The 72,089-nt window shown below is 36.5% G+C and overlaps 3 protein-coding genes across 4 annotated transcripts; 1 reads left to right on the forward strand and 2 right to left on the reverse strand.

Annotated features, from left to right (window-relative positions):
- Nucleotides 1-32,223: 32,223 nt before the first annotated feature.
- Nucleotides 32,224-44,516, forward strand: LOC122314871 (putative GTP diphosphokinase RSH1, chloroplastic). Of its 2 annotated transcripts, none has more exons than XM_043130502.1 (24): nucleotides 32,224-32,565; nucleotides 32,885-33,075; nucleotides 33,716-33,895; nucleotides 34,020-34,085; nucleotides 34,186-34,278; nucleotides 34,435-34,566; nucleotides 34,654-34,755; nucleotides 34,841-34,918; nucleotides 34,995-35,066; nucleotides 36,347-36,454; nucleotides 36,631-36,728; nucleotides 37,261-37,321; nucleotides 37,428-37,490; nucleotides 37,575-37,631; nucleotides 37,772-37,873; nucleotides 38,057-38,215; nucleotides 38,345-38,476; nucleotides 38,615-38,701; nucleotides 38,816-38,887; nucleotides 39,488-39,574; nucleotides 39,665-40,088; nucleotides 43,766-43,827; nucleotides 43,925-43,993; nucleotides 44,080-44,516. In XM_043130502.1, exons 1-24 carry the CDS (start codon nucleotides 32,541-32,543, stop codon nucleotides 44,182-44,184), a joined length of 2,625 nt encoding a protein of 874 aa, XP_042986436.1. In that variant the 5' UTR covers nucleotides 32,224-32,540; the 3' UTR covers nucleotides 44,185-44,516. The 2 variants fall into 2 exon arrangements, with proteins under 2 accessions (XP_042986436.1, XP_042986437.1); XM_043130503.1 differs by having other exon boundaries at nucleotides 43,805-43,827.
- A 668-nt stretch (nucleotides 44,517-45,184) lies between these two features.
- LOC122314872 (glutamic acid-rich protein-like) lies at nucleotides 45,185-47,031 on the reverse strand. The gene is made up of 3 exons (XM_043130504.1): nucleotides 46,425-47,031; nucleotides 46,253-46,337; nucleotides 45,185-46,095 (listed from the first exon to the last, which is right to left on the reverse strand). Exons 1-3 carry the CDS (start codon nucleotides 46,859-46,861, stop codon nucleotides 45,274-45,276), a joined length of 1,344 nt encoding a protein of 447 aa, XP_042986438.1. The 5' UTR covers nucleotides 46,862-47,031; the 3' UTR covers nucleotides 45,185-45,273.
- A 16,060-nt stretch (nucleotides 47,032-63,091) lies between these two features.
- Nucleotides 63,092-63,885, reverse strand: LOC122316311 (protein SEED AND ROOT HAIR PROTECTIVE PROTEIN-like). The gene is made up of 2 exons (XM_043132842.1): nucleotides 63,669-63,885; nucleotides 63,092-63,426 (listed from the first exon to the last, which is right to left on the reverse strand). Exons 1-2 carry the CDS (start codon nucleotides 63,883-63,885, stop codon nucleotides 63,092-63,094), a joined length of 552 nt encoding a protein of 183 aa, XP_042988776.1.
- Between the last annotated feature and the right edge of the window lie 8,204 nt (nucleotides 63,886-72,089).

Consider the following 72,089-nt stretch of genomic DNA (forward strand, 5'->3'; position numbering starts at 1 on the left):
TGGAAATCGATGGGTGGTTTTTGTGTCTATTTTGGATCTCATTTAGTGTCTTGGGGTTCTAAGAAACAAGCGACAATAGCTAGATCATCGACTGAAGCTAAATATAAATCAGTTGCAAATACTGCTTGTGAACTTCTTTAGCATTATTAAAAGAATTGAGAATTTTTATTTCTGATTCCCCACACTTGTTATGTGACAATATTGGTGCAACTTATCTTTCGGCTAATCCAGTTTTACACCCACAGACTAAATATGTGGACCTTGATTATCATTTTGTACGTGACCATGTTGCTAACAAAACTCTCACTATCTCCTTTGTCTAGAGTAAAGAACAAATTGCAGATATTTTTACTAAGCCGCTCTCCTTGACACGTTTTACACTCCTACATTCAAGCCTCATCATCCAATCGGTGCCGCTTAAATCACGAGGGGATATTAAAGCACCTGCACCTGCCTTAGACAATAAAACCTCACAAGCATCCGCTGTATGCTCTCAATAGAATGCCACATCCATTGCATCTGCTGCTCACTGTTAACAGCATCCCATAACAGACTTTGCCCCATAGATTATTGTGACTTTGCTCCATAGAGAATATTGTAGAATCTTCTAGAATTATTTTTCCTTGTAAATGCTACAATTCTACTATAAATATGAGTGCTACTATATTGAGAAATCATTGAATACATGAGGAATACTTTTATTCAAAGAACACTCTCTCTGATGCATTTTTACAAATACCTTGGGTACACTTACTTTCCTGCTGGTTCAAACACGACTGACCTTTCTCTTCCTCTCCCTTAATTTTTTTTTTTTTTTTGTGTGTTATTTCCCCTATCTATTATCTAATTTGTCATGATGTCCATTTTTATACATATGAGATGCTAGATGTATCTACCATGGTCTACCGCTCATCGACACAAAGATGCCCAATTCGTGGAGTACTCTTTTCTTTTTTTATTTTTTTTAAGGAGAACAGTACTCCAATTTTATTGATTACCCTCATTTATGCCAGAGGAATACTTTGTACATATAGTGAAACTTGGGAAGTTACAAAGAGCCCAGTTGTGGAGCTCCTTCCACCTAATCTAACAGAAAATACTCTAGCTAGACGTCATCATGGTGGGATACTGATGACCCCAAATGTAGTCAACAGCCTACAGACATATCAAGCAATGCCCGTGGTGAGGAGACCTGATATAGATCACCTAACCACGGGGTGACCTGATTTGGGCCACCCCATGTTGGGTTTGTAGAGCCTGGTTTTGTAAGCTAAGAAGTACCAAGTAGATTGTTTACTCTACCTAGAGCTTAAGAGAAACTCAAATTGTTCGTTTGAGGTGCGTGCGACAGTGGGTTCAATCGAAGCACAACCCTAGTGTTCGCTGAAGGTGCACTCGATGGTTGGCCCAAGCAAATGTTAGATAGAGAGTTTGCTCAAGTGTTGCTAGATTGGCTACTCTAGCCAATGTTGGACAGGTTTTTCACTTGAAAGGCATGCTCAAAACTCCAGTTTTGCCGCCATAGGGTTTCTCACACCATGGCCTATATATATGTTATGTTTTAAAGTTTGAAAAAGAGTAGCATTGAACGTGAAATACAAAGAGAAAATTTTGGAGCATTAGAGAGAGGCCCTAGAGAGAGAGTTGAGATTTGTGAGTAAAGTGTTGCTCTTGTAACTCACTGTATATTATAATCTCCTTTATCTCCTTTTGATCAATAAAATCGACTGCAGCTAATCTATGGACGTGGGCATATTACCGAACCATATAAATCTTGTGTCGTGTGATTGATTCATGTGTTTCCGCATTTACTTTCACTATCTTTCTTGTTATCGTTGTTTGTGGGTATGGTGTTATTTTTCCTGACACCCCATGTAGGGTGGCACCGGGGATGAACTCGACAGAGTCTCGCTTTTTTTTCTTTTTTTTTTTCCCTTAGTTTTAAGTTTGTTTTCCAGCTTGGTTTATTATTTGATTTTTGGGATTTATTTTGAATTTAGTTATGATAGAAAATAAAATAATAGAAATAAGATGGAGAAGAGAGAAGGAATGAGAGAAACTTTGAAGGCTACATTTTATTATTCTCAACTGTGTTAAATACAAATTATTGGACCCTATTTATAGAAAAATTACGTTGAGATTAGTTAAGAATAAATTGGAACACTAGAAATAATAATTTCATTTTGTTAAATGAAGATATTATTAGTCAAATGACTATGATTTATTTTTATGAATTACTATGAAAAATAATATGATGGTAATTGTTATTTTTCAAATAATATTATATATGAAAATACTACTATTTTTAAATCTAAGAAGAAATATACCAAATATCTCAAGTTGTTAATTTGTTCCACAAAAGTTCAATAAACCAAAATCTTCAATTTAGATTATTTGTAAGTTATTAATATTTCATTCTATTATTATTATTATTATTATATTCTCATTAAGATTATAATAACAGAAAACTTATTTGTATTTTAAACGATGAATTAGAGGTTGATAAAAATGTAATTGTGCAAAAAAGAACAAAGATCTAAATGTGAACTCAAACAAAAGTTACTATTCATGAGGCTATAACCTCTTTTATTTATTGAATATGTATATAAAGATATACATATATATATATATATATAGAGAGAGAGAGAGAGAGAGAGAGAGAGAGAGAGAGAGAGAGAGAGAGAGACTTAATAGAGTTATCAAATCCAATAAATGGAATAATAGAATTGAAAACCTAATGAGCGAAAAGAAAAACGAGTAAAACCTAGAGGCTATTTTATATATATTCACACATGATTAGCATACTTACTGTTAGGGCTAAGAAAAAATTTAAAAATCCGACTTCATTTGATCTTTGGCAAAATGGATTTATTTATTTATTTTTTTTAATTTCGGAGTCGAAGGTATCGTCGGATTGACTCTTATTAAAGCTAGTTAGCTGGCAATGTATTTATTCACACATTTTGTACTCGGTTAAGTTAGGTCCAAACTATTTTGTAACTTGTATATAAGTCGGGCACTTATTTTTGTACTTTACTTTTGACCAAAACATTATTGACTTTGAAATACATCTAGAGAGCACAAAAGGGAGTTTCCCCAATTTTCGTATTTTAGGTTTTCTACATGGTATTAGTAGCGAATCAATTTCTTCCGCTGATTTCTTCGTTTTGATCTTCTTCGATCTCATAATATGTCTTCATCTTCATCTTCTTCTCCTTCTTCACCAACTGTTATTGACAGTCAATACACAATCACTCTAGCAAATCTTTCTAACACTTCAATCGTTTCTCCCAAACTCAATGGCAAGAACTATTATTCTTGGAGCCGTGCGATGCTTATGGCGATTGGCTCTCGGAACAAGATCGGGTTTATTGACGGCAGTATTCAACCTTTGTGTTCTACTGATTCGAATTACAACGCATGGTTTTGCTGTAATTTGATGGTCTCTTCTTGGATTTGTGCTTCAGTGACTCCAGAAATTGCACAGGCAATCCTTTACATTGAAACTGCTGAGAAAATATGGAATTTGTTGAAACATAGATTTCAACAAAGTAATGAGGCTTGGATCTTCGAGATCTAGCAATCTCTTAATAGTATCACTCAAGGTTAATCATCCGTGAGTGATTACTTCACTCGCCTTGAGTCTTTATGGAATGAATGGCATCAGTTTTCGCCAATTCCTGTTTGTACATGTGGAAAATGTGCTCTCTGCACTAGTAATGTTCTTGAATTTGTTGCTGCTCATGAGGAAAAGAATCTTACTATGCTTTTTCTTATAGGATTGAATGAGAACTAGCTCACTACTAGAGGTAATATTCTTCTTATGAAGCATTTTCCTTCATTAGATGAAATTTATTCTCTGATTATTCAAGAGGAGCGTTAGCGTGCATTTTCTCGCACCTCTTCTTTGAATCAAGAGAATATTGCAATGGTAACCTCTCAAGTACCTTCGAATTCGGTTGTCGCTGCTGTCCCTAGGAGGAATTTTTCTTCCACTGGCCAAAGGGAACCCCCTCACTGTACATATTGTAATAAAAAAGGACATACTCGAGAGAAGTGTTTTGAACTTCATGGATATCCACTAGGCTGGATATCAAAGAGAAAGAATTCAAGTGATGCAAAATCTTGTTGTCACCGTCCCTCTACCAATCAAGTGTCTACTTCCCTAGAGGCAAACACAGTTCCTAATCCTATTCAAGTTCTTTCTCAAGAGCAAATTCAACAACTTCTCAATGCCTTGTACACTCAACTTAAACCAGACTCTCCTCTAGGCTTTCCTTCTCCATCCAATTCATTACAGCCTACCAGTTATGCCAATATGGCAGGTATTTCCTCTTCTTTTTCTTTTGTTAATTCTACTTTCTCATCACAATTACGTTCCCCGAATATTTGGATTGTTGATAGTGGAGCTACAGACCACATGGTCTGCTCTTTGTCTCTTTTCACTTCACCTCCTAATCTGTTAATGCCACTGTTAGCCTACCAAATGGTCATTTTGCTTCCGTGATTCATATAGGTTCAGTTAGGTTTTCAGCAAGTTTAATCTTACATCATGTCCTATATGTTCCTTCATTCACTTTCAATTTAATTTCTATGAATAAACTCACCTCAACTTCTAATCTTGCCATGATATTTTTGACTAACAAATGCTTAATTCAAGACCTGCTTGCTTGAAAACAATTGGAGTGGCTGATCAAAAGAATGGATTATATTTGCTGAATTTTAGTTTTTCATCATGTCCTAGTTCTCAGTTTTTACCTTCTCAGTTTTTCCATTCTGTTTCATCTTCAATTTCTGCAAATAAACTTGCTTTGTGGCATAGTCGATTAGGACATATGTCTTTGTCCCGAATGCATTTGTTACATGACGATGTACAATTTCAGCATTATAATGATCAATGTCAAATCTGTCCATTAGCTAAACAGCATAGACTTTCTTTTTCGAGAAGCTCAATTAAATCCACTCTACCTTTTGAGCTTATTCATTGTGATCTTTGGGGACCATTTGCTATTCCTACTAATAATGGTCATCATTATTTTTTAACAATAGTTGATGATTTCACTTGTTGCACTTGGATTTATTTGCTAAAATTCAAGTCCCAAACTCGCAGCACCATTGAATCTTTCTTGGCTATGGTTGAAACACAATTTTCATCCAAAGTCAAGATTTTTCGTTCTGATAATGGGACAGAATTTAACATGTCCACTCTCTTCTCTTCCAAAGGCATTATACATCAGCATAGTTGTTCATACACACCACAACAGAATGGAGTTCCTGAAAGGAAACACCAACATTTATTAAATGTTGCTAGGGCTCTCAAATTTCAATCTAACATTCCTTTATCCTATTGGGGTGATTGTATCATGACAGCTATATACTTAATCAATAGATCTCCTTCCCCTTTGTTAAACAATAAGTCTCCTTATGAGGTTTGGTTTTCCAAAAAGCCTTCTTATTCTCATTTGAAGGTATTTGGCTACTTATGTTTTGCTACAAATGTCTCTCCTCATAAGACCAAATTTGATCCTCGTGCTAAGAGATGTGTATTTCTTGGTTATTCATATGGTACCAAGGGTTATAAACTCTTAGATCTTGATACTAAATCCATTTTTGTATCTCGTGATATTGTTTTCCATGAGACTTCATTCCCTTTTCAACTTCAAAGTCAGACTTGTGATTCTTCATTTGATCTTGTTCTTCCTGTTTGTATTGATGATATTAATTCTTCTCTGCCAGTTCATGTTCCCCCTTCTAATGACATTAGTCCAAACCATCATGATCTGGTTGATACTATTCCTAGGAAATCTTCTCGGATCAGAAAGCCACCCTCTTATTTGCAGGACTACCATTGCAAAATAGTCCAAACTTTTGATCAATCTTTACTCTCTTTGGGTTCCACACAGCAGGCTTCTAATAAAGCTTTTGATATCTCAAGATATCTTTCTTACACTCGTCTTTCCCTTGCTCACAAAGCCTTCAGCATCTCTATTTCCACTCATCCTGAACCCAAAACTTACAAACAAGCAGCCACAGATCCTAAATGGCAATAAGCCATGAAAGCAGAAATTTTAGCTCTTGAAAATAACAAAACTTGGACAGTTACTGATTTGCCTCTAGGAAAGAAAGCAATTGGTTCTAAGTGGGTGTATAAGGTGAAATACAAGGCGAATGGTAGTGTTGAAAGATACAAAGCACGTCTTGTAGCTAAAGGTTTTACCCAAAAGGAGGGAATTGATTATGCTGAAGTATTCTCTCATGTTACTAAAATGACAACAGTTCGCTGTTTTTTGGCATTGGCTGCAAGTCAAAACTGGTTTTTTGAACAACTTGATGTAAACAATGCATTTTTGCATGAGGATTTAGAAGAAGAAGTTTATATGGTGATCCCACCCGAGTTTGCTAAAGAGGGGGAGAATAAAGTATGTCGTTTGTTGAAATCTCTCTACGGGTTAAAGTAGGCCAGCTGGCAATGGTTCCAGAAACTAACCACTACTTTTTTATCCCTTGGTTATAAGCAATACAAAGCTGATTACAGCTTATTCACAAAGGTGCAAGGTTCTTCTTTTACTGCACTTTTAGTATATGTTGATGATGTCATTATTACTTCCAATACTATGTCCTGTGTTGATCAAGTGAAGTCTTATCTTCATGATCAATTTCAAATCAAGGACTTGGGCCAGCTGAAATATTTTTTGGGGTTAGAAATTGCACCTACTACTGCTGGAATTTCTCTATCTCAACATAAATATGCCCTTGAAATTTTAGAAGATAGTGGTTATCTTGGTTGTAAACCTATTGAGTTTCCTATGGATTCCAAGCTTAAATTGACAAAATCTGATGTTAATGTTTTGGAAGATCCATTTCCGTAAAGGAGGCTCATTGGGAGATTGCTATATCTCACTATAACTAGGCCAGATTTGTCATACTCAGTCCATTCTTTGGCACAATTTATGGACAAGTCTTGTAAATCTTATTTGGATGCTGCCTACTGAATTTTAAGATATATCAAAAACACCCCTGCACAGGGTTTGTTTTTTCCAACAGCTTCCTCTACTCAACTCAAGGGTTTTTCCGATTCTGACTAGGCTGCTTGTGTTGATAGTAGAAAATCTGTTACGGGATTTTGTATATTCCTTGGTGATTCTTTAATTTCTTGGGAGTCTAAGAAGCAAACTACAGTGTCTAGAATCTCAGCCAAAGCCGAGTATTGTGCCTTAGCTTCCACCAATTGTGAAGTCATTTGGCTATTACAAGTTCTTCATGATTTGCATATTTCTCATTCTTTACCTGTTTCTTTATATTGTGACAGCAAGTTTGCTCTTTTCTTACCTGCCAATCCAATTCATCATGCTCGTACAAAGCATGTTGAAATATATTGTCATTTCATATGAGAACAGCAAGCTAAAGGTGTTATCAAGACTTTTTATATTGCTTCAGCTTATCAGTTGGTAGATATTTTTACTAAGGCTCTCGGTAAAGCTCCATTTCAGCATCTCCTATCCAAGCTGGGCATTCATAATCTTCATGCTCCATCTTGAGGGGGAGTATTAAAGCTAGTTAGCTGGCAATGTATTTAGTCACACATTTTGTACTCGGTTAAGTTAGGCCCAGACTATTTTGTAACTTGTATATAAGTCGGCACTTATTTTTGTACTTTACTTTTGACCAAAACATTATTGACTTTGAAATATATCCAGAGAGCACAAAAGGGAGTTTCCCCAATTTTCGTGTTTTAGGTTTTCTACAACTCTAACTCTAATCTAATCCGATCTAACTCTGAATTTATGTTTCGACTTCGACTCTAACTTTGTCCTTTGACTATGATATTGAACATATGTTATAAAAATATGTATTTATTTATATATTTGTCATAAATACTAGTATAATTATTTAGTTATATAACTAGAACTTATATAGTTACATTCAATAATATACTAGTGTGAGCTAATTATTATAAAATAATATACTTTTACTATAAGATAAATAGACTAATGATAGTTTAGTATATATAAACATCATAGTATTACTACCATATGTATACTAAACATCATAGTATTACTACCATATGTAATCAAGTATTGAAATAAGTTAGACATTAGTATTTAAATAAATCTAGTATAATAAGTTAATAACACATATACTAATATACTAAAATATAATAACATGTAATTAGATACTAGAAAATCTAGTATGTAATTAAGTTAGAAATAAGTTAGACATTAGTATAATTACATGTAATACTAATTTATAATAACATGTAATTAGACGATACAATATAAGTCTTGTATAGAAATAAATTAGACACTATTATAAAAATAACTAACAAGTCTAGTATAATAAGTTAATAACACACAATACTAATTTACAAAATTATAATAACATGTAATTAGACATTACAAATGAGTCTAGTGTAGAAATAAGTTATAAATAAGTTACACACTAGTGTAATATAATAACATGTAATTAGAGACTAAAAATAATATGTAATATTACAGTGTGATAACATGTAATTAGATACTATAGTATAAATCTAGTATAAAAATAAGTTAGATATTAGTATAAAAGTAAATTAACTATGAATGATTTAGTTTTAGTTTTTAATGTTTTGAAAAAGTTGAAATTTGAAAGTCAACAAAAAATTCTTTTATAAAATCAGTTAAATATGAAACTGAAAAAATGAAGTTCAAAGAAAGCCCAAATTCGACTCCGCTTTGACTAGTCGGAGTCGGATCCGAATCGGAGCCTACACAAGTCAAAGTTGGAGTTTGGATTTGAACTCTAACAAAGTTGGAGTTGGAGTCATATTGAAAGGAATTCGACTCCGAATAAGTCGATACTCACCCCAACTCACTGCATGATTACGAAAGTATCAAACAACAAAAGGCAAAAACTTTCTTCCTTCAATGTGACTTTGCCTTTCGAGCTGTCGTGGCCAACTGGCCTCTTACAATCTTGCCTCTTTATAATTTGTTGTAAGATGGTTGTACCTAACAAGATTTCTTAGCCGTTAGCATATATTTATTTACATTAATTAGATTAGTATTTTATGTAAGAGTCTAATAATATTATGGTAATATTTTATATATATATTTAAGTCAAAATATTTTGAATTTAGGCATTGATTGTATTTTTTTTAATTACACGGGTCTTATTACACTATAAATAGGTCATCCCTGTATGTTGTCAATGCACATTGAAATTTAGAGTTTTCTTATATATGATTTTTTACATGGTATCAAGGCAGACACCATCATGGTGCATCTAGTCTTTATTGCCTGTATCACTCCTTTTTGTAGTAGCCACTGGTATCCCTTACTATTTTCTTAATAGTCCACCACGGTTGCTACATTGATTTTATTACACTTGACAGTTGCCACTTTCTCACACTTTTTGCTTCATGTATGCTTATATTTTCGAGAAAACTAGGCGACCATACAACTCTTTGAGTGCTGTTGGTAATTCTGTGTCAAAATCATACAATTCTAGACCGTAATGCGCCTTTACACACCTCTTAAGTTTGCTGGGTGTCCACCCATGCACTAATCGCTCCTTCGGTGCATCCGTACATGAGCGGCATGCGCCCCCATGCGCCCTTCTTTGTTTGCTATAGTTTGACCCATCTTTCAACCCAACTCAACCCATTACAACCTAATCCACTTCAAATAAGTTTCTATTCACTTTCTAGCCCAGTTTTATTTCTTAAGCCCGTATCTTCTCTCAATCAAAGTTTTGAAATCCGTTCCGTTCCGGCTGGAATTGCCAGAATTTTCCGTTCCGGAACACTAGCTGAAACCAGAACTCTATATATTTCGTTCTGCTACAAATTCTGGTTGTTTCGTTGTGTTCCGGTCTATTCCGGCCGGAATACACTTTCCAGTCTGAAATTTAACAAACAGTGGCATTTTTGTAATTAAGATTAATATCATGGCATTTTCGTAATTTACATTTTTTCTTCATTTTTCCTTTGGTTTTCTTTTTTCCCCGGTTTCTTACTTTCTTTCTTTTGTTCTTCTCCGTGCGCCGTTCTGAAGTCTAAACTTCTGAGTCTATCATCTCCCGATTCTCATTTCTCCCCCCTTCGCGTTTCAATTTTCAAGTTTCAACTCAGTTTCTCTTTCTCTTCCATTTCTATTTTCTTCCTTTCCCGTTCTTCTCATTTCCGGCCAGAACTCCAGATCTGATCTCCTCAGGAGCACTCCGACGACGCCACCTCCCTGTTGCAGCCGGCAGCTCTGTTTGTGAGTCTTGGGCCTAGCAGCAACGACGCCGTCGCCGTCGCCCATAGCCGGCAGCTCTGGCTTTTGGCCTCTGATTTCGTCGGTTTGATTTTCCCTCTGCCATTCCGATTCCCGATTCCTAGATCTAGATCGATCTGTGCAAGTATACCGTATTTCCCTTCCGATTTCATCAAATGATGCTAACTATATGTGCATAAAAAGGATATGATTGAAGATAAAAAGGATATAATTAAATATAATTTCTTAATATTGAGTTATGAGACAAATAAGTGCTTAAATATGTGTGCGTTTAAATATCAATACAAAAACGATAAATCACATATTGATTATGTTGAGGTGTGTAGTACTGAAGATTTCTTTATAACATTTCTCAATCTTAATAATACATTTGATGATATCTGGCATCCCAACTAGACCTCATAAAGCTCGATCATGTTGAATATCATACATATGTATGTGAATATAATCAACATGACTATTTTTAGTTATTTTTAATTATCCAAATTACTATTTCAGAAACATATATCGATATTGATCATTGGATTCGGACCATATAATATCTGATCTATTGAATGAATATTATTTAAAAGATCTTGAAATTCTCTCTTATTTTCGTTTAAGTCTTTCCAAATATATGTGCATTTCTAAATGAGTTGATTTTTTTTTTTCATAATGTAGGGGTATATAAATTATAAATGTCTAGTTGTCAATCAAATAGTGCTACCTCTACGGCATTTGCTCCTGCTAGATCAGAGGATCCAGCATGGTCCCATGCACATGTAGTGCCAGGAGTAAGAAATAGTACTCAATGTCTTTATTGTAGCAAAATCATTAGAGGTGGCGGAGTCACGAGGTTGAAGCATCATCTAGGTGGGATTTCAGGTGATGTAGAAGCATGTAAAAAAGTCTCTGATGATATAAAATGGCAAATGAAAGAGTTGGTCAATGAAATGAAAAAAAAAAAAAACAAAGAGAAGAAAAGAAAACTAAGCTTAGAAATTGGATGTAGAAGCCCTGTACATTTAACATATGATGATGTTGATGTTGGTGATGATGAGTATAAGGGAGGGAGTCAAGGACACGTTCATGATTCAAAGGGGAAGGGGAAGGGGAAGGGGAAGGAGAAAGTAGGTGGAAAATCAACGGGGCCATTTAGCAGATTTTTTGCTCCAAGAACAAGTCCTGGCTCTCAACCTTCTATTAAGAGTGCTATGTGTTCAAATGAAATGATTGACAAAGCAAAAATGGCTATAGCAAATTGGTGGTATGATGCTAATTTACCTTTCAATACATCTCAATCTAAGTTTTATCAACCAGCTATAGATGTTATAGCTGCCATCGGGCCAGGATTCAAGGGTCCTTCTTTACATGAGTTGAGAGAAAATTTGTTGAAGAATTCTGTGACTGAGGTTCGAAATTATCTCTTAGATGTTAAAACATCTTGGAGGGATAGTGGTTGTTCACTAATGGCAGATGGTTAGACAAATCAGAGGCAACAACCAATAATTAACTTTTTGGTTTATTGCCCAAAAGGTACAATGTTTTTGAAGCCTATTGATACATCAGGCCTTAGAAAAGATGCTGAAACATTATTTAAAATTTTTGATGAAGTTGTTCAAGAAGTTGGGGTGGAGAATATTGTGCAATTCATAATAGACAATGATGCGAGTTATAAGGCTACAGGAAAAAAGTTACAGTAAAAGTATGGCTCTTTCTTTTGGTCCCCTTGTGCAGCTCATTGTATAGATTTGATGTTAGAGAATTTTTGTGATCCCAGACATTTTCCTATTATTGATGAAACTATAAAGAAGGTAAGGAAGATAACGAAATTCATTTATAACCATACTTGGGTTTTGGCTTTGATGAGAAAGGACTTCACCAAAGGTCATGATTTATGTCGCCCTGCAGTCACAAGGTTTGCTACAAATTTTTTAAGTATCCAATGCTTACTGTTGTTTAAGAAAGAGTTTCGACAAATGTTCACTTGTGATAAGTGAATTGTATCAAGTTATTCTAAAAGCAACATAGGGAAGGAGATAGCTGAGAATGTTCTAGAAGATATAGAGTTTTAGCCTCAATGTCAGTTTATTGTAACAATCAGCGAGCCTTTGGTTCGAGTACTACGACTTGTCGATGGGGATGAGAAGCCTGCAATGGGATACTTGTATAATGCAATGGAGAAAGCCAAAGAAAATATAAAAGCAAGATTGAAGAACAAAATTTCTGCATTTATGCCATTCATCAGGGTCATTGATGCTAGGTGGGAGAAGCAACTTCATAGTCCATTACATGCAGCAAGTTGTCTTCTTAATCCTGAAATTTACTTTAACCCTTGCTTTAAAAGTAAAAATGATTTTTCTAGAGGGTTTATGACTTGCGTTTTAAAGATGGAACTTGATATTGATAAGTAAGATGAGATCATTCAATAAATTGACATGTATAAGAATGCACACGGTGATTTTGGACAACCTATAGCAATACGCCAGCGTGAAAAAAGTAATCCAGGTAACCTCAATATCCTTTGTTAAATAGTGTGAATCTATATTTTAATTCTTTTATTTAATTTTAAATAATAATTTATAATTGCACTTTTGTTGTAGTTGCATGGTGGGGTACTTTTGGAAATGAGTTTCCAGCTCTTCAAACGTTTGCAATCCGCATATTAAGTCAATGTTGTAGTGCAACTGGCTGTGAAAGAAATTGGAGTACATTTGAATTTATTCATTCAAAGAAGAGGAATATATTAGAGTATAAACGTTTGAATGATTTAATATTTGTTCGTTATAACTTGAAGGTCCGTGAGAGGTAAACTTTTTCAAAAATAATGTTTTTAATTGTTGAAAAATATGTAATATTTTCACTTACGTGTGACTTTTATTTTGGCAGAAACATAAAGAGGGGAAAAGATGCTTTGGATCCAAACAATCTTGAGAATATTGACTTGATGGAGGAATGGGTAGGTGAAGAATCAGAGCTTATTGATGGAGAAGACTTGGATTGGGGAAGTATTGAGGAGCCATTAGCCTCACAAAATTTGGAAGATGGTGTTAATGTTGGTCTTGATATTGATGATAATGGTGGTGACAATGACATTGACGAAAATATTTTGAGTAGCTTTACTAATGTTGATCCTTTTTGTCTTATTGATGAAGATGAATGATTACAGTTGGATTGAGAACTTATGATATTTTATTTAGTTTTATAAATTTGTGTTTAAGACTTCTATTCACTATGGAGAAATATTATTAAGTTATCAGGTATGTATGCTTTTAAGAATTGTATTGATTTTATTTTAGAATATAGTTATTATATATAATTTATCTATATAATGTCTATCCCGAAACGGTACACCGAAACGTACTGGTACCAAAATATTCTGTTCCAGTGCCTTAACCGAAATGGTCACCAGAATGGATTTTAAAACTTTGCTCTCAATCCATAGTCCACACTCTCAGCCCATAGCCTATAGCCACTGCTACATCACTAGGCTTGACCTTTAGCTCTAATTGTTGGCTTGGGTTGAGTTTGACTGTTGACCCATAAAAGAAACTCTCAAAATATCGACTCTATTTGGATTGTAAAAGTTTTTCATTTCATTATTACAATTTTTTCAAATTTCCACACAAAATATAATAAACATTTGAACATTTTCAAATTCTAAAAAAATAATAATATAAAAAATAATATTATAACAATATTTTATACTACTTTCAAATTTCAACTTTCATATAAACTCATCTAATCTTATCTCACTATCGAACCTGTACCTTATTCTTCCAACTTTGATGATATTGTCCAGCCCATTGACAATATATTAGATAGATCAAATTATTATATGTGGGCTCAAACATGGGATTTTTTTATGTAATTGTAAATTTTGGCACTATTTCTTGGGAGATATTTTTGCCCCTAAGCAACAAGAGGGCAAAAGTATTGAAATCTTTGCAAGCAACCTTGAAGATTGGCATAGTGTGCACTATAAGATCCTTTCTTGGTTTATCAACACTAACATTTTTTTGATTCATAGTTTGCTCCCTATGCAGTAATATAATTGTACTCTTGATACACTACAAAAAAAAAACACTTTTTCCCGCGAGTTTTGGTCGCCGGAAATAATCTTGTCAAAAATACATCCATTCTGTAATCGTAGGTCGTTTTAATAACTTGTTACGGCGAGAAAGGTTTGCCACAATTTCGCTGGCCCATTTAAATGACTTATTATCACGAATTCTAGTCCCCATATTAACTTTTCTAAATACCCTTATTACTTCTTAGCCCTTTCCGTCACTCTCGCCCCTCCGTCTCTCTCCCTCCCTCTATCTCTGTCTCTCTAGGGATTTAACATTCTCACGATATTTCCAAACGCTGCCACCGATGCCGTCGTCTCGCTGCCATCCGTCTTCTCCTCCTCGTCAATCAGTTTCTCTAACTTTAGCTATTATGCTCTCTCTCTCTCTCTCTCTCTCTCTCTCTCTAACTCTCGCTTGGATTCACCAAGGTTACTCTCTTTCTCTCTCTTTCTATATGTGAGCTTACAGCTTTCCGATTTTTGTAGTTTTTATCTTAGATGTTTATTCTTTTTCTTTGTTTTTGTGTAGTTCGATTTGTTTTTGAGTACCACTCTAGTCTAAGCTTCGCAGTGCACTGATGCTGCATTTGGCTTGGAAATTTAATTAATCTAAGAATCTAATTTCAAGGTATTACATCTCATGGATTTTCAACTCCACAAAAATATAACTCCATCACTCGGATCGGTTGGAATTCACTTGGACTTATGAATTAGAGAAACAAATTGATTGGTTATTCCTCTCCATTCATATATCTATTTTCCCAATTTCAGTCTTGATTAGTTTACAAGATTGAATGGCCAATTCTCCTCTGGACTATAGGGATAATTGAATATATTTTTTCTTATATTGCAGCTCTCATTTTTCAAAAGAAAAAAAAAATACTACAAACTAATGAGAACTAAGGGACTAACCTTCTTTAGCAAGGCTTTTACACGGTCATATGCTTCTCTTAAGAGTTTCACCACCTACACAACCAATGCAAGAAATTTAAATAAACTAAACGTATGTCTACCACTATTAATAAATTACAAGAACCCCAGATTCCACAAACATACTTCAACATCAATACATGATTGCATTTCTGAACTTGGCTGCTCATTGATGTGAACTGGCCCAATCGTGTCACTCATCCCACAATTTGATACCTTAAATAGGAAAGATGCACTCAATAAGCAAGTTAAATAGGAAATTCTTTTGTTTAAAGTACACAGAAGCTGTTAACTTTTCTGCACCTTCAACAGTAGCTTTAATGGTAGCAATATTAACCAAGTAGTTGTCCTGAAGCTAATCCTGTGCAGCCCCATTGAATCCCTGAGTACCACGAGCAATTGCCTTTAAATCTATCTCATCAGCCAATGGTTTATCCTGTAGATAATATTTGAGCTAGATACTGTAGCTAGACTTGACAACTGATTTTTTATTCTCAAGATTTAGAGATTGATATGGCCACAAAAACAAAAAAATGCAGACCAAATTTCTAATGCAGAAAGATTTTGTCTGAAGCAGAAAAACATTTCCTTAAGACAATAAGAGTCCTTAGCTTGAATGGGCCATACGATGCTCACAAGAGGATGGGACAGTGACAGTGTGAGTTTTGAGATTTCTTGAATAAAAGCTTTCTGCTGTCTAAAGTTGCATGCTTTTCTTTGACTCTTTTTTAACAATTTTCTCACTTGGGATTTTGTTAGTGCATGTACACTGACAAGTAGAACAGGTACTAAAGTCCTGTGCTAAGAGGTAAGAACATTTGCATTCAAGTGATTGGAAATTAAATAATTATTGAAAAAGTTCAATAATGATCTATGCAATGGTGTTGATGATCAGGAAGTGGATAACTTTCAATCCTCCTGAACATAAGTCTTGTTGATGTCCTCTTTTTTGTTGCTGTTCTTATCGCTTCGTTTTCTGCCTTACCTATACCTAAATTGTCATTTCTTTTGTTGCAAGGATTTAGTTGTTCCAATGAGATGGCCAATTGGCTCAAGTAGTTGTCCTGAAGCTAATCCTGTGCAGTCATTGTTAGAACCGTTAGCTCCACTCAGTCTGAGGGGTGATCCAGAAACATCCTTTCCAACTTATTGGTAAAAAGTTCAAAATTTTTAGTAATTATATATAGTCAATTTGTCTTACTTCAGAAGAGAATATCTTTATGCAAGTTTAAAAGTAGATAGCATTGGAGTTTTTCTTTATTGTAGATATTCATTATATTGTCAAGTTGGAGTACTACCTGAAATTGCAATGAGGACTAATAATAAACATTGTCAACATGTTCTGTTTTGCTTTAGGTGTGTAGTATGTAGATGATGAGTAACATAAATTTTGGCATTTAAAAATATTCCATACAGATTGAAGAAAAAATAAACATTGAAATCTTCCTTCAAAAAAGGTTCTAATAGCAATTTTCTTTTGCAATTATTTTTCTGGTGCAGATTGTAGCTTACTTAATAGTCACATCCGAGGTAGCAGTGTTGCAGATACTGTACTTAGCTTACAATGGTGACAGAGAAATCTCATGGAGTGAAGCATGTAGTTCCTACATAAGGTTTTGCAGTAGAATGAAGCTAGCTTTAGCTCTCCATGCCTTGACTCTTTGGTGTCTCATTGTTCTCGCTGTAATCTCAGCTTATAGGACTTTTATCATGTTGCCTCCTTCCCTCCCTTCTAAAGAGGTAGAAGAAGAAATAGCTTAATACTTCTTTGAGTGGTTTTCTTAAGCACTTGGCTCTTAGAATAGCTGGATTTCCCATGAATACTTGTATATATCTATATGTTTCTTTGTAATGAAATAATGAGTATGATATTAAGAAACAATACCAAACTGATCTCAAGTTGTTGAAGAAATAATAAACAAAATCATTATTGTATTGTGATATTCAGAATATGGAGGGAATGAAATCCATAAAATTTCAATTAATTATAGAATGCTTGTGAGAAAAAGACACATTTTATCATTTGATATGAGTGGATAAAAATCAATATAATTAAAAAAAGTGAAAAAAAAAATCGTAAAAAAAAATATTATGAATAGAGGTCATCAGATGTATTTGTGGCGAATTTTATACTTTTTGCAGCGATTAAATGTTGCATGAAATAATAAAATATTTCTGTCAATTCCTCCTATAGCTGGAAACAATCTTTCTTGGCTCAAAATTTCTGGCCACTTTCGGACAATTAATTTTAGCCAGGAATAATTATTTGCGACGAAAGATTGTCTATTTGTGGCGACTTATGTTCGCCGGAAATGAGCTTGTTTCTTGTAGTGATACTTCGTCGTAGTTTCAACTTGAGACTAAATTTTATCATATGTGATAAGAATCGAGTCAGTATATTTTTTATTTCTATTCTTAAGTTAATAATCTTTGAGAACAACTATCTGCTGCATATTCTCAATTTAAATGTTCAAGAGATATTGAACTATTTGCGTCCTATAGTGATTGTCAAAACTTTATGCACTTCATGATGACCCTTCGTGAGGACTTCAAGTCTATGCAAGCCTTTCTCTTGCAATGCACACTACTTCCAACTCTTGAAATTGTTGTTGCTGAACTCATTTATGAAGAAAATCGACGATCTACAATGAAGTCAAAATCTCTAAATTTTGTTGTAGGCACTACCTCCAGGGTGTCTTCTAAGTTTTCTTTTACCAATGTCTCGAGATCTTCACCATCCACATTGTTAACCAAAACTGCTTTATACAAATATTGCAAATGCCTAAGCAATTCTATCTCGAATGTCTCAAACTTCATCACAAGAATCAAGCAAAGACCTTTGTCTAGAGGTGTAATCTGTTAGGTCCTATTTGGTTTGGTTCGGTATGAGGTCATCAACCAAAAATTTTGGTCTATCATTTTTTCAAACTGAATTGGACCAACTGCCCCTAAAGATTGAATTGTTAGCTATCAGTTTGGTCGGTCCGATTTGGTCTATATGTGCTAGGGATATTTTTTCTTCTTTTCATTTTTTGGTAGATAAATTAATACAAAAAATTAATTAAATTAGTAAAATCAAAATTCAGCAAGATCTTTAATGTGGATTATGTAGCTAACTCATTAAAAAAAGAAATTAATTATAATTATATTCAGGATATTAATTGCTACTAACTTAGTACTTTAGTAGAGTATGTATCTACATATAACAACAAATATTATCATATAATTCATCGTATAATATATTAGTTAATTTATAGCATATATTATTTTATGTTTTATATGATCAATAATGATAGATTAGAGAAAATTATATAATCAACTTATATAACTACTATATAAATATTATATTATATATTTAAAATTTTATATGTAAGTGATTCGGTAAATTTTGGTCTGATTCGGTAAAAAAAAAAAAAAAAAAAAAAAGAAAACCACACCCTAGAATCGAACCAAAAACCAAATTTTGGAGACACCATGGACCAAGACCGTGTAGAGGTGAATTTGAACTGGTCAATTTTTCTGTGTTCGGATTGAAAAATTCTCACCCCTACCTTTGTCTCACAGACTGCCATCGTAGCTTTCACTACTCATTCTACACTAGTATCTTCTTCTCAGTCCACTACACTCACTACAGTTAATATTGAGACATTAATTCATCAAGTTTTATTTCAATCTTTTACTACATTTTCTATCATCTAAGGCAAATCTCTTTGATATATTGACTTTGTGTGTTGTAATCACATGATCTCTAACCCTATCTTATTTTTCAAAAAATCTACACTCTCTCCTAATCCTATCATTTACACTGTTAATGGTTCTCATTTGCATGTTAGCCATATAAAATTCATTTCTTTCTCAACGCTATGCTATCCTTAAATCTACTTTTTGTTGGTTAATTTTATGAGTTAGGTTTTACACTAACATTTTCCAATAATGGTGTTGATACATAGATCCTCAAACAAGTCAGCTCAATGAAACCGACCATAAGATTGTACTTTTGTTCAAGGTTTCTTCATTACAGATTCCCTCTATAACACCTAGGCCGGCCAAGGCCCAGGCCTACAAAGATTGTTTTTTTTTTTTTTTTATCCCTTTCTCCTTCTTTCCCCCTACCCCACAGTGGTTTCTTTTCCCCAACAATTTCTCCCCCACTTTCCCACCTCCCTAATGCTTTCTCACCCACTCACTCCTCCATTTCAATTTACTTTCTTTTTGTCACTATCTTTTCCTATTTCATCCGAATATTTTTCAACTGTCTTCAACATTCTTTTTTGTGCCACCCTCTCAACAAACTCTCTTTCCATCTCTTTCTCAATCTTCTCTATGCCAAGCTGCTAGGCATCATTATGGAAACGACACCTCTGTCGACTGGCCCCAAGATCGAGTAGCACGTCCTTTGGTTTGCCTCATCTCCATTCAGCTTCACTCACTGTACCATCATTGGGTTTCGCTCCGAGCAGGTAAGCCGATCTCTCCTCTTTTGGTTTTTCTTGTTACTCTAATTTTCTCACGATAGCTTCCTCAAAAACAACAAACAAGGGAAAGAAAGAATGGAAAAAAGAAAAAGAAATTCCTGCAGAGAGCCTATTCATTTTGTACATCGTTATATATCTGTAACCTATACATATAAAATTTAAATTATTACATGTAACTATTTTATATTTGTCTCATTGAATTGTACTCATTCTCTGACAAGAAAGTATAATAACATAAATAAAGGAAGAAGCTAAGCTGGCAGTAGTAGTACTGTACAGCCTTGATTGAATGCTGTCGAGAAAATATGAGTGACAATATATTACACGACTCATTAATTTAATAAAAATACGACACAATAATAACAGGTTAGAGTTTAGTTTTAATGGGTTTAGATCAAAACGGATTGACCCGTTAAGACACAATTGCTTAATGGGTTGATAACAGGTTAATATGTTTTGACCCGTTATGACACGTTAAGAAAGTTAAACTTATAATTATACCATTCTACCTAAAATCAAAATCATTAGAATCTTAATTTTGATATTTTTATTATTTGGATAGTAATTTTAGATTTGTAGTTAGTTTTATAATTTTTATATATATTGTGATTTTAATATTTATATAAAATTAAGCTAAATTTAATCAGGTCAAACGAGTTAATTTTGAGTCTATTCAATCCATTTACATAAACAGTTTGAAACTCTATTTCTTAATATTCACTAATAGATCAAAAATGTTGACACGACACGACCCGTTATGTTAACGGGTCGTGTTAGGGTTTAAGATTTTGATACGATAAACTTAATGGGTTGGATTTTGGTTAATTTTTATAATATCATATACATATTTTAACACGACATGAACACGCCTCGTTAATACGATTTGACACCTCTATAAGAAAGGAGGGTGGGTGCAGTGATGGTCTCAAATATGCATATATTTCTCAGCCTTGGTAGTTATTAAGTTCCTTCACGTGCTGTTTGATAATTTACATAATCGAAAGTACTATATGGAATAACGATTAATTAGAGGCGAATGTCGTTACGAACATAGACGTACAGAAGTGGCAAAATCTTAGTAGAAAATAAGAGTACTGTTATAGGAAAACACTAAGGTTGTCTTTATGTGTTGAGGTATCCTCAACACTTCTCAATTCTTCTCATTATTATTCATTACTTTATTATTATTTTTTACTTATTTTTACTACTATTCCTTATTTTTTACCTACTTTTTATTACTATTAATTACTTTATTATTAATTTTTACCTACTTTTTACTACTATTCATAATTCTTCTCAATACTTCTCAACAACCAAACCCACCATAAGACTATTGTTGGTGGTTCCTGCTCCCACTTGTTACCATTGACCAACTCCTTTTTTTTTTCTTAATGATTAAGAAAAAATTGTTTAATATTATTATGAATTTTTTTATATATTTTTTAAATATTTAAAAGTATTAAAAAATGATTTAAAAAAAACAAAAAAAAAATTTTGCCTAACGGTGACTCTAGCGGGAGCCAGCCTAGAGTCACCAGCGGTGCCTATAGCACCGTCCAATGTTATATATAGTCGTGGAGTGTGTAAACGTTGCGTAATCGCTTTGAAAAAGAGTGAAATACATGATTAAAAAGTTATTTTTTTTTTCATATAGATTTCATATTAATTTATTTTGAAAAAAAAAAGACTATATAATGTTTGCACAACCATGATTGTAAATATCATTTCTCTAAAAACAATGGAAGATTTCCTGTCCGGTCCGATCAAAGTTGGATGCTCCACTCCATGGTGAAAACAAGAGTAAACATGAGAGATGGAGACACCTTTTTCGAGGCTGAAACCTGGTATTGGTACAGAAATGACCGCTTGCGAAACAGCCAACGAATCAAGAAACGGATAAACTAAAAAACAACCGATGAAAATTGTTTTTTTCCTTGATCAGGAAAACGAGGAAAGAGTCATGGCCTCATAGCCTCATCATCATTTTGGATGGCTGTCTCTATATAGAATCATGGTGACTGAACTATGATCATATAGAATAAATCGATCATCAGTAGTGACGGCAGCCACTATGTAGAAGGAAGATCGATCGATAAGTATCGGGCAAGCTGTTTGGAAGACTTTCTGGGATTGAAAAGTCTTCCATGGAAATGATGACCTGGTGCAGGTGATTGTTTTTTAGGAGAGCATACTTTTAGCTACTCATCAGGGTGAAGATTGAAGAACATCATCCTACTTCGAGAGATCAAACAAAGAAAGAAGGTACACCCTCGGTAAATTAGCATGTTGAAGAGCTGTTAAATTATCTCCCTCTTCGCAGGTTAATTGTCTCATATCATGGCAGAAAATCTTTGTTCCCACAGATTGTAACTTTTGTCAGCAAGTGGGACCTTACCTCTTTTAATTCATTCCATCTAACGTTCTTTTGAGTACGTTGTACAAACTATATTTAGCAGGAGCTTGTTGAATCAACCCAAGTCTGCAGCCACCACCCACCTACTGTCTGCAGCCACCACCCACCCACTGTCTGCAACCACCATTTCACCCACCCACTCACTCTGATATAGAGTCATAAAATGCTGCACCATACATAGAAATTATAGGCTACTCTCTCCTATAGGAGAGATCAATTGTGAAGAAAGTGGCAGTGGGAGAAGAGAAACAAGAGAGAAAGAGGGTACGTGAGAGAGAGATAGAAATTTGTAGAGTTTTTGTAAATCTCATACAAATTCTATAAAAGAGGCTCCAGTTGATGTAAGCAAATTGTTGAACCACTTAAATATCGTCTTGTGTGATTTTTGGACAGGCCGGAGGCACAACAATTGGTATCAGAGCTCTGGTTCGAGTTGTCTGAAAATTCAAGTTGATCAAAATCAATTTTTGACAACTCCAGGGTGTTCCTCGCGTCGAGACGAATCCGTTGCCGCAAATGGAATAAAAAATGGAGGTCGAAAGAGCCCACACATGCCCCGAGAAGATTGGCGCGTGCATCTACTGAAACTCACACACTCCCACGCGCATCGGAGGTTGAAGACGACTGAGCCACATGCTCCCACGCGCCCCCGCGCCAGACGATCAGGACCGTCCATTTTCAGATCTATTTTGGGCTTGATCTAAGCCATTTGGAGTTCGATTTCAACGATCAAATAGTGCTTTCCAACTATTTGGATCATTCCGGACTCATCCGTAAGGTTAAAGTTTTGAAATTTTGTGTCTAAATTTTTTAATTTCAAATGGAATGATCTGGAAGAGATAGGAGCTCTGAAAATGTCAGTAGTTCCGAGCGTCGGTCCACTGTGTCAAATGCCAAGTTTGAAGTTGAGAAGTTCGATGGAACAAGCAACTTCGGCATGTGACAGTGTGAAGTCATGGACGTTTTGATCCAACAAGAGTTGGATATTGCGTTGGAAGGAAAGCCAGATGATATGATTGATCAGGATTGGAAGAAGCTTAATACTCAAGCTTGTAGTACAATCCGATTATGCCTTACCAAAGAACAGAAGTATTATGTCATGAGAGAGACAAATGTTAGGGTACTTTGGCAAAAATTGGAGGATAAGTTCATGAAGAAGAGCATTGAGAGCCATTTGCACTTGAAGAAGAAGCTCTTCAGATTCCAATTTCGTGAAGGTATTTTAATGTTTAAACATCTGAATAATTATAACCAAATTCTTGCTGATTTGTTAAACTTGGATGTTAAAATCGAAAATGAAGATAAAGCTTTACTTTTGTTAAATTCCTTGCCTGATACATATAAGCATTTAATTACTACTCTATTGTATGGGAAGGAAAAGATTAGTTTTGGAAATGTATCTAGTTTTTTAATTAGCAATGAGTACTGAAAAAAGGATAAGCAGGTACAACAAGATACATCAAGTAAAACTCTAACAGCAAGAGGGAGACCACAGTCAAGGTATCCCAGAAAGAAGAACGGTTTTCAATCAAAAACTCGGGCCACATCACGTGGTTCATCAGTCAGCAGAAAGCTCGCTAGAGACGAGTGTTCGTTTTGTCGCAACAAAGGACATTGGAAGAAGGATTGTCCCAAGCTGAAGGGACAACAGCAGAATCAACCCTCCACAGCTAATATCGTGGACAGAGATGATGATTCAGATTTTTCTTTGATAAGTTTATCATTCATTTCTCATTCCGATGAATGGATTATGGATTCCGGATGTACCTATCACATGTGTCCCAATCAGGACTGGTTTACTGACTTCACAAAGATTGAGGGTGGAGCAGTACTTATGGGCAATGACAGTGCCTGTAAGACTCAGGAAATATGTAGCATTCGGTTAAAGCTGCATGATGGTAGCATCAAGGCTCTAACAGAAGTTCGGTATGTTCCGAACTTGCTGAAGAATCTCATCTTACTGGGATCTCTGGATTCAAAGGGATTCAGAATCACTATTGAAGACGGAACTTTCAAAGTACTAATGGGAGTTCAGGTGGCAATGAAGGGTTTAAGGTGAGGAAATTTGTACTTCTTGCAAGGAAGTACTGTTGATGGAAGAGCTTCCACATGCAGTGAGAAGCTAGATGAGACTGATGCCGACACCACCAGTCTTTGGCATATGTGTATGAGACACGCTGGAGAAAAGGCTTTGCAAACACTGGTGAAGCAAGGTTTAATCAAAGGTGCCAAGACTGGTAAGCTGTCTTTCTGTGAGCACTGTGTATTGGGGAAGCAGAGGCGGATCAAGTTTGGAACCGCAGTACACAATACACAGGGAATACTTGACTATGTGCACTCCGATGTTTGGGGACCTACCCAAAATGCATCTTTGGGAGGTAAGCATTGGTTTGTAACTTTTGTTGATGATTATTCTCATCGTGTGTGGGTGTATACGATAAAGAATAAAGATGAAGTGCTGAAAATCTTCCTTGATTGGAAGAAAATGGTTGAGACTCAAACCGGCAGAAAGATCAAGCAGCTCAGATATGATAATGGAGGTGAGTACACTTCAGACCCCTTCATGGAAGTATGCCGGAGAGAAGGAATTGTCCAACACTTCACGGTACGAGGTACACCGTAGCAGAACGGTGTGGCAGAACGAATAAATCGTACTTTATTAGAGAAAGTGCGATGTATGTTGCTGAATGCTGGATTCAGTAAGAAATTTTGTGCTGAAGTTGTGACATATGCCTGCCATCTCATCAACCGACTACCCGTAGCTGCCAATGATGGGAAGACACCCACTGAAATGTGGAGAGGTACACATGCTACTGATTATGACTCTTTACACGTTTTCAGATGTCCTACTTACTATCATGCTAAAGAAAGTAAGCTTGATCCTAGAGCCAAGAAAGCAAAATTCTTGGGCTTTAGTACCGGTGTAAAAGGGTATAGACTCTGGTGCATAGAGTCCAAAAATGTGATCATCAGTAGAGATGTAACATTCAACGAATCTGAGATGCTTAAGTCACATAAGTATAAAGATTCCAATGAAGGCAGCAGTGATGACGAAACTATAGATGATTCACATGGTGTGAAGTTTATTACTTCAAAGAAGTTGGGAAAGCATGGACAAGATGAAGTTGATAATCCAAACACAGTACCTCCATGTCAACCTGAATCAATAGCAACCAACAGATCGAGACGAGAGAAACCTATATCGACACGTTTTGTAGACTATGTGACATATGCATTATCAGCTAAAGGGGGTGAGATCACAACCACTTATAGAGAAGCCATATAGTCCAGTGAACAAGTTGAATGGACAAAGGCGATGAATGAAGAGATGCAATCTCTTCACCATAACTAGACTTGGGAGCTTGTGCCGCTTCCAAAAGGAAAGAAGACAATTGGCTGTAAGTGGATCTTCAATCAGAAAGATGATCAAGCTGCTAAAAATGGAGTGCGATACAAACCTAGGTTGGTAGTCAGACAGAGGGAATTGACTACAGTGAAGTATTCTCTCCTGTTGTGAAGCATTCATCTATTCAGATATTGCTAACTTTGGTTGCACAATATGATCTTGAATTAGCACAGCTTAATGTAAAGACATATTTTCTACATGATGATCTAGAAGAGAAGATTTATCTGTCTCAACCAGAAGGATTCACCTCGGCTTGAAGCATTCACCTCGGCAATGGTATAAGCGGTTTGACCGCTTGATGATGGATCTGAAATACACTCGTTGTCAATACGATCATCGTCTATATTTCAGAAAACTTGTAAATGAATCTTTCATTTATTTGCTTTTATATGTAGATGATATGTTAATTGTATGTTAAAGCAAGGGAGAGATAGATCGCTTAAAAACTCAGTTAAGTCAATGAGTTTGAAATGAAAGATCTGGGAGAAGCATGAAGAATATTGGGGATGGGGATCAGTAGAGATATGGTGAAAGTTACAGTTCACCTTACTTAGAAGCAGTATCTGAAAGGAATACTACAACGATTTAACATCGACTCGAAGACGAAGCCGGTGAGTACTCCTATGGCCCCATATTTCAAGCTCAGTGTATTGCAGTCTCCTAAAACCGATGAAGAACGGGACTACATGAGGAATGTTCCATATGCAAGTATTGTTGGAAGCTTAATATATGCCATGGTGTGTACACGACCTGATATTTCCCAAGCCGTTAGCTTAGTTAGTCACTATATGCATAATCCTGGAAATGTTCATTGGCATGCGGCTAAGTGGATTCTACGGTATATTGCGGGGATCGTAGATGTTGGTTTGAAATTCGAGAAGAGTGAAGATAGTCTAGTAACTGGATATGTTGACTCAGACTATACAGGTGATCTTGACAAATGCCAATTGACAACTGGATATGTGTTCACTATGGCTGGAGGACCAGTTAGTTGGAGATCAACTTTGCAATCGACAATTGCACTATCATCAATTGAGGCTGAATACATGGTTGTAACAGAAGTTGTGAAAGAAGCTATTTGGTTACAGGGATTGGTAACAGATTTGGGCTTTAAGCAGCAAGAGGTTACCGTTTACTATGACAATCAGAGTGCAATTCATTTGGCCAAGAATCAAGTGTATCACTCTAGAACAAAACACATAAATGTCCGATTTCACTTTGTACGTAAAATATTAGAAGAAGATGACATCAAACTTTAGAAGATTGGCACTGAAGATAATTCAGCAGAAATATTGACAAAGGACGTCACAGGGATCAAGTTCCAACACTGTTTGGACTTGATCAATATTGTACACTGCTAAGCACCCTCGGGTGCAGTGGAGCGTATTCGATAGCAGAAGTCTCTCATGTCAAAGAAAGATGTGTATTCATTTGAAGAATGAATCAGTTTGCAAGCAGCCTGGTATGGCATACTTGGGTGGAGGGGGTGATTGTTGAATCAACCCAAGTCTGTAGCCACCACCCACCTACTGTCTGCAGCCACCGCCCACCCACTGTTTGCAACCACCATTTCACCCACCCACTCACTCTAATGCAGAGTCATAAAATGCTGCACCTAACATAGAAATTGTAGGCTGCTCTCTCCTATAAATAGGAGAGATCAGTTGTGAAGAAAGTGGCAGTGGGAGAAGAGAAACAAGAGAGAAAGAGGGTACGTGAGAGAGAGATAGAAATTTGTAGAGTTTTTGTAAATCTTATACAAATTCTATAAAAGAGGCTCCAGTGGACATAAGCAAATTGCTGAACCACTTAAATATCGTCTTGTGTGATTTTTAGACAGGCCGGAGACACAACAGAACTGTGTCGAAAACATGAGCCTTGGTGGAGCTTTGCTGAAACCATGAACCATGGAGGGAGTGGAACAGATTGCAAGGTATCTTTCGAAAGTGATGATGAAGAAGCCCGTGTTGATCATCGCTTGCTTGTTAACGGTCAATCGAAGATTTCATTAAAACCAAATCCAACTAATATCTCAACAACATCCGTAGTGGAAATCCATGTTTATCATCCCTTGTCGGAGTCTCAACCTCCTCCAGCATCACTTGTTGCAAGTTCAAGCAGAGAAGGAGATGATGAAACGATGTCTGGGCTACATGGAGAAAGTGAAAATCTTAAAGAAATGGAGCTCCCTTCACCTTCAAAGGAAACTTCTCGACGTTCTAAAATATCCTCAAAAAAACCTTCTCTGGCCAATCTCTTGCCAAAATTACCAAGGCAGCTAACCCGGCAAGAAATCGAAGCGGCGATCAGATGTGGGCCTAAAAGGAATTTCACAAACAACGCCAAGTATCAGAACATTTCCTTATATGATGGATACCTGCTCGCTTGTCAGTCCAGAGTTTTGATAAAAGTATTCAGGGGAGATTGTAGTCATGGCATTCTTGAAGCAGAAAAAACATCAGCTGTGTCCATGCAACATAAGCATATACAGGAGTTGATAGGATACCACAAGTCATGTGAAGATTGTGCTGTTCTGGTCTATCCCTTTGCAGAATGCTGGGGGAACCTGGATGAGTATCTTACTGGTAAGTTCTTGAACCCACAGATTTAAAAAACTTCATTAGGTAGTGGAAATACCTTGTGTTGGTGAATTCATTCTGTTCTCTTCTCCGTTTTCACAGTTCCTTTTTTTTTTTCCTCTTAATAATCTGTTGATTTGTAGCCAATGATGGGATATATTATCTGCTGTTTATGCACTACAAAACACAGGCTCAGGGGAGACTCAGTTGGAACTGAGATTTGGAGATAAGCTAAGCATGGCTATAAAGATTGCTGAAGGTATTCGATACATGCATGAAGAATGTCCCGGAGGCCCCGTAGTTCATGGTGACTTACAACCAATCAACATATTTCTGACATTTAACTTCCGCCCACTGGTGAAAATTATCCCAAATCAGAAGTGCTTATTTCGAGGTTTCAATGTTAGTGCTCCAATTACGTTTCTCTTTCGTAATTGATTGTGGCTGAATGCAACAGATATCTGGATTTGGAAAAGAAAAGTGGCTTCATCTAGGGCAAGGATTGTAGATCTAAATAACCCCCAACAGGTTTACAGCTAAACTACAGGCCAAGTTTTGGAAGTCTTTATTATAGCTTGTTTGAAGCACCACCAAAAGTACCCCTTTTGCCTGATTATTTACTTTAACTAACAAGTTAGTTTCGGTGAAAAGTGAAAACAGGTGCCGTCTTAAGGATTTATTGGACCATGAAACAATGTCTCTAGTAAAATCCGACGTCCAAGCTTTCGGAGTTCTACTCTTGAGGTTGTTTTGCCGAATATCTGCACCGAAGATGATGAAAGCTCGATTCAGTGGGTTAGTAAGGCTATTAAAATCATGATCTTGAAAGTGACATGGTCTCTCTATCCTCAAAGTTCACGTCAAGAATCCCAACTTCTATCTCAGCATGCTTTTTTCTCTGTAAATGGCAGGCTCGACCATTGCTGTTGGAAGGAGCATTCCCGGAGTTTCTGGATGATGACTCCAAGGATTATGACCCATATGGAGTTCATACAGTGTTTTGTGCGGCTGCAAAGTGCACAACTAGTAGGCCAGATTCACGTCCATGCATGAGTGAGGTACTTCAAAATCTGCCTAACCCATTATCAATCTTCTTACTTTTGAAATAGATAAGACAGTAAGCCACAATTAACGTTTCTTTTTCTTTCAGGTGATCTCAATTCTTAAACAAGAAAGATTCTGCAATATGCAATTATCGTCACCTAATTACCATACAATGAGGAGTCTCACACTCGCAGAGTTCACTGGGGAGCCCTAAATTCCCAGCTCAATTATATATGGCTCGCATCCATGACATTTATCTTGAGGATGCCATTAACCCCGGAGCTAGGGAAGATAAAAGCTTCAGATCAGGGAGAATGTGATCAAGAAAATTACAGAAAACAGCAGAAAGCATAACCGAGATCTTCATGTATTGATAAGCGGCAGATGCATGCAGCCCGTGCTGCATATATTATGGTTTTAATAAGCTCAAATAAGAAGAGTAATTTTATATCTCTTGACAGGTCATGCTGTCAAGTGATTATAAAACTATTTTGCTATTTTTCAATTACCTATAGCTACTCGATCCCCTTTTGATGTCGTTCAAGGGGAGGATGATCAATAACAGATTTCAAATAAGAAATTTTACTTTGTGCAACGTTTTCATAATTCAAAATGTCGACTCTTCCTACTCTAGATATCAATTTCTACAAATTAAAAGCACAACGTTGAAATTTAGTCCGTGATGTGGATAGGGTGTTTGGAAAAAAATATACTTCTTAGCATTCAATTAGCTAGCTTAATTTCTATCTCAAATTATCAATCCGGCCTGGCATATCGTTGCATGTTCGAGGCTCGAGCTAGCTGATTCGAGGCCATGAGGCTCGAGGTTTGCATGATAAATCAGGTTCCATGCATGCTTGTAACATGATGCATGGAACCTTCCCCAGACTGACTGCACACTTTTTGCAGAGTTATTCATAGCACGTTCTAATTGTTCTAAAACAATATTGAATCTTTAAAACCAAAGTACAAAAATCTCTAATTTATCGGAGCAATTAACACAAACGTATATATATAGAGTCGTGATCCTTTAGAAACATTGCCTAGGACTAGGAGATTAACCTCGTAGTTTCAGCCAGATTAATTCTCAACAATCATCTTTGTTCAGCACGTCCAAAACTGTAAAATTTCTCCTCGCTTATCCTTTTCTTTCCGGCCGACTTAAAACCCAAGTCTTTACCTATAGTCTTTGGTGCCGTGACGACTCATTCCGGTCCCCAACAACCACACGTAGATGATAAACCATGTGTTTTTTTCTCGAATGGATAAAGAAGAACATTCCCATCTGATATCATAAGAATTGACATTTCATTTCCAAAGTCCATAAAACAGTACTGCTACAGAAAGATGCTTTTCTTGACACAGGCATATCCTCAGTACTGTAGCAGCCAAAAAACGAGGGGTGGGGGTGAGAAAGGAGCTGGTTCTGGTTAACTAACCTCCCCCCTTTTCTTTCGTTAGAATCAGTTTGTAGTTATTTTATTTTATTTTCTCTTCGATCGTGTACATGGAATCATGGGTGCCCCCATCTCACCAGCTACAGAATATATAAAAAGTGCAGCATTAACTTTTACTGCACTTTTGTTTTCGATCCCTTGATACACTATCTGACAGATACTCGTTATTCAACACTTTAATAATTACATCCTGATTTTCGTGCCCCAAAAATGAAATGGCCGGCCGCAACTATAAATTAGGGGGATCTTGCGTTGATATTGGTATAATCATTACGGGGGTCTAAATTATATGTATTATGTCAATGTTCATATAAATGAATATGCTCTTCTAGGACGATGTGGTTTTTTCTTTGAAATTTTCTTAGTAGGAAAGTGGGACATTTGACTCCGTTTGTTTTGAGAAATACTTTTTTTAAAATTTTTATATAAAATATAATAAATAATTTAATTTTTTTTAATTTTAAAATAATAATAATATTAAAAAATAATATTCTAATAATATTTTATTCAATTATCAACTTTTATATGAAATATATCATCTCATCTGACTATTCAATAAACCGCACGTTATTCTTAGTGCCCCTTTGATTATCATGTGTAATGTCGTGAGGAAATTAGCTATTTGATTTAGGTAAACAAAATATTAAAGCAGTTTTATGGTCTTGAAGCAGAAATAAAAATTGGATTTTAGAATAAAGTGCCTCAAAATGGTGGTTAAAAGTACACACTTGCTTGATTAAAGCATTATTAGTGACCCTTTTAAAGTGGGTTTATCGTGGCCCCCGTATGGTGATTCAAATCCTTTGAAACTCCGCATTAAACCCTCCCTTACCTAAGCACTGACGTGATAATTTCCCAACAAACAAGTCGGTGCTTACACACTACCATTGTGCCTACAGCTTCCCATGATCTGTGTTTTGTACGTTCTTTAAATATAGCTATTAGGCCAACCTCCACTTTGCACATTATTGTTTCCACAACATTTTCAAAAGGAAAATGATAATTTTTTAACTCTATATAAAATAGAGAATAGTTTTGAAATATTAAAATTTATTTTTAATAGAATTACGTATTTTATTGATTTTTTAAAAATAAATTATAAAATAATTATAAAAAAAATTGTACATATATCATGATTACTCTATTCTAAATCCAAAATACCGGAAGAAATAATCAGCACAAAGAATACAAGAACTTCAAAAACATATTATATCTTTTTATCATTGGGGAACTTTTTATTTTTATTTTTATTTTTAAAACAAGCATATTATAAATATATTAAATAATTACAGGAAACATTAATCAATAGGATGAGAGGTCCTAACATTCAGTCTCAAACCTGCAAATACAAGAGGGTGGGACCTATTTCAATGATATATTAAAGCCTACTCAAGAAAATCATTGAAGTATATTTTTATTTTTTGAAAATTTTGAAAATAAAATTCCCTTTATCATTATTTTTTTAAAAAATAGGGGAGAAAAAAGAAAAATAAGTTCAGTCGGAGTTTTTACAAGATTGCGTTTTAGATTAATTTGTATAATTTTTTAAAATACGGACCTCACAAAATAAATTCCAAAAATCTTTCCTTTAATATTAAACCCACAGAGGAAAAATATCTTTATCAAACGGCATTTGTGTGGCCTCGGCTGAGCTCCGTATCTATCGACCACTCTCTCTCTCCAAATTATCTTTTCGCCTCCTCCTTCGTTTCAATCCCTCGCTTATTTGTCCGAAAACAAAAAGTTTCGCTTGCACACGGAACGCTCTTCTAATCCTTCGCTAATTTGGCCCATGAAGCTCTGAGCAATTAGTCTTTGATAGGCCCTCGCTTTCATTTTTGTGAATTCTTGGTGAGGTTTTCTTGTGTGCGTCTTGTGGGTTGTTTAATGCTGAGCTTGATTCAATGAGATTGCTCTGTTCACTTGCAAATGGCCTCTGCTTCCTCCATGTCAGGTATGCATGTCTACGCTGTTTGGTTGCTGAGAAAATGTGGGAAAATTCAGGAAATTGAAATCACGAATATTGGTTTCCAATGTTTGTAACTTTGAAGCACGAGAAGGAATTAAAAAAAAAAGAACAAACTAACACCCAGTGAAGTTTTCTTAGTACCACTGTGCCGCTTATTTGAGTCAATTTTGGTTTTTCTGGCTATTGTAATGTTTTCTCAGCTACCGTTAAGAATTGTCTCTATGTAAATACGGTATCTTGGATTTTTGTCTTATGGCCATGGGGTTCCGAAATACTGAAAATTGTGGTTATGTAAATCTTGTAGTTTCGTTAGAATGCGTTAACGCGTGTAAATCACCAAATTGGCATGGGAGTGGAAGATATGATTGTAACGTTCTATCGTGCGCGTGGAAAGCGCCCAGGATCTTGACCGGTTTCCTTGCGAGCACAGCTCACCCACCTCAGTGTTCCTCGCCGCTTTACGGACGAAATGGAAGAAGATGCCGGAGTAATTCTGTAATGTTCCTTGAACTGCCTTAGGAGACGTATTATCTGAATTTTGGTTCCTGTCAGTTCAAATGCGTTTCCAAAATCTATTTTATGTTTGTCATGTTCAAAACTTTGGATTTTTGTGCGAGAGGATTGCTTCTATCCATAAATTTGAAACTTTTAACTGAGGTCAGACTTTAAGCTAAAGTTGGGATGCTGATTTAATGCATGGGAAGCATCAAAGTGTCTCTTGCGAGTCGCAATTAGTTGAAGTTTTTGCAGTATCTTAATATAGGATTAATATAAACTTGGCACGTTTTTAGAATCTTTATAAATCTTTGAGAATGAGAAGTGCTGTTTATTTTGTTTTAGATTTCACGGACACTTGCCCCCCTTTTTGCCAGACCAAATTATGTTATAAAAAACCTCTTGTTTGTGGAAGATATTTCTCTTACAAAACTCAAATCTTGAAATGATTTTTGTTTGTGAAGTGATGCTTGTCTCTTATAAAAGTTCGTCACTCCAAAGTTACAATGCTGTTGTCACAAAAATGGCACTTGCACAAGAACTGTTGTATGTATTTGGGATTACTGGTATGCTGATTATAGAAACTGGCTTGCATTAGCTAATTTAACTGGAAAACCTGTGCCATGTTATCCTCTTCCAGAGATGCGAATCCTCTGATGAAAGAGGTTGGTATTCTAGTGAAGGTTCCGACTTTGATCTTTTTGGAAGACACTTCAAACCAAGCTTGCCTCATGTTGCTTGTAAAAGATGGCAAATGTGCTGTTCTTCATCATTCTCTTCAGATGCATTTGATGAGGTTTCTCCGGAAAGGTTATGGGAGGTATAGTCCAGTTGTTGTTCAACATGACATCTCTTTGTGATTATAACAATAATGGTATTTAACATGGATTTATGTTTTCCCTCTTGTTCATGTTATATGCTAAAATTGATCCTCTGATCCTCAGGATCTTAAGCCCACTATTTCATACCTTCCACCTAAAGGACTAGAGTTGGTCCTTAAAGCTCTTAAGGTAAGCTATGTGCTTGGCATGAAATCCTAGTATTATCATTCTTGTAAACCAATCTTTTGAAGTGTTGGTCATATCTAAATGTAGCTTTCCTGTGGTATAGCTGGCTTTTGAGGCTCATGATGGCCAAAGAAGACGAAGTGGAGAGCCCTTCATCATTCATCCAGTTGAAGTTGCCCGTATACTAGGCCAACTTGTGAGTCTTACAAAATTAAAATATATGCTGTCCTTTATAATAATATTTGTCTTGCAATCTGCCATCATTTTTTTTTATAAGCATTACCTATCAAAAAAAAAAAAAAAAATATAAGCAAAATCTGTGGTCAAATTTGAATCCAATTTATCCTTCTAGGAATTGGATTGGGAGTCCATTGCTGCCGGATTACTGCATGACACTGTTGAGGATACAAATGTTGTTACTTTTGAAAGAATAGAGGAGGAGTTTGGTGCTACCGTGCGCCGTATTGTAGAAGGAGAGACTAAGGTACTTTGTATAATTATAGATGCTAACTATAGTTATCTTTGCTCATTGGTAGCTTGTGTCGTTTTAATATTCCTCTTTGCTGAGTAGGTATCTAAATTGGGAAAACTAAACTGTAAGAATAAAACTGATTCAGTACAAGATGTAAAAGCTGATGACCTGCGTCAGATGTTTCTTGCCATGACAGAGGAGGTAACCATTTTTTATGATATTTGTCAATGCTCTGTCCTGGTTCTGATGAAAACCATTTTTGAGACTGAATGGACTGCTGTTTCAGGTTCGGGTTATCATTGTCAAACTAGCTGACAGATTACATAACATGCGAACTCTTTCTTACATGCCCCCACATAAGCAGGTGGTGTGTTATTGCTTTCATATTAGCTACCAATTGACTCTTTTCTTGATTATTGGCATTGTTATTTTTTGTACAGTCTAGCATAGCAATGGAGACATTGCAGGTCTTTGCTCCTCTAGCAAAGTTGCTGGGCATGTACCAAATTAAGGTAGTTCTTTATGAGCTCATACATACTTTGTTAGAGTTCCACACAATGTCTCATTCATATTCTGTAATCACATTATAATGCTGTCAGCAACCATGCTGACAGTAACGATTTTTTGTTACTGAATACTCTAATTACTTATCAAAAAATGAAAAGCAACCATCACTTTTTTTCAATGAAATTCATAATTTATTGTTTTTGCATGTTGTCAAAGTTTAGAATGATAAACATGATAAAGTTATACTTTTAAGTTTGGGTTTTCTTGGGGTTTTTGTGCTGATTTACACATCTTGACCAAGTGTTGCAACAATGATCCCAGACTACCTCTCTTACCCAGAGTTGCAACCATTGCTCTTAATTTAATCTGCATTTTCATATTGTATCTTATACATATATAATATATATTTTAAACTTAGGATAGAACCGATATTTGGAAATCTAGGGCAGGCCCAAAATTACACCTAGAAGGAAATGAATAGGTGTTTTATGAAAAATTCAAAAATTTTAAATCTTCTATAGATCAAGATATTTTAGCAACTAAATATCAACGGAATCAACATATCAAAAGCAATAAATAAATCAAGACAAAGACTTTATTGGCAATCTGGAAAACTTTCGAAGAACTCTTCAAAAGAAAATTCCACTATAGAAGAAGATTTTACAGTCACTCAATCTCTGCCCTACAATAGCTTTAAAACTTTGACCTCTTCTTGGCATCACGAACAAACTTGTTCTCAAAACTGGAATTCTGATCTAAGGATAGTCAAAGAAACATAAGGGTGCTGGTTTGTGTATAAGGAGAGAGAAATTTTGCTTGAACACACTCAATCTTACATACAATTTTCTCTCTCTCGCAAAGTTCTTAAGGACATCTGAAGATAATACCCATCAACAAAAAAATTGTGTATAAGGGTGCTTGTATGGGTATGGCTCAAAATAGGACTAAGAATCCTTTTTAAATACGTAATTCTAACAAGTTTTCTCGATTGAAGATCTTACATGCATCTAGTGAACTCAATATCGCAATTTTTGGTGGAGCATAGGTCTCATGAACTTTCTAGAATTTTTGGTATACCAGCCAGGGTATTACAATGGTCTAGCAAACTCTCAGATTTTTACATTTTTTGTTCCAATTTCAAAATAGTACCCAATTTTTTTACAACTTAGTTGGATTTAAGTTTCAATGTTGAATATGCCAACAAAATATTTTTTACACTAACATTTTTTGGGAATGTTGTCCTATTACATTGTATTCCATTAACATATGGGTCCCTTTGTTACAGGCGGAGCTTGAAAACCTATCCTTCATGTACACCAATGCTGAAGATTATGCTAAAGTTAAGAGACGAGTTGCAGACTTCTATAAAGAACATGAGAAAGAACTTGTGGAGGTATTGCCGTTCTCTGTCAAAACTGAATAGAGCTCTAACAGTATTATCAATTGCGTGGCACCTTTTATGGCATGTGATGTTTGAATTTACCTCTTCGGCAATCTAAGTTCAGGAGCTTTCCAGGTGATGTTGTCTTGACAGGATTTACTTATGAGGACTTTGTCTCTTTGAATCAGGCAAACAAAATTTTGATGAAGAAGATTGAGGATGATCAGTTCTTAGACCTTATGACTGTGAAAACTGAAGTTCGAGCTGTATGTAAAGAGCCGTACAGGTCAGACCATGAATCGATCTTACTTGCAATTAATTCAGTTATTTATCTGCTTGTGCTTCAACCCATGATCCTTGTTACATCTGATCTTATTATATGCATCTTGTTGTAGACTTTTAAGTCTATCATCTGTGATTAAGTAGCTGATTAGGTCGTGCATTATACTATGTGGAGAATTGCAACATGAAAATCAACCCCATACTTTGCAGTAACGTCTTACCCAGTTGTAATATTGGTTATATGTATGGGCGTGTTTACACAAGAGCTCTGTTACGATCCCAAGAAGTCTTGGGAGAAGAGCTCTGGACTTTGATTTGTGTGGATGTTTTGGTGAGGCGTCATTTTCTCTTCTCTCTCTTTTTCCTGTGCAAGTGAGGCATCATTTTGTTTCATGCTAAGTGTGCCTTACATTCAAGGGATTTTGTTTTCCTTTCTGAAACAACCTTTAGGTTTCTTCTCTGATGGCCTGTTGTAAGTGTTGTTATGTAGGGCTTTCTACAGGCCTTGAAAGTGATATTTTGTTGTTTACTTGCAGTATCTATAGGGCTTTCCTCAAATCTAAAGGCTGTATAAATGAGCTTAACCAAATTGCTCAGGTTTGTTGTCCTGTCTCCTTGAACTGAATTAAAATCTTATGAGGCAGAATACGTGATGTTTTTATATCTGCTTATTCACATACTTCTTCCTGGTTGTCATAAACAGCTTCGTATTATAGTAAAACCAAAGCAATGTGTTGGAGTTGGGCCTTTATGCAGTCCAGAGCAGGTAAATCCTGGCCCTGATTTGGGTGTCTTTTACTCCTATGTATACTTTTACTAATCCTTTTTCCAATTATTGTATTTCTCACAGATTTGCTACCATGTTCTTGGGCTGGTTCATGGAATCTGGACCCCTATTCCTCGAGCTGTGAGTATGCTGCTGCTTTTTCTCTTTGAAGAGTAATTGGTAGAGAGAGAGAGAGAGAGAGAGAGAGAGAGAGAGAGAGAGAGAGAGAGAGAGAGAGAGAGATTGATGTATATCAATTTATCGGTTTTACTTTTTTACAGATCAAAGACTATATAGCAACCCCAAAGCCTAATGGCTATCAAAGTCTCCACACAATGGTGATTCCGTTTCTGTATGAGAGCATGTTTAGGCTAGAAGTTCAGGTAGTTTGGATGATCATTATTGAGCAATTCCCTTTTCCTGCGTAATTGGAAAGAAGGCTTTTGTTCTGTTGATTTCTATTCTCTTAGTGCCTCTAAGGCTTGGTTCTAATTTCTTTTATTCTAGTTATTATATAATTACTTCTGATGTGTTTGTTCATCTTTGGGTTATCTACTTTTTGGCAGATAAGAACTGAAGAGATGGACCTTATAGCCGACAGAGGCATTGCTGCTCATTATAGTGGGAGACTATTTGCAACTGGTTTAGCTGGAGATACGGTGCCAAATGGTAGAAGTTCGAGAGGAAATACTGTCTGTCTCAGCAATGCAAACATTGCTCTCCGGGTACTTAACCTTTTTTCCTTGACAAACTGTGATTATTTGCAATTCCTTCTTGAAGGGTCTTTGTGGCGAACCCCTTAAAGCCCCTAACTTGAATGCTAACTTCATATTCAAGTCCTTTGTTTCTTCCAGATTGGTTGGCTCAATGCAATCAGAGAATGGCAAGAGGAGTTTGTTGGCAACATGAGCTCTAGGGAATTTGTAGACACCATCACTAGAGACCTGTTGGGTAGCCGTGTCTTTGTGTTTACACCAAGGGGAGAGGTAAGACAGTGGGGTTCTTTAGGTATCCATTTTTTTTCTCTTTTGTTTTATCTTTTGAATATGGATGAGGAAAGACGGACATAGTTTCTACATATAAAGAACATACTGAAATTTCTTTTCCATTGTCATTATGAACAGATAAAGAACCTGCCTAACGGGGCAACTGTTATTGACTATGCTTATATGATACACACTGAAATTGGTAACAAGATGGTTGCTGCAAAGGTATTTTCTGAATCTGGACTCATATGATTTTTGTTTTTCATTTGGGGCCAAAACCAATCGAAGAACAAAAATTCAGAAAATCTCAGGTGTGGTGTGTGACTTTCTTTTATGCAGGTTAACGGGAATCTCGTTTCTCCTATGCATGTTCTTGCAAATGCAGAAGTTGTGGAGATAATCACCTACAATGTTAGTATTAATCAAGTTGGTTAAATGGTATCTTAGCTTTGCATAAGAGAACATGGGAAAATTTCATGATTTTTCACTTAAATTTGACAATCACATATCGACATATCAAGATTATGTCATCCAAGTGGGGGGACTTTGTGCATTGCATGTCCAGGCATGCTAAGCTGGTGACACGTGGCTTTTGCTGGAGCCTTAAGAGAACCTATGAGAATCAGTACTTCTTAAGCATCACTACTGGTGAATCGAAAATTATCAACAAAAATTTTTGTGCATGCTGGGTAAGCCAATAAAGGAAAAATATAAGTTGCATCTCCATTAAAAATTGCATATTTGTTTCAGGATGCAAACAAAGTGGTACCGCAGTGTTTTCTATGTATGAGCCATATGTTTTCATCATGATGACAAGATTCGTTTCTTCTTCAAAATATTGTGCTTGGTAATATTTTTCCAGTATTCTGTGTATCATTCAATCAAAGCTAAGTTGTCCAGCAGATGATTCCAAACACAAAACAAGAAGCAGCATTCGAGTCTTTTTGTACTCTTTGGGCGATACTTAATTGCATAAACTTCTTGAAGATTCACAATTTCTTAACTTACCAGGCTCTCTCAAGCAAATCAGCTTTCCAGAGGCACAAGCAATGGTTGCAGCATGCTAAAACACGAAGTGCCAGACACAAAATCATCAAAGTAGGCATTGTTATGTTGAATATTGATGCCACATTGCTCATATTTATGATAGCCTTTCTTCAAATACTTATCATTTTATCTTGTGTGTAGTTTCTAAGAGAGCAAGCCACGCTATCTGCTGCTGAAATAACAGCAGATACAGTAACGGATTTCATTACTGATTCTGAAGAGGAGATTGAAGCAGAAGAGCTTCCAGATCCTTCCAAGAGAAGACCTAAGTGGGATAAGATCCTTATGAATTTTGGGAAAATGTTGTCCCCAGAAAATGGACATATTCGGGTCCCCAAGATCAATGGAAAGCATAGTAAGCATGTGCAACATGTAAGTTTGAAGGCTGGAGGGGAATTATTATCACAAGGAAATGGTGTTGTTAAAATGATACAAGCTAACATTCCAATGTACAAAGAAGTCTTGCCCAGTTTGGAAAGTTGGCAAGCCAGCAAGATTGCATCTTGGCACAATCTTGAAGGGCACTCCATCCAATGGTTTTGTGTGGTGTGCATAGATCGAAGAGGTAAGTTTTATTCACTCCACAAAAGCATGCTTTATTTCCTTTTGCTTCAAAAGTTGGTTTGGAACATAAGTGGGGATATGATGCATGTCGCATGCATGGCTCCTCCTTGACTCTTAACCTATTTTTAAGCCACCCATATAAATTTGAAGGAGTACTCGTTCATGCTATTAAGTAAAAATCTTCTGTAGCTTTCCATCATACTTTTTTGTGGTGAGTCCCCCTAGAGTCGAGAAATGATTTCTCACAACACTTCCTTTTTTTTTTTTTTTTTTTTTTTTTTTTTTTTTTTTTTTTTTTTTTAAGTAATCAAAGTGTATTAATGAAAGAATAGGCAAATGCCATATGAAGTACAAAGAATGCCCTAACTAGGTAGGGAGTATAGATACAAGGATGTCATGGAAATTTTGGCCACTAAAAATAACAGTTGTGGCCCAAGTACAAAGAGTTCTAAAAAAGAAAGCTATTAGTTCCTCTCTCAATCTCTCTGTCCTTGAAGGTCCGATCATTGTGCTCCTGCCACACACACCACATGATGCATATAGGAATCATCTTCTATACAGCCTTAATCCGTTGATTGCCTCGTAAATCTATCCAGCTAGCCAAAACCGCCACTATTGTCTCGGACATAACCCATCTCAAGTCTAGTCTACTAAATACCTCGTTCCATAACCGTCTAGCCACGTCAGAATGCAGTAGAAGATGGTCCACCGATTCAACCCCATTCCTACACATACAACACCAATATGTGATGATCACCCTTCGTTTCCTCAAATTGTCCGTTGTGAGGATCTTGCCCAGGGAAGCGGTCCACACAAAAAAAGCTACTTTGAGGGGCGCCTTGTGTCTCCAAATTCTTTTCCAAGGGAACTGAACAGGGAGCTCATTTGAAAGGGATTTATAGTACAAGTGAACTGAGAATACACCTTTACCTGTAGGTATCCACCACAATAAGTCGGTATGCTGGTTGTTCGGTTTGAAAGAGTACAACATACTGAAAAAGGCTGCATAGCTGTCCATTTCCCAATCATTTGCCGCCCGACTAAAAGTGATGTTCCACTGGATGTGTTCCCCTGTTATCACCATGACATTTGCACTGAAGCATCTTTAGCAACTGCGACCCTGAAGAGTTCAGGAAATAGTTCCTTTAGTGCATCATGACCACTCCAAGAATCATGCCAGAATTTGATCCTAGTACCGTCTCCAAGACAGAATCTTGAATGTTGAGAGAAAACCCCCCACCCTCTTCTTATATGTTTCCATAACCCCACTCTGTATGCCCCTCTCGCTTCATTGGCACACCAACCTCCCCATAATTCCCATATTTGCTCTCAATCACCAACTTCCATAGGGCCTCTAGTTCTTTATGAAATCCCCACAGCCATTTTCCAAGTAACGTCCGATTAAAGATTCTCAGATTTCTGATGCCCAAACCACCATTAGAGAGAGGGCTACATACCTTCTTCCACTTGACTAGGTGGAATTTAAATTCCTCACCTATACCACTCCACAAGAAATCCTGCTGAATTTTCTCAATCCGGAGTGCCACACTTGCAGGAATGGGAACAAGGACAAGTAGTAGGTCGGTAGGTTAGATAATGTAGTCTTTATTAGGGTAGTCCTACCTCCTTTTGATAGGTACATTCTCTTCCAACCTGCTAGACGACGCTCTACCTTCTCAATCACTGTATCCCACATCGAGGCCGCTCTCAAGGCTGCCCCCAACGGTAGACCAAGATGTGACATGGGGAGTGAGGCAATCTTACACCCCAAAGTATTCGCCAACTGTCTGAGGTGTTGTACCCCTCCAATGGGCACCATCTCTAATTTATTCAAATTCACTTTCAAACCCGATGCTGCTTCAAAACAAAGTAGAAGAGCCTTCAATACTCGAACCTGATTATGGTTAGCCTCACAAAATATTAGTGTCGTCTGCAAACAACAGATGAGAAATATTAATTGAAGCCCCTCTCGGGGATCCAATCGAGTAACCAGTCACCCGCCCATTAGCTTCCAGGGCTGAGGTCATTCTGCTCAAAGCCTCAAATCACAATAACAAAGAGTAAAAGGTACAGCGGATCTCCTTATTTTAGACCTCGTTTCCTATTAAAAAACCTGTTGGACTTCCATTTATCAACACTAAAAATTTCACCGTAGATATACCCCAATGGATCCAAGATCGCCATTTCTCTCCAAAACCATATCTCCCCAGAAGGTTGATGAGGAAATCCCAATTAACATGGTCATACGTCTTCTCCATGTCTAACTTACGGATAATCCCAGCCTTGCCAGCTTTCAATCTACTATCCAGGCATTCATTTGCTATAAGAACCGTATCTAGAATCTGTCTCTCTTTTACAAAGGTGTTTTGGGGCTTCGAGATTATATTTCCTACAATCTCACTAAGGCGGTTCGCAAGTACCTTATAAATAATCTTGTATACCCCATTTACCAGACTAATGGGTCGGAATTCCTTGATCTCTACCACCCCAACCTTCTTTGGTATCAAAGCGAAAAAAGTGGCATTTAGGCTTTTCTCAAATTTTCCAACCAGATGAAATTCTTGAAACACCTTCATGAGATCTACCTTTAACACATCCCTGCAAGTTTGAAAGAAACTCATAGAAAACCCATCAAGACCCAAAGCCTTATCTTTAGTCATCTTCCTCACCACATCAAAACCTCGGCCTCCTCAAAAGGCCTCTCCAATCGAATACCATCCATAGGCCCAATAGAATAAAAAAGCAAACCATCAGGCCTGGGCCGCCAACTTTCCTGTTCAGTTAGTAGCTATTTGAAAAAATCAACTACATGATTATTAATCGCAAGCTCATCATTACAGTTAGCCCCATCAATCTTCAGCATCTCAATATTATTGGATCTCCTGTGAGAGTTGGCTACCCTATAAAAAAACTTAGTGCTTCGATCTCCTTCCTTCAACTATAATGCTCTAGACTTTTGCCGCTACGAAATCTCTTCTAGTAGAATGGTCCTCTCAAGATCTGCAACCAGCATTAGCTTTTGGGCTAATTCCTCCTGTGATAAAATTCTGGACTCTTGTAACCTTTCTAGTTCATGAATCTCCCTTAACTTACTTTTCTGGTGTTCCCCTATGTTACCAAAAGACTGACTATTCCAAATCTTCAAATCTTGTTTTAAAGCTTTTAATTTGCCCGCAAAAGTGAAACTAGGAGTACCCTGAATCTGGTAGGAAGACCACCACAATCGGATCCTATCCACAAAACCTTCCAACTTTAGCCACATGTTTTCGAACTTAAAATATCGGCGTCTTTTTGGAATCCCCCCACAATCCAACATGATAGGCCAATGATCTGAACACAGCCGAGGCAATCTCTTCTGCCAAACCTCCAAAAAGTGAGTTTCCCACTCTGGAGATATTAAGAAAAAATCTAACCGAGACCACGTCTGATTATTCGCCCACGTACATGTACCCCCCGCCATTGGTAAATCCACTAAGTTCAACTCGAAAATATATTCTGAAAAATCTAACATTGCTGGTCGCATTCTTCTATTACCAAAGCACTCACTGAGAAATCTTGTTACGTTAAAATCTCCACCAATACACCAAGGAAGATCTCACAACACTTCTCTTATAAGTGTAGATTTCTTGGATGAGTACATCACTTCACTGAACTATTCTTGTCCAACAATAATTTCAGGCATGATGGCTAACGTGACTACTGCATTGGCTGCTGCAGGAATTGCTATATGTTCTTGCGTGGTGAGTGATTGATATTGATTTAAAACTCGGGTGAATGAATGTCTATTGGTATGTTAGTAATATGTCATTATGTAACACTTTGACTAATGTTGACCAGGCTGAGATTGATGGAGGGAGGGGAATGGCTGTCATGTTATTTCATGTTGAAGGAAACCTGGAATGTTTGGTAGTACATCAGATTCATTTCCAATTTGATACCATCATTAAATGTTTTCCTGCCTGAAGTCTTGATGTAAATTGTTTCTCTCTCAGGTTAATGCTAGCTCAAGTATAGATCTAATCCTTGGTGTTTTGGGATGGTCTATGGGTTGCAGTTGGCCAAGCTCAACGGAGACCCACCAATTCCTTGAATGTTGAAGAATAAGCAGAGTCAATGATTTCAACAAGTTCGCTCGGCAGCATAGCCTGGGTATGAAGTTTTTGTCCACAGAAAAATTTAATTCGGGTGTGTTATATCTTAGATTTTGGGTATTTAGTTAGTTCTCATCTATTGTTTGGACACTCATTACCAAATAAACCAGCTGCAGCCAAAGAGCTTAGTCTGTGGATTGAGGGCACTGTATATAGAAACAAGAGTGATAGGGTAAGTCTTATACGCTCTGTAAAGATAATTGAGAGGACAGGGTAGCAAAACAATTATAGTAAGGATGGTAAGGAATTCTTGCTTTATAAATTCTTTTTCCTCGATCTACTATGAGTCGATTAATGCTCCTCTCCCCCATTTGCATATTCTTCATTTTCTTTTATGCATTCCTGGAAAAAAGAAAAAGAAAATCCTACTATTTGCTCATGGGAATTGTGTTAGCGGAGTCCCATTGAGCATGCATGATTAAGCTTCTCGTATAGGTACCCATCAAGGGCACACAGCGTCTCAACAATGCCTCAGTAATGGAAGCGTACTGATTGCCTGGTTTCAATATTGATGGTGTGCAATGACTTTATGACAGTTCTTTTTTCTATCAGTAAAGAAGAAATTTTCACTGGACATACTAGAGCAGCACCTATGTCGACAGTTTTCACTTTTCATAGCTAATAGGTTGTTAGACTGCGGTGCTCTCGCTTCGGTGCTGTGTAATCTGTTTGCCTCCTTACTGTAAAACTTCATGTCATTGTAACTTTCTTTAAACGTTGCGCTGTACCTAATCGATCTTGTTAAGCATGGGCCGCATGAAATCAGTCTTCTTGGGACGGTTTCTACTTTTTTATGATCCCCAGTTGCTTGTTTTTCGCAAGATCTTCTCTTGATTATACATGGTTAAATTCGCGTGGGATATATTATGTACACAAAGATGCAAGTGTCAAAACTAGAGAATGGTGCTTTTTTTCAAGAACTTTGATGTTCTTATTTGACCTCAAGTAATTAAATACACTGCCTAGAGCCTCTCTACGATTCCCGGACAATGAAAGAGTTATGACATGGCAGGTGTTGGTACAGCCTTCTGATATTTAAAAGCAAGTAACAGTAGCCAGCAGCAGCAGTAGCAGCAGCATTATTGAGAAAATCCAAATTCCAAACTTCAATGAGCGTGCTGGTTGATTATTTACCTTCACTGGCTTGTGCGTTTCCTTCCAAATCATAGTGGGTTCTTCAGCAGCTTCATACTTTAAGGCATAGCCATTCTCTGTGCTGTTAAAGTAATCATGATTGACCAGTTTAGCTGTTTCATCTTCTTCTTCCTCTGTTTTCTCAACAGTGTTTTGAAAAGTGAAGTCTGTTCGCTCCAATTCTTGTGATGAATCCAATATAAACTCTGCCGGCCAAATTGCTTCGGTATTCGATTCCATGGAAGAGTCCCCTGTTGTACCTTCCGAGCTTTCCTCGCCTTCCTCCACAATGCTTCCTTCCTCATCGTCTCTATCTTCTTCTTCATCTGATTGAGTTGCTGATTTTCCGTGTTCTGCCTTGTCTAAATTATATATAAGCAGAGATTCTTCATCTCTCTCTTCTTCATCTGATTGAGTTGTTGATTTGTTGTGTTCAGCCTTCTCTTCTGCATGGACAATCAAAGAAGCTTCATCGGCCTTTTCGTCTTCAATAGTTTTGATTGATATCGAGTTGTTCTCCTCCATGTCGGAATCACTCTTCACCATTGTTTCTTCAATCAAAATAGGACTCTCCGGCACTGGCAACGAATATTTTCCCACGACACCACAATCATCGCAGGAATCAATGCTTTCTAGTGTTGAATAATTACAAATAACGATCTCTTGATGACCGCTCAAGGAGTCCTCGTTTTCTTCGCTGATTTCATTCACAGGTTTCTCTTCCTACAACAAATTAATCATGACATTAACGTTTTTCCATGCAGAAGTACATAATAATTACAGAGGATTCTGACAGAATGCGACCAAAATCACTTGTATAAACAGTGAGGTTTTACTATCATAAGCTACTGCTGAATCCTTTGAGAGGATTTTCAAGTACCATCATTAAACTTTTGGCAGACACCAAAGTCTCGCAAGGATCAATCTGGGTAACGCTCGTCTGTGGCGTTCCATGGCTTGTCAAACTGCAGATCGATCATATCCTAAAAAAATAAGCAAATACATAGATAAACACACAATCATGCAACAAAGATTAATGACAACTGGCTGACCATGAACCGTAATCCTTGATTAACGATGGGGTTTGAGAAATGAAGCGCAGCCCTTCACTTCCTTCATCTTCTCTTTTGCTGTTCTTTGATTCTTTGGATACATCGCTGGGATTTCTTGGGTTATGGTCGGCGTCCTTCCTTCTTTTTTTGAAAGTGAAAACCGCAATCAAACCTGCAATAGCCAAGGCTCCTCCAAACACCACGACCCCTGCAATGCCATCTCCACCGCCAAGGCTTATCCGGGTCCTCTTCATATCTTGCTTGCTCCTGTTCTTTTGCTCCTCCATATAAATTCTTTCTCTTCCCCTTTCTGGGCCTATCTTATCTTGCAATTTCTTTATTCTTTCGTTTGGGTTTTGAGCAATAAAAGGGAAGACAGAAGAAAGAGAGGGTTTAGGGGGAGGAAAGATGACTGACTTGGAGAAGCAGTGAAGCATCAATATTGGAGGTTGAACCGGGCGTGGCTTTGGAAGGATGGGTCACGTGGCATCTCCTTGCCTTGCCACATAGTTCACAAACGAAAGCTATGCTATCCTCACCCTCCTTGTCAAGTTACATGGACCTGCTCGAAGATTAGGGCTATAATTATGTGCAACAATTTTAACTATGGGATGTACTTGTCATCCAAAATGGCGGCGAGGAAAAAGTTTGGTTAGGTTGCACATTCAATTGGTGCTTCTTTTGCTTGTGTATGTCACTGTCACATTCTTATCAGGTTTAAAATAAGAGAAAATCTTCACACTAGATTATCCTACGAACCTTTATTATAGGAAACTAATAGGACTAATGCACGGGATTTCATTAGAACTCTACAATTAAGTTTGTTTGGTCGAGAGTAGTATTAGAATGGGTGACTTCCTGAGAAGTCTTCGTGTTGCACTCCCCATTTTACATTTAAAAAAAAATAATAGGAGAGTGATACGTAAGAGCTACATCACCAAATTTCCAAATCGCAACATAGGGGAACTCTCTTGCTCTTTCACGCAACACGTGTGACATTCTATTTTTACGTGTATTTTTACTGAATGAGTATTTTAATTTAATTAATATATTAGTTCTTTTATTTTAAATTATTGTATTTTAAATTGATTTTATTTTATTTGATATGGTGTTTAATTTATTTTAGTCGTTTTATAGTTTTAAAATAGTTTTCGTCGGTTCAGCTTTTGGATTCCAGAGGTGAGGACTGGACCTCATTTTCTTTTCTCCATATTTTCTTTTCTCTTTTTCTTTTTTCCTTTTTCCTTTTTTTCTTTCTCTTTTTCTTTTCTTCTTTCTTTCTTTTCTTTCTTCTTCTTTTATCTCTTCTTTCCCCCCATGCGCGCGACCCAGCTGATAACCCCTAGAAAAGTCACATTGGGACAAGCCTTGACACTGCCCTTGGGAGGCAAGGACAGCACCGTGGCTAGCCCACAAGCATGCCTTGGCTCATGGGGTGACACACACGGAGCGCCCAGCATGCATGCGCGCCTTGGCCCGCGTGGTGGCACACACGGGGCGCCCAACATGCGAGCTAGAGGGGCTATTGAGAGCCTGTTTACGCGCACAATCTAGCGCCGCACGCCCATGCGAGTCTCAGTGCGCAAACTCATGCGCACCATGGTGGACCGCGTGGCCCTTGCACGCACCCATGCACCGCAAGGCCTTGCGCGGCACTTCCAGCTCACCCGGCCACACATCAGCAGGGCTAGTGGCATGCCCACCAAGCATGCCATCCAGCGCACGGCTCCAGCCAGTGCCTTGCAGAGCAGGTCAGTGGCATGCCATCCAGCGCACGGCTCCAGCCCGTGCCTTGTAGAGCAGGTCAGTGGCATGCCCACCAGGCATGCCATCCAGCGCATAGCTCCAACCAATGCCTTGTAGACTCAGCGCCTAGACCACCAGCCTAGGCCATGCCGCACGCACACATGGCTCACCACCAGCATGCCTTGCATGGCACCATGTCATGCCCACCAGCAGGCCCTTGCATGGCACCATGCCATGCCCATCAGCAAACCATGTAGTGCCACCTAGTCATGGACCAAACCGAAGACCACCGTGCACCATCCTAGCCCACCATGGGCTCATGCATACTTGGACCAACTTGGCCCGCCATTATGTTATTTCTTTTTATTTATGTTATTTTTATTTTATTTATTTCCAAGGGGTCTTTTTGGGGTTTTCAAGTTGTAACTCCTATATATAGGACCCTTAGCTCCTTCATTTCATATCTTTGAACAATTGGCTTAGGAGAGCTTTGTTTTGGAGATCATCTATTTCGGTGCTTAGCACTTGGGCTCTTTGGGGTGCAATTCGTGAATCCCTAAGGAGAGAATCACACTTTGTAATTCATGAATAAGTGTGATTCAATCTATCAATCATATTGTTCTTGTCATTCAATCTTGTTTCTTCCATTTACTTTCTCTTGTTATTGTTATTTTGTGTGCATTGTTCTTCGTTGTTCTTCAGAGTTCTTCATATTGTTCTTGAGTGTTCTTAGTTGTTCTTCAGAGTTCTTCATATTGTTCTTAAGTGTTCTTAATTTTTTTTTCAGAGTTCTTCATATTGTTCTTGAGTGTTCTTTGTTGTTCTTGAGAGTTCTTCTTTGCTCTTTGAGTGTTTATCATTTGCTCTTGAGTGTTCATCATTTTGTTCTTGAGTGTTCTTTGCTCTTGAGTGTTCATCATTTGTTCTTAGTGTTGATTATTCGTTTGCCTCATTTGATCCATCCAAGCACTTAGTGCCACCCACTAAAGTGTTTGCCCATTTCCATCACTCCATACACCTAACTTTGACCAAACACCTAACCATACCATACCCAAGCGGTCATCTTGACCACCATTGTTCGAGAACCAAGCAAGAAAGGAACAAGGATCCGGTCATCACAAGACCACCATTGGCGTGGAGGGCTTATTGTCTAGGGACTTGACCAGGGTCTTTAACACCAGCCCCCCCATTTCCGTCCATTTCTTCCACCGCCCAATTCGTTGCTGTCCCGCCGCCGTGCATTGCACCGCCCCCACCGGTCGACTCCCCTCTGGCTGGTGATCACCTCCCTCAATTTTCAGGCCAACCTGTGCAGCCATTAGCCGCCACGCACGGCTGGAAGTCACGGCACCAGCTCTCCCTTCTCTCTCTGTCGCCGATTGCTTCCTCAGCCTAAAACCACCACTCGCTGGCGACGTGGCCGACACCACCCATCCACTTTTCTTCCCCTCCGACCGGTGAACATCCCTACCAAGTTTCACCTCTATCCGAGCCACCGTTAGCCGCCACGAGCTCCTCCAAGCCGCACGGTTTTTGTGCTTTTTCGCCGCCGTCATTCCATATCCGACCACCATCTCTTTACCACTTCATCACCTACCTCTTGCCGTCCTAAACCACCCATTTCCGATCCCGATCCGTTGCCGGAGCAGCTCCCACGAGCTCAACTCCAATCTGCCCCTTTTTGCACTTTCACCGCCATTTCTACCGCTATTTTCACCGCCACTCACGGCCAAAACTCACTTTCATTAGCTTCATAAACATCTCTAGGCCATTTCCTATCAATTTCGTGTCTTGGTTTGTCCCCGTTCAAAAGTGGGTAATTTATAACCCAAGGCCACAGTGTAAAATACACTGTTACGTTGCTTTTTCTCCGCCGTTTGCAACGTCGTGAGCTTTCAAAAAACACCTTATAGCGCTGTAAGTATTTTTCAAATTTTATTTTAAATTTAAATATATTTTTGCTCTTACAATAAATTATTGGATTGGTTGGTTGATTCCAGACTGAGTTCGAGGAGTTCGGGTGTCGGATAGATTGAGGACGGAGTTGTTTGGTTGATGTTGATATTTGTTTGAGATATTTGTGCCTTGATGTTTGCATTGTATAGTGCACGAATGTTCATGTTTAAAAAGAAAAAACTTGGTTTTCGTGTAGTTGCATGCATGTACATGTGTTTGTAAAATGAAAACTAGGCTTGTAAGCAAGAAATGATTTATGGTATATGTGAGCGGTTGCATGGACTGGTGTGAGTCAGAGGCACGTGTAGGGATGGTGGTAAACAGGAACGGTCGTAAAATCCTGCCTATGATTCCCGCCTACGGTGCACGTGTAGGGATGGTGGTAAACAGAGACGGTGGTAGAATCCCGCCTGTGATTCCTGCTTACGGTGCACGCGTAGGGACGGTGGTGAGCAGAGATGGTGGTAGAGTCCCGCCTGCGACTCCCGCCTATAGTGCTCTGATGGTTTGGTTTTGGGTTATTATCGGGGATAATGGCGAGATTATGTAAACTTTATTAATATTTAAGCTCCCCCTGAGAATGTGCATTAGTTTTTCAAGTAAAAGTATAAATTTACTTTTAAACATATATAACAAATTTAACAATTCAAATAATGTTAATATTCTAGTCTAAAACTTCTCCCCCTTTTAACATCATTAAAAAGGATCCGCAGCAAGTAAATGGACTAAAGAAAACAGTGTGTTAGTATACACTGTAAATATTTGAAAAATTAGAGCTGCCCGTGACTTGACAAGTGTGGCTGGATATTTGAACAATCACCTGATATTGTTGACAAACAAGATTGAGGGTCTTGAGTTTTTATATAAAAAAATGATCAATTTACCCATCTAATACTCTATAAAATTAATCTTAAAGTTCATCCAATTCGCATTAAATCTTATTTTCATCTCTATAACTCATCTGTATTCTTTCAACATTCTCGCTTTAAACTTTCAATTCTTTTCTCAATGACTCATTCTTCTAACATTTCTCTAGATCCATCCATGAGGTATTCTATACCTCAACCTTCTGTCCTTTCTGCAGATGTCATTAATACCATGTTGCAGCAAAAAAATAATAATTTGGCTAATAAGTCAGACTCCGATGCTATCTACGACTTGGTGAGTCTCGGGACTCGCTACTCATCATCTATTGTTACTTTTTCCCAGCGGCTACAAGCCAAAAACCATGAAGTTGAAATGCTTAAAGAACAAATTGTTGTATTTCAGCGAATTATTCAAAAGTCTCACACAAGGGAAGGAATCCTTCAACAGAAGAATAAACAGTTAAAATCTCTATTGGATTTTTCATTCCGCTTGCCAGTTCCCATGGAGGGGTGGCATGATATTGTATGAAGAGAATAAGCGTCTCAAACTTGAGGTTTTTAGCCTCTCAAACTTGAGGTTCATGAGGCTAAAAACCTCAAGTTTATGTAAAAGTATTTAAAAAATCTCTTTCTATTTTTATTTACTCTTGTCTATCTTTTAAGAGATATTCATAACATGCATCATACATATTTCTCTTCTAATTATACATTATCTATCTTCTTGTAAAGGTTTTGTGAAAATACCTGCTAATTGATCGTGTGTGTTTGTGAACTCTAATACTATATTGCCTTTCTGCACATGATCTCGAAGAAAATGATATTTTATTTCAATATGCTTAGTTCTAGAATATTGTATTGGATTTTTTGAAAGATTTATAGCACTTGTATTATCACATTTGATTGGAATGTAATTATACATGAGTTTAAAATCTTTAAGTTGTTGCTTCATACAAAGAACTTGAACACAACAACAACTCGCAGCAACATATTCTACCTCAGTAGTAGATAGTATAATAGAATTTTATTTTTTACTAAACCAGGAAATTAATGCATGATCTAAGAAATGACATGATCCACTAGTGTTTTTTCAATCTATTTTACAACTAGCATAATTTACATCTGTGTAGCTGATTAGATCGAAAGATGTGTGTTTAGAATACCATAACCCTATGTTAATTGTATCACTAAGATATCTAAATATGTGCCTAACTGCAATTAAATGAGATTCTTTTGGAGATGATTGAAAGTGTGCACATAAACACACACTAAACATAATATCTGGTCTACTGGTTGTCAAATATAATAAGTTACCAATCATACCTCCATATACTTTCGAGTCAATTGGCTTACCGATTTCATCTTTATCAAGTTTAGTGGATGGGCTCATTGGTATTCCAATTTTCTTAGTACCTGCCATCTCAAATTTTTTCAGTAATTTCTTAATATATTTTAATTTATTGATGAATACTCTACTTTTTACTTACTTAATTTACAATCTAAGAAAGAATGTAAGTTCTCCCATCATACTCACTTCAAATTCTTTCTGCATAATCTTAGTAAAAATTTGACACATATTTTTATTAGTAACACCGAATATTATATCATAAACATAAATCTGAATTAAAAGAATATTATCATTTTCGTGTTTAATGAAAAGAGTTGTATTAATTTTTTCTCTTAAAAATATTTTTCAATTAAGAAACCATTGAGTCTCTCGTACCAAGCTCTAGAAGCTTGTTTGAGTCCATATAGTACTTTTGTGAATTTGAAAATATGATTTGAAGAAATATGATTTTCAAAACCTGGAGATTGCTTAAGATATACATTTTCATTTATAAAACTATTTAAGAAAACACTTTTAACATCCATTTAAAAATTTTGAAATCTTTATAACAAACATATACAAGCAGCATTTGAATAGTTTCTAATCTTGCAATTAGTGCATATGTCTCATCATAATCGATTCATTTTTCTTGATTGAAATATTGGGCTACAAGTCGAGCCTTATTGCAAATACTTTTAAGAAATGATCGAGTGCTTACACCTTGTGAAGGTTCTCCCAGAATTTGTTCCACTGGATAATTTTTCACAAATTTCCACTGTTTGGTTGCATCTTATATTAAATTTTGATGATCTTTCATGATATCTCCATGTTGGACTTCCTCTATTGTGTTCTCTTTGTTGAAATTGAAATTTCTGTATTATTTATACCTTCTGTTTCTTCATCAATGGATTTCTTCAATGGATTCCTTGGAGAGTAGAGAATTAGATTCATCAAACACTACATGTATAGATTCTTGTACAGTTAAAGTCTTTTTATTGAATACTTTATAAGTTTTATTATTAGTAGAATACCCGAGAAAGATACTTTCATCAGATCAAATTTGCCTAAATTATCCATGTCATTTAAAATAAAATATTTGCATTCAAATACATGAAAGTAACCAATATTTAATTTTTTATCATTTCAAAGCTCATAAAAGGTTTTATCTAATTTAGATCTTAGCATAACTTTATTTATAACATAACATGCAATACTTACCGCTTCAGCCCAAAAATAACTAGGCAAGTTGTTCTCATTGAGAATTGTTCTTGCCATCTCTTGAAAAGATCTATTTTTCTTCTCTATTATCCTATTTTGTTAAGGAGTTTGAGAAGTAGAAAAATTATCCACAAAATCATTTTCATTACAAAATATTTCAATATTTTTATTAACAAACTATTTTTTCTTATCACTTTGGATACTTGAAATAGTATACTAATTTTCATTTTGAATTCTCTTGCATAACTTGGTAAAAGCATTATATGTCTCACCTTTATGAGCAAGAAAGATGACCCAAGTATATCTAGAAAAATAATCAATAATAACAAATGCATAATATTTTTCTCCTAGACTTGCAACTCTATTTGATCTAAAAAGATTCATGTGTATCAGTTGCAGTGGTCTAGTAGTGAAAATATATTTCTTGATTTTAAAAGAAGTTTTTGTTTATTTACCAAATTGGCATGCATCACAAATTTTGTTTTTAAGAAAATTTGTTTTTAGTAAACCTATCACAATATCAATTTTTGAAAGTTTGGAAATAAATTTCATGTTGACATAACCTAGTTTTCTATGTCATAGCCAACTAGTTTCATTTTGAACTGAAAAATAAATAACATATTGTGAGATAATTTCTTTAAAATCGATTGTATAAATATTGTTGTTTCTAAAAGTAATAAAATAAACATTGCAATCATGATCATTTAAAATAATGCACTTAACCATTTTGAAAGTAACTGTAAATCATTTATCACATAATTGATTAATGCTCAAAAGATTATATTTTAGACTTTCAACAAGTAGAACATCTTCAATTATGAGAGAAGATTCATTACCAATTTTACATATTCCCACGATCTTCCCTTTCGCGTTGTTTCCAAATATCACGTATATTCCTTCTTTAGATCTAAGATCAAATAACTTAGTCTTATCTCTCATCATGTGTTTTGAACATCTACTATTTAAAACTATTTATTTTTGTTTGTGGATGATTTCATGCATACCTATAAAAACAATTAAAATGATTTTTCTTAGTACCCAAGTTCTTTGGGTCCTTCATTTATTAGTATTAGAAGAAACAAGATTTTTAGGTACCCATATCGCCCTAATAGTCATTATATAATTTCTTCTAATAGGACAAGTATGATAATTATGACAATTTCTATTATAAAAATTGTAAATAGTATGTGGCATATATGAAGAACTTGAGTGATTATAATAATATCTTTTTTTGACAAAATTATTTTTATGAAAAGAATTTTGAATACTGGACTTTGATTTAGAAGGATTATCAAAAAAGTTTTTATAATATTTGTATTTTTGTTTTGGTATATATCTCAATCCTAACTTGTCAAAAACACATCTTTGACTACTAAGAAATTTTTCAAAATTTCTGTTTCCATTCGTAAAGTTTTCAATAATATTTTCTAAATCAGTTTTTTTATTCTTCAATTTAAAATTTTCATCTTTCAAAATGATGCTTTCTTTTCTTAAAACATCAATTTCGTTTGTTAAAGAAAAATTTTTCTTTTTCAAAGCAGTATACTTGATATCCAATTTTTCAAGTTCCTCATATACCTCTTCTAAAATATTTTACAATTCTTCATATGAAGGATCTTCAATATTATCAAGATTTGTTATCTCAATCTCATCTTTAACCATAAGACAAATATTTACTGATTCTTCATTGCTTGTTTCACTATTCGAACTACTTGAATCATCATCTTATATAACTTTTATTACTTTCTTGCCCTTGTTTCAATCTTTCTTTAGCAGAGGATAATCTGAATTGATATGACTAGACTTATTGCATTTATAATAAATTAAAGTATCATTTTTACCTGAATTTTTCTTGGAAAACTTTTTGAATGATTTCCTTGGAGAAGCTTTATTTTTCTTTAAGAACCTCTTAATTCTTCTTGTTATCATCGCAACTTCTTTATCTTTGTCTTTATTTTCTTCATCTTCATCACTTTCACTTTCATGAGGAACAACTTTAAGTGTCAAACTCTTCTTTGACTTTCCTTCTTCTTCTCCTCTTTTCAATGTGTACTCATGGGTGATAAGTGATCTGATGAGTTCATTCACTTTGAGCTTCTTGAGGTCTGTAGTTTCAAGAATCGCTGTCACTTTTGATTCCCAACATTTCAGTAGAGAGTTGAGAATTTTTCTTACCATCTCCATATTGGAATAAATTTTACCAAGAGCTATTAAGATGTTTATAATGTTAGTAAAATGAGTGTACATATAAGAAATAGATTCATGATTATTCATCTTAAACATTTCATATTGAGTAAGAATATAAATTTTTGATTTCTTGACTTGCGAAATACCTTCATAAGTAACTTCCAAGCTATTCCAAATTTCCTTTACCGTAGTGTAAGTCATTATTCTATTAAACTCATTTTCATTGAGAGTATTATATAATAAATTCATAGTAGTTAAATTCAAAATATAAAGTCTATCGTTTTCACGATCAAACTCTTCTTCTTCCTTTTTGACTTTTACTCTATCAACCACTTTTGTTGGAATATAAGGTTAATTTACAATACATTTCCAGATTTCTCGACCTTGAGGCTGAAGAAATATTATCATTCTAACTTTCCAGAATGAGTAATTATCTCTACAAAAGAGTAGAAGCCGACTACTAGATTAACCTTCACCAAATAAAACTGCAATATTAGTTATAAGATCTTAACTCAAAAGATAGTTAATCTTATAACAGAGCCCTTGCTCTAATATCAATTATTACCTAGATGACTAAAACAAGAGAGGAGGTGAATTGAGTTGTATTTAAAAATTAATAATTATAAATCAAACACACAATATAAAATATAAACAAAATACGAAACAATAATAAATATAAAGAGTAAGGGTAAGAGAGAAACAAACTCAGTATATTAACGAAGTTCAGCCCCACTGCCTACGTCCTCGCTTCAAGCTACCATTAAGGATCCCCAAATTCACTATTCAACCTCCTTCAGATGGAGATAAAAACTTATTACACTTTTGAACAACACCACTACAAAGGATCCTTGTAAAACACCATATACACTTGTAATCATCTTACACGTGATGATTCAACTATTCCCTGTGTAGAACACTTTCTACATACACAACGGTTATACACACTTTTTTACTGATACAAGAGCTGATAGTGGGTAGGTTATTAGAAAACAATTCTCAATAAGTGAAATAAGAACAATACAGTGCAAATCATATCTCTCAAAATGAACAAGGGTTAAGGCTTAATGCTTAGAGAAGAGAGAATAAAAGTTTTAAATGAATGTTGTATGCTTTTAATGTTGTAAATGTGAAGCTCTCAAATGATCTATTTATAGGCATATGAGATTTAATATTCAAATTTAAAAAGATTCATATGTCAAAAACAACATCATTCACTTTTTAAAAATTTCAAACCTAATTTTTTTACTTTTTGCATGTTACAAAAGAAGCACACTTTACTTTTCAAAATTTTCAAACAAAAACATCTGTCTTTTGCATAAGTCAAAAAGAGTATCAATCACTTTTGAAAATACTCAAATAAAACATGCATATGTGAAAGATGACAATCAATATCTTTCAAAATTTTCAAAATATTCATGCGCATGTGGAAAATGTATTTTAATGTTTTATGATAAAATATTAATTTTAAGTCTTAATCCTAATTTCGAATTTTTAAGAGATTTACAACATTACTCTATAATTTTAATAAACTTGTTCCCTTCTTGCTCATGCTTAGTTCTTTAATGTGCTTGACTCTATTGTGTGGACAACTTGAGCTTGAGACTCCTTTATTCTTTGAATTCATTTGTTATCATTAAAATACATGTGTAAATTTATAATTACATAAAACTTGAACTCTTGAGTTCAACACTACTGAAGGGTCACTTACGTGTCCCATGTTGATTGGTCTCCGTTTATCTCTACTTAATGGACTCTCTTACCCAAAGCGTTTCTCTTAAAATAAAAGACATGGTTATTTATCTTGGAAATTAAAAGCATGGATGGTGGGTTAAGGCCTATTAAACTGTGATCAATTTATTTCAAATTTATAAATCACTAAATGATCGATCTTCTGCTCATAAAACTGAAAAATTGACACCATATTAGAATAGAAAATTATTCTGACCGTTTGCTAAACAACAGAAGTTAGAGATTAAGTTTGATTATACTTAATTCTCATGATTAGAAGATTTGTCACGATTGGTTTTTTTTTTTTTTTTAGTTACAAGAAAAGATCCATTTCTCCAATTAAAAGCAAGTTTAGCAGAAGCTCAGCGTACACAATAACGAAATTTAAAAAAAAAAACAAGTGAAAACTAATTTGTTGTTTTTGTCCTAGCTGTCTAGGATGGCTTGCTTTTTATGCCCTCATCATGTTTTACAGGCCACCAAACGTGTGGATGAATTTGCTGGTGTTCACCTTTGATCACTTGCATACATGTATACATGATGAGTTGTTCCCTTTACTCTGGTGCTTTCCCGGTTCAAGAACAAGAAAGAGGAAAGAATAATTACGATTCTGATCAGAAATTTTATGTAACCACTTGTACGCGTCATAATGTATCCAATTACTACTTTGCCGTATGCATTTTTAAATAAATTTATTAAAATCGTGAAATCAAATGAACGACCCAAAATCTATGATTGTACCCAATAATCAGATTAATTGTCCTGAACCATCAGGCTTGGATGCAGGCCGCCAGCCGTTTCCGATGTTAGGTGAGTTTTGAGTAGCTAGGGATATCTATAATTATATATAAAATGCGAATCCACTTTCTACAGTGTTTTCGTCTAATATTTTTTTTTTTAATTTTATCCCTGCTTGTAATCCTTCGTTTGTCGACTATTGTGAGGGGACAGAGCACATCGACAACAGGGGAGAGGGGAAGCTTCGATGGAGGGCTGGGGATGGCAATCATGGCAAGAACCAAAAACAAGCAAACCACAAAATGAATCACGAAAATACTAAGGAAAAACAAGAGAGGAAACTGAAGAGAGGAGATCTCGAGCATGGAGCTTCACGGCATGGACCTACAATGGAGAAAACAGAGGAAAGAAAATAAAAGCAAAAGAAAGAAGAAGAAGCAAGGTCTAATAGTAGAATAAGAGAAGAAAAGAACCACAAAAGAAAATGAAAACAATTACCATAAGAAGAGAAGCAACCGGCGCAAGAGAATGAAGAGAAAAGAAAAACCAAAGAAGAACAAGAAGGAAGCAGCGGCGTAGCAAGGGAGAAGAAAAGAAAGAAGAAACTGAAAGAAATGGAGAAGGAGAAGGAGAAGCAGAAGCAGAAGCTGTCGTGCGGCCGGGAGAAGAAAAGGAAATAAACGAAGAAGAAGAAGAAAGAAGGTAGGAAGCGTGCGGCTGGAGGAAGAAGAAATGAAAGAATTAAAGCCCTAAGGGTTGATGGCCAATACAACGCCGTTAAGGGGAAAAAGAGAGGGCTGCGCTGGTGCAATGGGCTGAGCCCAAAAATGAAATAAAACACACTCAAAACAAACCCAGTTCGAAAATAAAAGGTCCAACAAAGGAAAATACACAATAAAAATAAATAAAAGTCAAATAAAAACATTACAATTAAATATTAATAAAATAAAATAATTAAATTCTAACAATAAAATAATTAAAACTAGAGTGTAATTTAAATGAAAATAATGATTAATATCAAGAAAACATATTATGTAAATTATACAACTTAGAAATCATAAAACAATACAACGAGAAACACGTTGAATTTTAAAACAAGAGAGCTACTCATTATATTAAATAAAATCGTCATTCAATAAAAATAAACGTAAATACGAGATATGAGCCCATCACGAAAAAGGAAAAGATATTGCATATTAGAAACCATATATTTGATTACATTAAAATAAAGTAATTTCTTATGTTTTAAATTCTTACAACTTTAATACCAAAACCTTTATATTGTATTGTAATGAATATATTTTTTTATCATTTTGTGTTAATTTAGCAGTGAATGTTGTACGTCAGGCTTTCGACCACGGTTCATGTCTTTGGTACCACAATCTATTATTGTTGCAGAAGACAACTTGTTATGTTCCAATTTCTCAAATATATAATTATTTTAATACAATTATTGTGTTTTTCTTTTATACTATTATTTGCTTTCATAGGAAAATTTAATGTTCATATTTTGCCTTTACTAGGCAAACGTCCATTGGACGTTTGTTTCTACTATATATATATGAGAACTGATATGCATCAGCCACTATTTAATTTCACACCATATATTTCTAACTTTTTCATAGTGTAAGGGTACTTTTTATTAAGATATATAGATATTTTTTATAAGATGTATGGTGTGTAATGATAAATAATAGCTGATGAGAATAATTTCTCTCTATATATATATGGTTAGTATACAAATTATGCCCCCCCCCCGGGGGCCGCTGCTAGGCAAACGTCCAAAGGACGTTCCTTCTACTAGTATATATATATATAGATGTTAGTTAGGTTGGGTAAGATCATCAGTTGACTAGGAATATTAGGTTTTTGGTCGTTGCTTCTTCTAATTTTGCTTAACAAATTAAGATGATGGTCTACTGGGATTTATCTGTCCTTAATTACTTTGAATGATTTATTTCTATTTAAATAATGTGGATGATATCTTCTATGCATAAACTTGAGTATAGAATAATTCCTACTATTTCTTATAAAGAAAAGCTGGGAGCCGGACGGATTTAAAAGTGATTTTCACACCCAACTAATGAAAGTAAGCCACGTAAGCATTTAGAAAATCCTAAAATGAATCCTATTACACCTGATTTCTTCTCTATTTCTTTCCTTCTTCCTAACATCTTCTCCTCCTAATGTCTTCAGTACACACAGAAAAATCTCCCAACCATCTTTCTCTCCATCTCCCGCACGATCCCACACCACGATGGTGTTGGAGAGCATTTGATCAAAATCTGGGCATTTTATTCCTTTTATAGACCAATGAATGCTTTTTTGGTTCTTGATTATCAACACTAACAAGGTCAATTACTCGAGTAAACCTTCGTATGCCCAAATTAAAATGCTAAATCCCGTGCATCGGTTTGTGTATGTTTGCATGCCTTGGATGTATTATCTAGTCATACCTTGAGGGAGTGGGCTCCGATTTTCATTTTGATTGAGGACGTTAGATAAACTTGTGCAGGCACAAATAGTTGGAGACATCAAGGCCTTAAAGCTCAAGCTATGGGTACCACCACCCAGGGAAATGCCGCATCATCCAGGGGCATCACGAATGCAAAAAATGAACCTGATCATCTTCTTTTACCGGTTCATGGCATCTTGGCAACATATATGACTATATTTTGATGAAAGATTGCATGGAGAGTGTAGATTGAGGAAGTTAAAGCTAACATATAGAATAAAGTAATTGAAGGGTGGCATATGCTATTCGTATTTCATATATAGTTGTTGTTTAGTTGAAGAAAAGACTTCAAACTTCTGTTTTCATTGGAAATTGTGGGATCGTGCGGGAGATGGAGAGAAAGATGGTTGTGAGATTTTTCTGTGTTTACTGAAGACATTCGGAGGGGAAGATGTTAGGATGAGGGAAAGAAATAGAGAAGGAATCGGGTGTAATAGGATTGATTTTAGGATTTTCTGAAATGCATACGTGGCTTACTCTCACTGGCTAGGTATAAAAATCACTTTTAAACTCATCCGGCTCCCAAACTTTTCTGTTTCTTATATCCAATAAAGCTCATTCCATATAAGAAAAGGCTTCAGGTTAGATGGGTGCCAAAATTTTTTTCCACCTGGCCAATAGGAATATCCCACGTAGGTATTTTATGGGAAAGGAAAATGAATTCTAATGCACTGGATTTTATTTTATGAGTTAGAAAATTACCTCTCTCATTCCCTCTCCCACTCCCTCTCCCTCTTGAATCCGAGTTCAGTCAAACACAAAATCTATCTCTCCTTCTCTCTCCCTCTCCCCCCAAAATCTGGCTTACTTCCAACACTAAACACAAAATCACCTCTCTTAACAGAACCCATCTATGCGACGAAACCCATTCCGCGACAGAGCCAGCCTAGTGGGAGCTCATCTGGGTTACTTCCTACGCTCAAGCTGTTCTCTTGTTTTTCTTTTAACTTCTGGAAATCATAAATTTCATGTAAGTTATTTTTATGCGGATGCTTCTCAATTTTTAAATGTCTCGCAAAATAATGTTTTCAAGATTTTTCATTATTTTACTTTTTGAAATTATGTGGGGGGAATTGATTATGAACACACTTTTTCCGCTTTCAAATTTCCATACTTCAATTCATCTATACAACATTCATGTTGGAAATCAAAACCAATGCTAAGTACAAGGAGCTACTATGTAGTAACCATAGTAAGCATTGAAAAAATGTGCTTTTAAAAATTTTCTTAGTTCACTTTTCAAATTAATTAACCTGAAAGAATAGAAAGATGAATAAAAAATGACCTTTCAGCTGTGGTAATGGACCCTTTTTTGCATCAGTTCATTTTTTTCAACTGGTTTTTCATTTGCAACTCAAGACTTGAAAGGAGTTCACCATGTTGCAGACTCTCAGACAAAGTATGTTGCTCAAGTAATAAAATTGCTTACTTTTGCGATTTCAGAAACAAAGTATAGCCCATCCCGTTATGTGATCTAAATTAATGTATGATCTGGATGCTAATATATGGTCAATCTTTTGCGAAGGCAAATAATCAGTTACCCAGATGGTTTGAAGATGATGATGCATTGGAGAGAGAGTGGGAGAGAGAATGAGAGAGGTAATTTTCTGACTCATAAAATAAGATCCAGTGCATTAGAGTTCATTTTCCTTTCTCATGGAATGCCTACGTGGCATATTCCTATTGGCCCGTGGAAAAAGGTTTGGCACCCATCCAGTTTGAAGCGCCACTCTTCCATATATTTGATCTCCAACTTTAGACAAAATATATATTTTTTATCTGCGTACAACTTTACTTGCCGCCAAGCCCGGCCCTTTCATTGATATTGATGGTATTGGCCCATTGACATGAATATGGGCTCGTTGGAATCTTGGGATATGTTAGTTTTTCCACGATATTAAGAAAAATATAAATTATTAAATCTATTTCTTCATACTAATTTAAATTTTTTAGATAAGGAATTATTCCACATGATATCAAAGTAAATATTTTAAATTTAAACGTATTCGAACTTTATGCTCTGTTTTAATTAATTAAATATTTCACATGATTAACCCACACAAGAGTTAGAGTATTAAAATAAATTTATTAAATCTACGTGCCTCTTGACCTCCATCTGTTTTGTTGAGTTAGCATTTGGTACAAGCTTCAAGCCCTAAATGTTATGTCTTGAACAAAGTAACCAAAGATAGGAACTGCTCTTCATTAGGCCTCATCTACTCTCAAGGGCAGGCACGCCTGCTTTCATCAGTGAAACAAAGTTCTCTACATTAAAACATATCTCCAGAGGAGCCAAGAGTAAAAACTCACAAATTAAGAAACTAAACATGAATATATATATATATATATATATATGGTTATTAAGGTTTGTTGAGATGTGTAATATTAATTAGTAACCATCTGAATCAGAATTTGGTTCTGGAGTGAAAAAGAATGGCCCAACAGTGTACAGTTTCATCTTCTTATTTTCAAGCAGACGAAAAGATCCAAGAAGAGCACCAGCAATCCCTTTGTTTACATCTGTGGGGAAGTTACAAGTATCCGAAGGAGAGAGCTCAAGGAAAGCCCTGCATTCCTTAAGCTTCCTACCATCTTGGACCTCTGCAGGAGACAATGTTGCAAAGAAGTAACCCTTTGGATTACAAGCATTACTTAAGAAGGTAAAAGGGGCAGTCTCGAACCCGTGCTTATCCACAGCTAGACATGTTATCCTTGTCACAGCTCCTACAATATATCGTATATAGTATGAAGAGATCGAACAGGTAGTAAATTAGAAATACTCAAATTTAGTACTCATTCATAGACAAGTAAAACAAATAAATAGTTATCTAATCATGATTTAATGATGAAAGGATATATAATAGCTAAAATTTATAAGGACAATGAATATAGAATACATGCATGCATATAGATCATTACTGCCACGCATGAGTAATGTGAAGAATAGTAATAGTTGTAGGAATGACCTTCAAGTGGGATGAGATTAGAGCCGGATTTGCAGTAAACAAGACCTTGGATAGCTATAATGGTGGAAAGCAGGTCATCTTTTCCTACATTTGTTTTGTCAAGGTCGTATTTTGGGCTGTACCCCTCACCGCTTGCGGATGCACTAATCACCAGTACCAGGGAGGAGATCATCAGAAGCAAAGAGGCTGGAAACAAGAACAGGTTTAGATCAGCCATTATCATGCACATACAAAGATATATAGGTCAATATTGGTGATCAAGTACTACTGCATGCATCATGTGGGCGCAGAACATTAATAGCATGATGTCCGTTTTATAGGGCGGGGATGTCTAATAATTATATTAAATATATATATATATATATATATATTCTTAATTGGGTGCATGCATCTTTATTAATTATTTTCATTATGAAATAAACTAAACTTAGTAGGAAGTTACTTGGTCGCACGATAGGCCTATATATCGAATAATTGGAATCCTCATATTATTTTGCATTCGACAAATTATTAAGCAACGTGCAAATTATTAGGCCAATTAACTCGCAAACCTTGAATCATATGCATAATTTTAGTCATTTTGAAGATTAGATTATAAATTAAGGGCAAGTTTGGGGCCTAAGATGAGATGCAAAATTCTCATTTGATCTCATTTCATATTTTCTCATCTTATTTTTAAATATAATTCAAATATAAAATTTTCAAACTAATTGTTCTGTAGGACTACTCATGTATAAAAAAATTTTCAAACTTCTATGATCATCATCTTAATTAGTACCGTTTCCACAAAATTAATTCATTTTCCATATATAATTTATAAACACATGATGATATAGGAATTGTTGTGCCTCCGGCCTGTCCAAAAATCACACAAGATAATTTTAAAGTGGTTCAGCAAATTGCTTATGTCTACTGGAGCCTCTTTTATAGAATTTGTACAAGATTTACAAAACACTCTACAAAATTCTATTTCTCTCTCTCACGTCCCCCTTTCTCTCTTCACCCACTGCTCTACTTTGCATCTGAGCTCTCTCCTATTTATAGAAGAGAGCAGCCCACCATTTGCAGCTTCTTTTGACTTGGGAGAGGGTGGGTGGCCTAACAATGGTGGGTGGTGGTGGATGGTGGTGGGTGAGCATGAATTGGTGGCTGCAAACCCAAACCCATTTCACACTTGGATTGATTTCAACAATCACACCCTCCACCCAAGTGTGCAATACCAGGATGCTTACAAACTGATTCATTCTTCAAATGAAGGCACCCCATTCTTTGACATGAGAGACTTCCGTTGTTGAATGCTCTCCAATGCACCTGAGGGTGCTCAGCAGTGTTCAATACTGATCAAGTCCAAACAGTATTGGAACTTGATCCCTGTGACGACCTTTGTCAACATATCTGTTGGATTATCTTCAGTGCCAATCTTCTGAAGTTTGATGTCATCTTCTTCTAATATTTCACGTACAAAGTAAAATCGGACATCTATATGTTTTGTTCGAGAGTGATATACTTGATTCTTGGCCAAATGAATTGCTCTCTCCTATTTATAGAAGAGAGCAGCCCACCATTTGCAGCTTCTTCTGACTTGGGAGAGGGTGGGTGGCCTAACAATGGTGGGTGGTGGTGGATGGTGGTGGGTGAGCATGAGTTGGTGGCTGCAAACCCAAACCCATTTCACACTTGGATTGATTTCAACAATCACACCCTCCACCCAAGTGTGCAATACCAGGATGCTTACAAACTGATTCATTCTTCAAATGAAGGCACCCCATTCTTTTACATGAGAGACTTCCGTTGTTGAATGCGCTCCAATGCACCTGAGGGTGCTCAGCAGTGTTCAATACTGATCAAGTCCAAACAGTGTTGGAACTTGATCCCTGTGACGACCTTCGTCAACATATCTGCTGGATTATCTTCAGTGCCAATCTTCTGAAGTTTGATGTCATCTTCTTCTAATATTTCACGAACAAAGTGAAATCGGACATCTATATATTTTGTTCGAGAGTGATATACTTGATTCTTGGCCAAATGAATTGCACTTTGACTGTCACAGTAAACGGTAACCTCTTGCTGCTCAAAGCCCAAATTTGTTACCAATCCCTGTAACCAAATAGCTTCTTTCACAGCTTCTGTTACAGCCATGTATTCAGCCTCAGTTGATGATAGTGCAATTGTTGACTGCAAAGTTGATCGCCAACTAACTGGTCCTCCAGCCATAATGAACACATAACCAGTTGTCGATCGGCGTTTGTCAAGATCACCTGCATAGTCTGAGTCAACATGTCCAGTTACTAGACTATTTTCACTCTTCTCGAATCTCAAACCAACATCTACTGTTTTTGAAATATACCGTAGAATCCACTTAGCCGCATGCCAATGAACCTTTCCAGGATTATGCATATAGCGACTAACTAAGCTAACGGCCTGGGAGATATCAGGTCGTGTACACACTATGGCATACATTAAGCTACCAACAACACTTGCATATGGGACATTCCTCATGTAGTCCCGCTCTTCATCGGTTTTAGGAGACTGCAATGCACTGAGCTTGAAATATGGGGCCATAGGAGTACTCACCGGCTTCGTCTTCGAGTCGATGTTGAATCGTTGCAGTATTCTCTTCAGATATTGTTTCTGAGTAAGGTGAACTGTACCTTTCACCCTATCTCTGCTAATCTCCATCCCTAGTATTCTTCGTGCTTCTCCTAGATCTTTCATTTCAAACTCATTACTTAATTGAATTTTTAAGCGATCTATCTCCCCCTTGCTTTTACATGCAATTAACAGATCATCTACATATAAAAGCAAATAAATGAAAAATCCATTTGCAAGTTTTCTGAAATATACACAATGATCGTATTGGCAACGAGTGTATTTCAAATCCAACATAAAGCGATCGAAACGCTTGTACCATTGCCGAGGTGACTGGTTCAAGCCATGGAGAGACTTCTTCAGACTGCATACCCAATTCTCTTTGCCAGCTTCTTTGAATCTTTCTGGTTGAGACAGATAAATCTCCTCTTCCAGATCACCATGTAAGAAAGTTGTCTTTACATCAAGCTGTGCTAACTCAAGATCATATTGTGCAACCAAAGCTAATAATATCCAAATGGATGAATGCTTCACAACAGGAGAGAATACTTCACTGTAGTCAATTCCCTCTGTCTGAGCGTAGCCCTTAGCTACCAACCTAGCTTTGTATCGCACTCCATTTTTAGCAGCTTGATCATCTTTCTGATTGAAGATCCACTTACAACCAATTGTCTTCTTTCCTTTTGGAAGCGGCACAAGCTCCCAAGTCTGGTTCTGGTGAAGAGACTGCATCTCTTCATTCATCGCCTTTGTCCATTCAACTTGTTCACTGAACTGTATAGCTTCTCTGTAAGTGGTTGGGATCTCACCCCCTTCGGCTGGTAATGCATATGTCACATAGTCTGCATAACGTGTCGGTACACGTTTCTCTCGTCTCGGTCTGTTGGTCGCTATTGACTCAGGTTGACTTGGAGGTACTATGACTGGATTATCAATCTCATCTTGTCCATGCTTTCCCAACTTCTTTGAAGTAATAAACTCCACATTCTGCGAATCATCTGATGTTTTTGCCATCACTGCTGCCTTCACTGGAATCTTTATGCTTATGTGACTTAAGCATCTCAGATTCGTTGAATGTAACATCTCTACTGATGATTACCTTTTTGGACTCTACACACCAGAGTCTATACCCTTTTACACCAGTACTAAAGCCCAAGAATTTTGCTTTCTTGGCTCTAGGATCAAGCCTACTTTTTTTAGCATGATAGTAAGCAGGACATCCAAAAATGTGTAAAAAGTCATAATTAGTAGCAGGTTTACCTCTCCACATTTCAATGGGTGTCTTTCCGTCATTGGCAGCTGCGGGTAGTCGGTTGATGAGGTAGCAGGCATATGTCACAGCTTCAGCCCAAAATTTCTTACTGAATCCAGCATTCAGCAACATACATCGCACTTTCTCTAATAAAGTACGATTCATTCGTTTTGTCACATCGTTTTGCTGCAGTGTACCTCGTACTGTAAAGTGTCTGATAATTCCCTCTCTCCGGCATACTTCCATGAAGGAGTCTGAACTGTACTCACCTCCATTATCAGATCTGAGCCGCTTGATCTTTCTGCCGGTCTGAGTCTCAACCATTTTCTTCCAATCAATAAAGATTTTCAGCACTTCATCTTTATTCTTCATCGTATACACCCACACACGACGAGAATAATCATCAACAAAACTTACAAACCAATGTTTACCTCCCAAAGATGCATTTTGGGTAGGTCCCCAAACATCGGAATGCACATAGTCAAGAATTCCCTGTGTATTGTGTACTGCGGTTCCAAACTTGATCCGCCTCTGCTTCCCCAATACACAGTGCTCACAGAAAGACAGTTTACCTGTTTTGGCACCTTTGAGTAAGCCTTGCTTCACTAGTGTTTGCAAAGCTTTTTCTCCTGCGTGTCCCATACGCATATGCCAAAGACTAGTGGTGTCGTCATCAGTCTCATCTAGCTTCTTACAGCCTGTGGAAGCTCTTCCATCAACAGTACTTCTTTGCAAGAAGTACAAGTTTCCTCGCCTCAAACCCTTCATTGCCACCTGAACTCCCATTAGTACTTTGAGAGTTCCGTCTTCAATGGCGATTCTGAATCCCTTTGAATCCAGAGATCCCAGTGAGATGAGATTCTTCCGCAAGTCTTGAACGTACCGAACTTCTGTCAGAGTCTTGACGCTACCATCATGCAGCTTTAACCGAATGCTACCTATTCCTTGAGTCTTACAGGCACTATCATTGCCCATAAGTACTGCTCCATCATCAATTTTTGTGAAGTCGGTAAACCAGTCCCGATTGGGACACATATGATAGGTACATCTGGAATCCATAATCCATTCATCGGAATGACAAATGGATGATGAACTTGCCAAGGCAAAATCTGACTCGTCATCTCTGTCCATGACATTGGCTGTGGTGGGTTGATTCTACTGTTGTCCCTTCCGGTTGGGACAATCCTTCCTCCAGTGTCCTTTGTTGTGACAAAAGGAACACTCATCTCTGGCGAGTTTTCTGTCGACTGATGAACCACGTGATGTGGGTCGGGTTTTCGAATGAAAACCTTTCCTCCTTCCGGGATACCTTGACTGTGGTCTCCCTCTTACTATTAGCGCTTCACTTGATGTATCTTGTTGTACTTGTTTATCTTTTCTCCGGTACTCATTGCTAATTAAAGAGCTAGATACATCTTCAAAACTAATCTTTTCATTCCCATACAATAGAGTAGTAATTAAATGCTCATATGTATCAGGCAAGGAATTTAACAGTAGTAAAGCCTTATCTTCATCTTCGATTTTAACATCCAAGTTTAACAAATCAGCAATAATTTGATTATAATTATTCAGATGTTCAGACATTGAAATACCTTCACGAAATTAGAATCTGAAGAGCTTCTTCTTCAAGTGCAAACGGCTCTCAATACTCTTTTTCATGAACTTATCATCCAATTTCTGCCAAAGTACCCTAACATCTGTCTCTCTCATGACAAAATACTTTTGTTCTTTGGTAAGGCATAATCGGATTGTACTACAAGCTTAAGTATTAAGCTTCTTCCAACCCTGATCAGTCATATCATCTGGCTTTCCTCCCAATGCAATATCCAACTCTTGTTGGATTAACACGTCCATGACTTCACATTGCCACATGCCGAAGTTGCTTGTTCCATCGAACTTTTCAACTTCAAACTTGGCATTTGACACAGTGGACCGACGTCCTGAGCTACTGGCATGTTTAGAGCTCCTATCTCTTCCAGATCCTTCCATTTGAATTTAGAAAATTTAGACTCAAAATTTAAAAATTCTAACCGTACGGATGAGTCTGGAATAATCCAAATAGTAGGAAAGCACTATTTGATTGCTGAAATCGGACTCCGAATGGCTTAGATCAAGCCGAAAATGGATCTGAAAAATAGACGGTTATGATCTGTCTGGCGGATGGGATGCACGCGAGTCACAGTGCGAGTGGGCGGCGAGTAGGCGCATGGATTACACGAGCTACAGCACTGTGTGCGCGTGGGGGAGAGTCAGGCACGTGTAGTACACGCGCTGAACCTCTGTAGGGCGCGTGGGGGCCCGTGAGGCGCATGTCCGTCACGCATCTTCAACCTCTAGAGCGCGTGGGGGCGCGTGGCCGTGTGTGGCTCAGTCGTCTTCTTCCTGCGGTGCGCGTGGGGGCGCGTGAATTACAGCAGATGCACGCGTTGACCTTCTAGGGGAACGTGTGGGCTCCTCCGACCTCCGTTTTTTATTCCATTTGCGGCAATGGATTTTTCTCGACGCGAGGAACACCCTGGAGTTGTCAAAAATTGATTTTGAGCAACTTGAATTTTCAGACAGCTCCAACCAGAGCTCTAATACCAATTGTTGTGCCTCTGGCCTGTCCAAAAATCACATAAGACAATTTTAAAGTGGTTCAGCAAATTGCTTACGTCCACTGGAGCCTCTTTTATAGAATTTGTACGAGATTTACAAAACACTCTACAAAATTCTATTTCTCTCTCTCACGTCCCTCTTTCTCTCTTCACCCACTGCTCTACTTTGCATCTGAGCTCTCTCCTATTTATAGAAGAGAGCAGCCCACCATTTGCAGCTTCTTCTGACTTGGGAGAGGGTGGGTGGCCTAACAATGGTGGGTGGTGGTGGGTGGTGGTGGGTGAACATGAGTTGGTGGCTGCAAACCCAAACCCATTTCACACTTGGGTTGATTTCAACAGGAATAAAATTAACATTAATGCGGTAGATAAGGTCAATTAGAAGGATCGAGAAAGAAGGTTAATTTAGCCTATTTTAACTGACTTTTTGGGCTGAATAGATCACGGGTGCTATCATTTTTTGTTGGAAACTGCTACGGTGACTGACATATTGGACCGAAGGGCTTTACCGATTGACTATTTATTATTTTATTAAAAAAAGCTAAAGTCAAGGGGTGTTCATTCGAATCTGGATCCGAATATCCGGCCACAACTAGATCTAGATCCGGATTTCAAAAACCGAGCGGTTATCAGCCCGGATTCAATCCGGATTGTAATCGGATATCCGAATTGTTTACTTCTTTTTTCAGTAAAGATGCATGTCACGTTAAAAATGGTACTCCAACTCCAGTTGGTAAGAGCCCTAATCAACTCCAGTCCTCGGGCAAATTAGCATTTTTCTTCTTTTGTTTCTCAGGCGTTTTCCCTCTTAACTGGATGTTTCTTCCTTATTTTAGTTGTACTATAATTTCACTCCTTAAGTGGGCTGATATATAAAAGAAGAGTTCTTTACTAATAAGTGATTTTGATAAATGAGTCATTCTACGTAGAGAAATATTACAATAATAATAAAAAAAATTATAAAAATAAATTGATGTAACTTCATATAATACGTTAAATCTACATTACGATAGAAGTAGCTTTACAATTTAAAGTATCACATCAGATCACGTGATCAGTTTGTAGATTTATTTTTATGAAATATATTTATGGATAAGGTATATCTCTTCTACATAAATAGTGGGTACGATATATAATGTTTCATGAAAATATTTTATTTATTAAATTCAAAGATAGGTATTTTTGCTCGTGTGATTGGGATTATAGTCTTGTACTAATATCCAAAACACAAAATTGAAGTGGCATATATATCCACTTGATCATAATTTCAAATAATAAAAATAAATTGTTTTAAAAAAATAGAGTACTCTCGGAGTGGCCATGGGCCCATGAGGTAGAATGAGATATTTCCCCTTCCCCATGGGTGATTGCTAGGACTTTTCATTTTCACCCGGCCCGCACTAGAACTAGGATAACCAAGTTTTCGGTTATAGGTTTCGGACCGGATGCAATCCGGGCCTATCCAATCCGGATGCGGTTTTAACACACGGGTACTTATTTTAAAATCCAGTACCTGGCTTTTATTAACAAACATTTCATAGAAATGTCCTAGCTGCCCCCCCAAAAACACAGTCGCAAATCACTCTGACCCGAGTCTCTGGACTACTATTTGCTCTCGCTCCATTGCCATGTATTATTTTTCACTCCATCGCTCGGTCGTCTCCATCTCGCTCTTTCGCTCTCGCTTCGTTAGGGAAATTTCGGTATTTCATGAAATGCTTGAGTTTTGAGTTTTGTGATGGGTTTTGAGTTTTGCGATGGATGAGTTTTGAGTTTCGAGTCAAGAAAGATGAGGGTTGGACTGTTAAGCACCGAAACCCTAGCCCTCTGACGAGTTTCTTTTCTCTTCCTTCCCAATGATGGGTATTTTTCAAGCTTCGAGTAACTTATCAAAGAAGAGTATTTTTCTCTTCTCTGTTTTTGCATCTGTATGGTATGATTGGTTTTATTTGTTGATGAAAACTGATTGTCCGATTATGTATA

The sequence above is a fragment of the Carya illinoinensis genome, chromosome 7 (genome assembly GCF_018687715.1).
Source record: "Carya illinoinensis cultivar Pawnee chromosome 7, C.illinoinensisPawnee_v1, whole genome shotgun sequence".
NCBI classification, from domain to species: Eukaryota; Viridiplantae; Streptophyta; class Magnoliopsida; order Fagales; family Juglandaceae; genus Carya; species Carya illinoinensis.

Bases quoted from the DNA above. Each gene is read 5' to 3' on its own strand.
- LOC122314871 (XM_043130502.1), top strand. From the start codon at position 32,541: ATGGCCTCTGCTTCCTCCATGTCAG. The intron at 34,086-34,185 runs GTAAGCTATGTG...CCTGTGGTATAG, and splicing joins TGGTCCTTAAAGCTCTTAAG to CTGGCTTTTGAGGCTCATGA. The intron at 43,828-43,924 runs GTGAGTGATTGA...AATGTTGACCAG, and splicing joins TTGCTATATGTTCTTGCGTG to GCTGAGATTGATGGAGGGAG.
- LOC122314872 (XM_043130504.1), bottom strand. From the start codon at position 46,861: ATGCTTCACTGCTTCTCCAAGTCAGTCATCTTTCCTCCCCCTAAACCC. The intron at 46,338-46,424 runs GTCAGCCAGTTG...ATCGATCTGCAG, and splicing joins ATCAAGGATTACGGTTCATG to TTTGACAAGCCATGGAACGC. The intron at 46,096-46,252 runs GTACTTGAAAAT...AATTTGTTGTAG, and splicing joins CTGCCAAAAGTTTAATGATG to GAAGAGAAACCTGTGAATGA.
- LOC122316311 (XM_043132842.1), bottom strand. From the start codon at position 63,885: ATGGCTGATCTAAACCTGTTCTTGTTTCCAGCCTCTTTGCTTCTGATG. The intron at 63,427-63,668 runs GTCATTCCTACA...GATATATTGTAG, and splicing joins TAATCTCATCCCACTTGAAG to GAGCTGTGACAAGGATAACA.